The 72,089-nt window shown below is 46.5% G+C and overlaps 1 pseudogene; it reads left to right on the forward strand.

Moving 5' to 3' along the window:
* Positions 1-5,947: 5,947 nt before the first annotated feature.
* On the forward strand, positions 5,948-55,670 carry LOC119509977 (annotated as a pseudogene).
* The last annotated feature ends 16,419 nt before the right edge of the window (positions 55,671-72,089 follow it).

Below are 72,089 nucleotides of genomic sequence, written 5' to 3' on the forward strand. Positions count from 1 at the left end.
CCATGAGGCTGGATCCAAATTCTTGACCCACAACACAATAGAATGGTTTCATGCTGCTCCACCAAGCTTGGGGTGGTTTATTAAACAATAAAAAAAAAATGGAAACAGCCATAGGGCTGTCCAGATGATACACAGCTATAAGTCAAATTGTGAAGTGGGTGATGGATAGGGTGACCGTAGAATTTATCATTCAACCTGGAACCCTTTCAGAAGTGAAAGGAGGTTACTATGAATAACTACGTCAGAATACCAGGCACATGCTGGGATTCTCCCGGAAACCTGACCACCCTTGTCACTGGTCCATCTCTCATTCTTCTGCAAGGGGTGGGGGGCCCTGGGCTTGGCTTCAGAAGATTGGGATTTATTTTCCCATTGAGTTATTTCATGAGCTGAAAGATCTTAGATAAGTCACCAGATAACTTCCCCAAAGCTGAGTTTTTTAGTCTGTAAAATGGAAATCCTAACTTTCAACTTGTTCAGTCTTTGGGCCACAGCAATCAAGCTTTTCCCCTGCACCTTCAAAGAAATTGTCCTGCAAAGAAATGCTGAGAGAATTTGCTAACAAGAGACCTGCCCTACTGGAGATACTAAAGGGAGCCCTACAGACAGAGAAACAAAGACAGGACAGAGAGACTTGGAGAAAGGTTCAGTACTAAAGAGATTCGGTATAGGTACAATAAAGGATATTAATAGAGAGAGGGAAAAGAGGCAGCCAACTCAATGGGAAAAAATTTTTGGAAACCATGTATCTGACAAAAGACTGATATCTTGCATATACAAAGAAATCCTACAACTCAATGACAATAGTACAGCGATTGCAATTCTCGGTATATACCCGGAAGATCGGAAAGCAGTGACACGAACAGATATCTGCACGCCAATGTTCATAGCAGCATTATTCACAATTGCCAAGAGATGGAAACAACCCAAATGTCCTTCAACAGATGACATAGGGTACTGGTGGTTTGATGGGTTGAGCCCTCTACCATAAGTTTTACCCTTGGGAAGACGGTTGCTGCAAAGGAGAGGCTAGGCCTCCCTATATTTGTGCCTAAGAGTCTCCTCCCGAATGCCTCTTTGTTGCTCAGATGTGGCCCTCTCTCTCTGGCTAAGCCAACTTGAAAGGTGAAATCACTGCCCTCCCCCCTACGTGGGACCAGACACCCAGGGGAGTGAATCTCCCTGGCAACGTGGAATATGACTCCCGGAGAGGAATGTAGACCCGGCATCGTGGGATGGAGAACATCTTCTTGACCAAAAGGGGGATGTGAAAGGAAATGAAATAAGCTTCAGTGGCAGAGAGATTCCAAAACGAGCCGAGAGATCACTCTGGTGGGCACTCTTACGCACACTTTAGACAACCTTTTTCAGGTTCTAAAGAACTGGGGTAGCTGGTGGTGGATACCTGAAACTATTAAACTACAACCCAGAACCCATGAATCTCGAAGACAGTTGTATAAAAATGTAGCTTATGAGGGGTGACAATGGGATTGGGAATGCCATAAGGACCAAACTCCACTTTGTCTAGTTTATGGATGGATGAGTAGAAAAATAGGGGAAGGAAACAAACAGACAAAGGTACCCAGTGTTCTTTTTTACTTCAATTGCTCTTTTTCACTCTAATTATTATTCTTGTTATCTTTGTGTGTGTGCTAATGAAGGTGTCAGGGATTGATTTAGGTGATGAATGTACAACTATGTAATGGTACTGTAAACAATCGAAAGTACAATTTGTTTTGTATGACTGCGTGGTATGTGAATATATCTCAATAAAATGATGATTATAAAAAAAAAAAAAAAAAAAAAAAAAAAAAAAAAAAAAAAGAAATTGTCCTGGAGGAGCCCCAGTGACAGTCCCATGCCACATCCAAAGGTATCTGTTCAGCTCTTACCTTCAGTGACCCCTCGGTGGTATCCACCCTGCTTTCCCCCCTGTTCTTGCACTTCCTTCCCTTCTGGCACCTGCAGCTCCTCATTGTTGGTGGCCTCCCTGCCTCTCTGGCTCCTGCTTCTCACTCTCCTTCACTGGTTCTTTTTATTCTGCCAACAGCTTAATTGTTGGTCATCCCAAGGACTGTGCCTGGGCCTGTGACCCTTTCCACTTTACAGTCTCCCACAGTGATCTCAAATTCCATGACTTCCAATGTCAACTACGCACTGGTGACACTCAGAGTCAGACCTCTAGTTCAGATCTTCCTCCTAAGAGCCAACTGCCTTTTTGACATCTCTGCATGGACATACCATGGACATGCCTAATACAGTCCATGTAAACTGCCCATCAAATAGGTTCTTCCTCTGAGTTCCTTAACTCAGCTAAAAGAATACCACTGAGTTCTGGTTTCAGCTCCAAATGTAGAGTTTGGAAGTCATCCCTCCTGTACTTCCAACAAGAGACAGCTGGACAAAATGAAAATCAACAACTTCGTTTGGACCCATCAGAGAACTGAGTTCTCAGGGGAACCTGACACCCTGAAATCTGGAGAGACAGGCCCATCCAGAGACACAAGCACCGAGAACTACCTACCTGGACAGACGCCTCTGGGGCCGTGCTCTGGTGGGAATGCCGCAGCAGTGTTCTGGAGGATTTGCTGGAGGCTGAGAGTGGATTAGCATGGGGGTGAGAAACTCCAGGGGGCTTCAGACATAGGCCCCTCACACTTTCCTGGGATCTTCCTCCAGGAACCCTAAAGAAGGATCCCCTCTTGGCTCCAGCAGGGCAGGGAGGACTATCCAATGGGGGAACCACCCATAATGGAGGCCTAATTTCCAGGACAAAGGACTTCACCAGAAAATTCAATTCTGAGAGTTTTCCCAGCCCCTTCAAGCCTTCCCATATCACCTAAGGAATACAACAAAAGCCAGAGTCAACAAGGGGTCAGGGGTTCAAGGAAATAGGCCGGAAATGCTGCAATGAAGGAGGAGAGTCAAAAGAAGGGGGGCAGGTCACACTCTGGAGGAGAGATGGACCCACACGTGAAGGCCTCAGTCCTGAGACATAGGCTTGCTAAGAGGCTGAGACTTATCAGAAGGTTATAGAAGTTTCCGCCCATCCCCCAAGCCCTCACCTTCCTCCACTACATGAATAAGCCTCCAGCATAATAACCGTGGATTACAGCTGAAAGGGTGGCAAGACACGGCCCCTCCAAGCTATGCTTCGGAAGCCACAAAGCCAAGAGAGATTGGAAGCCTCTGGGACGTGTAGCTACAAAAAAGCAGTAAACCCTGTACAACTCGCAGACAGATTCCCATAAATCCTCACACTCAAAGAGCCATTTACCTCCTTTCCTATTGCTCGGTACAGCCTGTCCAACTTTTAGGAAATGAAATGATGAGGCATGCAAGAAATGGCAAGAAAAACATCCCGAAGAGACAAGGAAATCATCAGAACCAGATGCAGACATGACACAGATGCTGGAACTACCAGATGGGAAATTTAAAGCAACCATGCTTAATAGGCTAAGGGCTCTAACAGAAAAGGTAGACAATATGCATGACCAGATGGGTAATATAAAGAGAAAGGTTGAAATGCTAAGAAAGAACCAAAAGGAAGTGCTAGAAGTCAAAAACATAAGAACAGAAATGAAGGATTCCTTTGACAGATGATTGTTTAAAACTCAGCACATCTAGGGAAAGAAGGAACTAGTGAGCTTGAAGATTGGCGGATAGCAACTTCCCAAATGAAACACAAAGAAAAAAGAATGAAAACAATAACAACATCAGAACAGAACACCCAAGAAAGGAAGGACAATATCGAAAGGCGGAAGGTACACATAATTGGAATGCAAGAAGGAGAAGAGAGAACAGGGCAGAAGAAATATTTGAAGTCCTGTCTGAGAACATTCCAGAATTAATGATGAAAAAAAAAAAAAAAACCCACAGACCCAGGAATCTCAAAAAACACTAGGGAAAATAAGCACCTAAAACAAACAAAAAAACCTCACACCTGGACATATATTCAAATGGTAGAAAACCAAAGAGAAAATCTTGAAGGAGGCTTGGTGGTGGTGTTGTAGATGAAACCACTTTACCTGTAGAGGAACAAGGATGAGAATTACAGTGGAAACCAGGCTAGGAAGAAGAGAGTGAGGGGAAGTATTTAAAGTATGGAAAGAAAAAAAAAATCCACAAACCTAGGATTCTATATCCAGTGAAATTATCTTTCAGAATTGATGGAGAGTAGAGAATTACTCAGGCAAACAAACCGGATAGAATTCCTGTGCAACGGACCTGCCCTGCAAAAAATATTTAAGAAAACCCTTCAGGAAAAAATACGTACGGTAAGAAAATTTGATCTCAATAAAGAAAAGAAGTTTCATAAAAGGAATAAATAACAGTACACTGAAACCTCTTATTTTGGAATATTCTCAGTAATCTAAAATGTGTTAAAAGCAATCAATGTATTAGATGATTATAGCCTATGGATGAGTGAAACACACGACAGCAATGTCACAAAAGAATAATTATTAGGTAACTGCACTACACTTGAAGTGATGTATTGTAATGTTATTTCAATGTGGACTTAGATTGTTTAAAAATATATATTGCTAAAATATATATATTGTTTAAAAATATATATTGTAATCTCTAGAGCAACCATGATTTTTTTTAAAGAAGTATAAATGATATGCTAAGAAAGGAGATAAAATAGAAGCATATAAAATGTTCAATTAAAACCAGAGATGTCAGGAAAAAAGAAAGAAGGAGAAAGAAAAAGAAAATGCAATGATAGAAAACATTTACAAAGGTGGTATGTTTTAACCCAATGTAAATGTTCTATAGCAATTCCACTCCTAGGTGTACACCCAAAGGAAATTAAGATGTATGTCCACATAAAAGCTTGTCCACAAATGTGTATAACATTATTCAAAATAGCCAAAAAAGTGGAGGAAAAACATATCCATCAAGTGATGAATGGATAAACAAAATGTGTCATAGCCATACAATGGAATTTAATTCAGCAACAAAAAGGAAAAAAATCAGTAGTAATTAGGCCAATGCAAACCAAACCCATGAAGAGATCTCTCTACACACCTATCAGAATGGCTAAAATTATTTTTTTTTTAAAGGAAAAACACCAAATATTGGGGAGCCTATGGAGAAACTGGGTCACCTATGCATTGTCAGTGAGTGACAGGAAAATACCTTGGCAGTTTCTTAAAAATAAAAGCATGCAAGGCGGGGAGCGGGCGGCGGTGGAAGAGGAGGGGGAGGCGGCGACGGCTGCAGCACCCAAGGGTGGCCGCGGGGCCGGCGCTTCCGGCTCACAAAGGCGCCCAGGCCCTGGAGAGGGCGATGGGCGCGCCGCAGCCCCAGCCCCGGCCCCAGCTCCAGCCCCAGTTCCAGCCACTGCTGAGTGCGCCCAGGGCGCGGGGGAAGACGGTGGGCGCTGCAGCCCCGAGGCCGAGGAGCGGCCCGTGCGCCCCGAGCGCGGGACTCATTGCCCTCGCCGCCCGGCGCGCAGCTGAAGAGCGCCAGAGCTTGGGCCTCGGCGCGCCTCCGAATCCGCACAGGAAGGCGCTTTCCCACTCGAGGCCCGACCCCGGCGCCCTTCCTTCGCGCCCCAGCGCTAACTTTAGCAAGAGCGCTCCAACTCCAGGCCACTCTGCCCGGCAGAGAGGGCGCTGCTGGGCTCCAGCCGTGAGGACATGCCCCCTGGCCCTGGGGAGGGAGTCGGCAATGGCGGGGTCGCTGGGGCGCCCCTGAGCGAGCCGCGGCCGCAGACGCTTCTCCCGGGGGTCCAGGACCTACCAGTGCTGGGGATTCCTCCCGGGCAGGCGCTTGCCCTCTCTTTTATGGAGCTTGTGCCTCTGATCCATCCTGGCAGAGGCTGTGGCAGTCTACAGTCTGGAAGCCTGGTTCTCAGCCCCGTGGCCCATCCCTGGCTGCAGGGAGCACAGGCTCCCATAGGTAGCGGTGGCCTGCTGTGGCCACCTCCTCCCAGTGAACCATGGGCCAGAAGCGCTCACGGAGCCTCAAGTCGGTGGAGGTGTGGGAGCCAGCACTGTGGCCCGCCAAGCCGGAGCTGCGGGGAGCGGAGTCGGGACGGCCGGCCCAGCTGGACCAGCTGCTGGACATGCCGGTGGCTGGGTTGGCTGTAAAACCACAGCACGCGTGGAACCCCGAGGACTGCTCGCTGAATGTCTTCATCAAGGACAATGACCGGCTCACTTTCCACCGGCATCCCATGGCCCAGAGCACCGATGGCATCCGTGGCAAGGTGGGCCACGCTTGTGGCCTGCATGCTTGGCAGATCAATTAGCCGGTGTGGCAACGTGGCACCCAGGCTGTAGTTGGCGTGGCCGCAGCTTGTGCACCCCTGCACTTGGTGGGCTTACTTGGTGGCCTACCCAGCCTTCCTGGGGCCTGACGAGGCCTTCACACTGCCTGACTCACTGCTTGTTGTGCTGGACGTGGATGAGGGCATGCTCAGCTTCGTCGTGGATGGCCAGTACCTGGGCATGGCCTTCCGTGGCCTCAAGGGCAAGGGCTGTACCCAGTGGTGAGTGCCGTGTGGGGCCACTGCGAAGGCACCATGCGCTACATCAACAGACTTGACCGTAAGGGAGCCGGTGAGGATGGGGATGGGGCGGGGGCCCAGGGGAGATGGGAGAGGGGCAGGCAGCAGGGGAGACCCCACTCTCTGTCAGCACTTGGAACGGTCCTGCAGTGTAGTCTTGGTTAGGATGGTTAGGAACGCAACCTGGGAGCAAGCAGATGCCAGCCACGCGCCTTCCCAGCTAACAGAGGTTTTCTGGATGCCAATGACCTTTCTCCAGTGAAGGTACCCTTTGTTGATGCCTTGCTTTGGATGCTTTATGGCCTTAAGACTGTAACTTTGTAACCAAATAAACCCCCTTTATAAAAGCCAATCCGTTTCTGGTGTTTTGCTAAAGGGCAGCGTTAGCAAACCGGAACAGTCTTTGATGAACTCCCCAGGAGAGGCTGACTGGCTAGAGAAGTGAAAGTTCTCTCTTCTCCCATAAAAGTCTTCAACTGATTGGATTAAATACAACTGAATGAATTCTCTCTTGTGAAAGACACTCCCTTAGTTGATCGTACTGTAGGTGTAATCAGCCACAGATGCAATCAATTGACTGAAGATTTAATAAACCAGCCTTCTGGTTTATTAACCAGCCACAAACATCCTTGCAGCAATAGTTAGGCCAGTGCTTGCTTGACCAGAAGACACCTGGGCACCATCACCTGGCCAAGTTGACGCAGGAACCTAACCATCACACTAGTAAGCTAGCTCAGGGTGGTTGTGAGGATCGAACAAGCTAATATATGTAAAGTGCCTTAACAGTGGCTGCACTAAGAAGGGCTCTGACTGTTGACTCTAAGTGCAAATCCTTCAGTCTGTACGTGGGCTGTACAAAATGCTGCCTCCCCTGTGCCTGGCCCCAAGCTACTCACAGTGGGAGGAGAGTGACAAGTAGACGACACAGTCCTGGACTCGAGGGCCATGCATTCGAGTTATGAATAAGTAGTGAGCAATGATGACACCAACTGTCATTTGTCGACCACCTAGCATATGCAGGGGCTGAACACCCAAATTCCAGGCCTCACCGGTGAGCTGCTGGGGAGCTGGACGGTCTGTTGGTGGGGGCAGCTGCCTCTCATCTCCAGCTGATGATTGTCCCATGGGAATGAGAGCCCTGGATTGTGACAGATGATTTTTCCAAGAGGACCCAGAAATCTAGATTTTGCATGAACTATCCCATTTTTTTTATTTTCTTTTTTTTCTTTCTTTCCTTTTTTTTTTTTTTTTTTGTTTTTTTTTTGTTTATCCCAATTTTTAAAGTTGGCAACTGCTGAGAACAATGTGAGATCAAGCAAAATACCCCTGCGGGCTGGAGACAAGCTGGCAGGCTACGGGTTTGGACCCCTGGCCACTGTGAGGCCTCCTCAGGGCACACTCATTCACTCCTAAATGACACCAGTTGAGTGGAGAAAGCAGAACGACACGTGGCCATGGTCTTCACTGCCTCTAGGAAGAGTAGACATGGCAGCCGGGCAAACCCTGTGCTGAGAAAACCAACAACCACTACAACAGCTCTTTATTTAAAGGAATTGGAAAATTTATTTGCCAAAACTGATTGCTGCACTAGAAGGGTGGACTTTGTGTATCAAGACGCCTGGGTCTGGTGTATCTTATTTCCAGCTGCATCCCCACTGCTCAGTTGTTTTGTACCTTTGATGAATCACTTTACCTTCCAAAAAAAAAAAGTAATAAGCATGCAACTACCATGCACAGTAATTGCACTCCTGGGTCTTTGTCGCAGAAAAAGAAAAATTTCTCTGCACACAAAAGCCTGCACATGAATATTTAGATATTATTCACAATAGCCCATAACTGGAAACAACCCAAAGGTTGGGTTGTTTCCAGTTGTTTCATCAGCAAGTGAATGGTTGAACAATGGAATATTATCATGGAGTATTATTCAGCGATAAAATGGAATGAAGTATTGTTTATAATGTAAAAAGAAATCAAACAAAGTAGAGTCTCTATGGCTGAGAGATTTGAAATGGAGATGGTAGGCCATTCTGGAGGTTACTCTTATGCAAATCCCAGCCAGATATCACAACCTGCCTCAGTACGCAAAGCCTCAAGCCACAATGTTCCTCAAAACCCTAAGGACATCCGAACACCAGAAAGAAACCACAAGATAAGGAACTTGGCAAACTATCTAACCTAAATGACATTGGGAACATCCCAAAAATCCACCAGTCACAAACAACTTATGTGGTTGTCTCCTTTTCTCTTTAAAACTCTTCCCTGGAAGCCCCAAGCCAGGACACCATTTGGGTTCTGCCTGAGTCTGTGCTCCCCAAATTGCAATTCGAAGACCTCCAAATGCATTTGTTGCCTTGAAGCTCGGATACGTCTCCATACATTTATGAGTAGAAAGAGCCAATCTCAGAATGTTACATACTGAATACTTCCATTTATATAGCATTCTTGAAATGACTAAATTATAGAAATGGAGAACACATCAGTGGTTGCCAGGGGTTAAGGAGGAGGGGCGGGAGGGAAGTGGGTGTGGTTACAAAAGGGCGACTCCAGGGACCCCTGTGGTGATGGGGTATCCTGTGTCCTAAGTGTATCCATGTCAGTGTCCTGGTTGTGTTGTTGTACAATAGTTTTGCGGGGTGTTACCACTGGGGGAACTGGGTAAAGGGTACAGAGGATCCCTCTGTATTATTTCTTGCACTACATATGAATTTAGAAAGATCCCTAAACTGAAAGTTCAAAAAAGAAAGGAAAAACTGATACATGCTATAAAACAGATGAACTTTGAAACCATTATGCTATGTGATAAAAGCTTGTTATAAAAAAACACATGTTGTACATTCCTTTTTTATTAAGTGTTCACAGTAAGCAAATCTATAGAGACAGAAGTAGATAAGTTTTTGCCTAGGCCTGCGGGTGGGGGGCTCAGAATGGAGAGTGACTGCTATTGGGTTCAAGGTTTCATTTTGGGGTGTTGAAAATTAAAATTAGATTGTTGTTACAATTCTGTGAATACACTAAAAACCACTGACTGTACACTCTTAGTAGGTGAATATTTTGGTATGTGAATTATATTTTCAATAAAATTGGTTTTTTTTTTTTAAAAAAAAAACAGAGAGCATGTTAAGGTAATGATGAAAATAAAGTTAATTATTGGGAAGTAAGAAGAATGGCCAGGCCAAATATTCACTCACATGGGGTGGGGCATTTAGTTACAATTTTAGTTGGTTCTTGTCTTCTTTTTAATGTAGATGCTCATTCATTTCTGCTCAATTCTGTTTGAAGGATGAGCGCCCCCAAGTCTGAAAGGACTACTTCCTACAGGTGGTTAAATTAACCTCTGGAACCCCTAAACCTTCCACATCCTTTTTACAAGCATAGATCTAAAAAAATGCAAATGGCCTAAACATACCAATTAAAACAGTGATTTTCCAAATGTATAAAATAAAAGACAACTATAATTTCTCTTCAAGAAACCCACTTAAAATATAAAGAGAGGTTAAAAATAAAGGGACAGAGAAAGACATACATGATAACACTAATCAAAACAAAGCTTGGGTAGCTGTATTAATTTCAGACAAAGCGGACTTCAGAACAAGATTATCAGGGATAAAGACCAGTATTACATAATGATAAAGGGGTAAATTCTCCAAGAAGATATAGCAATTCTAAACACATATGTTCATAACAGCAGAGCATCAAAATAAATGCACGAGGCATAAGCTGACTGAAGGGAAAGAAGAAATATAAAGTATTTTTGTATTATATTATTATACACAGTGTTATATGGAGACTTCAACACTCTTCTGTCAATAACTCGTATATCAAGCAGGCAAAATCTTGGTAAAGGTATAGTAACATGAATAGCTGTATCAATCAACTTGGTCTAACACACAATTATAGAATATTCCCTCTTACAACTGCTGAATACACATTCTTCTCAAAAGCACGTGGAACATTCACCAAGAAACATGAGAAACACCCTAACAAATTTACAAATATACAGCTCTTAACCTTACCATATGTTTCTCAGATAACCGCCTAATTAAATGTGAGATCAGTAAAAGAAATACAGCAGGAAAATCTTTCACATATTTGCAAGTTAAACAACACACTTCTAAATAACACATGGATCAAAGAAGAAGTCTCAAGAGAAATTAAGCATATTTTGAATGAAATGAAAATGAAAATAAAACATTAAAATTTGTAGGATGCAGCTAAAGCAGGGCTTAGAGGAAATTTTACAGCATTAAATGCATACATTAGGAAAGGAGAAAGACGTAAAACTAATCACCTAAGCTTCCACCTTAGGAAACTATAGAAAGAAAAGCAAATTAAACATAAGACAGCAGATAAAATGACATAATAAAAATTATAATGGAAATCAAAGAAATCAAAAACAGAAAAACAATAGAAAAAGATCAAGGAAATCAAAAGCTCGTTCTTTGGAAAAAATTGATCAGATTGATAAACCTCTAGCCAGGCTAACTATGAAAAAAAAAAAAGAGAAACCAATCACCCATATCAGCAATGGAAGAGGAGTCATCACTACTGGGTGTGGCTTTCTCCTCCTGATTGCCCAAATTGGAAAAGGGCTCAAAACCAGCTCTCAGCCAAACAGGTCCTGTGGAAGAGGTAGCCTGAGATGCACTGAATGGCGCCACTCCAAGCACGATCACTGGTGATCACAGAGAGGACCCCACCCATGGGAGGACAGAGGGAGCCTTCTGTTCGCAAACGGCAGAGAGGCCCCCAGGAACAAGCATGACTCACTCTCGCCACCTCCTGCAGCAGATGGTGCAGCTGAATCAGGCAGAGGGTCTGATCTCCACCTTGCCCTTTTTCGTTGGGTAAACCTGATCAAGTTAGTTAACTTCCTTAAGCTTCATCTGCACAAAGGAGACAAGACGCCTCCTCCACACAGTTGTTAGGAGGCTTAAATGAGACGATGCACATGCAGCACCTAGCAAAGAGCTTGACATGCAGCAGTTACTACATAAAGGCTAGTACCCTTTTCTTATGCACATTCTAATTATAAAGACACAGACTCAATATAAAAACATTATGGTTGATGTTTACTTATTGGATATCACAATGGCCCTAGAGCCCACAGAATATGAGATATGAGCATTCATCACTTCAACAGGTATTAATTGAGCTTCCATCCATGCTAGGTGCTGGGAAGGCAAAGGTGGATTATGCACAGAAAAGGTCCTGTTTTTCTGGGTCTCGAAGGATGCCTTGTCCAAGAAGAAAAACGTGAGGGCTTCTAGGCAGGGTGGGGACAGTACGAGCAGTGCCCAGGTTGGAGCGGGAAGCTAGCGGAGGTGGAGATGAAGTCAGACAAGGGATCAAGGTGGGCCACAGAGGGTGTTGGACATCACACTAAAGATGGCGACTCTTTTTCTGCAGCTTCCAGAGCCACAGATGACCAGAAACCAGGCAGTGCGGCTGAGTGACTCGCTTCCCTCCCACTTTTCTCAGGCTGCTCTTAGTTCCCACAAAGTCAGTTGATGAACTAACCAGGGTTGACAATATTAGAGTTCATCAACCAGAAGCAGCCCCCTCCCCATGATGTCAACACCCCTTTTCAATATGAGCAGGTCAGGGTGGTCACTGCCTGGACACCCCTGAAGATGGGGAAAGTGATTAAACTAGAGGAGGGGGTAGCAACAGACCAGATGGGATTTAACAAAGGATTATGAATACTGAATCTCTATTTAATTTTATTTTTATTAGTTGCTAGGGTATTAGAATAGCTAGAAAGAAAGAACAGAAATGGTGGAACTGCAGTACATGACATTCTTTGAGGTTTGCTCTCTAACTTCTTGTTTGTTTTTTGTTGTTTTTGTTTGTTTTCTAACTACTTGTTAAATAGTACTTAGAAAGTTATCGCTGATATGCATATATGTTAAATTACACAATAAAAAATGTATTTAAAAAAAGAGTTTGTGCTCCACTTTCTTACCTGGTCCCCTACGATTCTCTCTGAGCGAGAGCCCTGGGCAGTTCAGAGTTTCTGGAACATATTAGGTATTTATGAATTACCTGTTAAAATGAATGAAATTTAGTTTTGATAGTGTTGAATTGAAGTGAATCCCTTTGGGCTAATTTTTGGGACCCTAGTAATAAACATCATTCTAGATGCTTAATGAAAAATATTTACCTTTAATGAAGCTTAGGCGAGCTGCAAATTATTCATATTCAGTTCAGTAAATGGTGATTATTAGTGAGGTCTTGACCGCAGGCAGGGCACCAGAGCTACTCAGAGGACAATGCCACACTGCTGGACATGCTGTTTGCAAAGGAGACTTTCCTGTTTGCATAGCAGCTGGAGGCTCACATATGAATTCTTTCAATGCCGCTGTGAGGAATCCGAGCATCTGACTTCCATTCTCCCCTCACAGCTGGGAGCAAGTGCGAGAAATCAGCAGAAAGTTGGAGGTTTGTGAACAGGGGGTTTATTTTGGCACTCAGTTGCAATTAAATCCAGTGGGTTAAAAGCTTCTGAATGCCTTACCCTCTGCTAAGCAGGGGCGCTTTGAAAGAGTGTTTTGGCGATGAACAATATTCATCACCAATGTTATATATGGCCGCCTTTCACCTCCACATGAGGACTTTTTTTCCTTGGAAAGAAAAGCAACCTTCCCAGCAGGGTGATCCAATCCAAACATCTGTCGCCCACAAAGGCGCGGTTTTAGAGGTCAGCTGATGGATGTCTGGTTTACAGAGCACCTGGAGCCACACTCATTCGCAGCAAATTTACACCCACATGCACACGCACATGTGCAAACCTCAAATTCACTGTTCCTGAAAACAATACTTTTCCATAATCACTTATTTGACTAAAATGAAGAAAGATGCAGCCAGAAGAGTAGAAAGAGCCATGACTTTGGATCAGGAGACATTTGGTTCTGATCTTGCCTGTAATCAAAGGTGGCATGAGTGACATTAGCGCTCCAGCCCTCAGTTTCCCCACCTGTGAAAGACGTAAACGATAAGCACTACCTGCAGCATTTAACTACTGAGAACCCGTCAGCAACCGTACATTTCCGGGCATTTGTGCCTATGCACGAGGGTCCCTCTGCCCTTTGTGTTCTACCCTGATGCCTCCCCAAGGAAGCCCTCCCAGGTTTGCACCAGGGAGAGTTTCCAGCCCATTCTCAACAATCCCCAAAACCTTGCCACCACTATGTGCACGTGAATCTCTCCACAACGGGACCAGGTCTTACTTTACTTCGTTTTCCATGATGGCAAGCAAAAGACTGGCTCCATGACATGTGAAGAAAATGTTGAAGGAAAAACAAACACCTGAATGGGTAATTACTGGAATGAGACCCAGCAGCCTCGAGTAAGACCCCAGTCTCTGCCCCTCCAGCCCTCCCTCTGCAAAGCTGAGAAAATGGTCCTGCTCAAACCCAGCGCTCAGCACGTCACACTCTTGCCCCATCCCCGTTTTAGCTCTCTGGACTTGCATCAGGGCAAACCTCTCTTTCTTCTTGACTGAGTTGCTCTCTCTTTTGCTGCTTTCATCCCCTGCCCTGCTCCCTTCCGTGTTCCAGGAACACCCTGCTCTCTCCTGCCTCTTGGCCTGTCCCTGTCTCCTGTGTCTCCATCCAGCTAGTCCCTATCTGTCAGGTGATGCTTCCTCCAGGATGCCTTCCTGGATTGCCTGAGCCTCATATTCTCTGCCTATCAGAACACCGTGCTTGTCTCTAACAAGATGGTCTGTTTGAGTGTCTCTGAGCTCCTGGAGGGCACCTGACACAGAACCACTCAGAACACATACCTGCACGAATGAGTGGACAGAAGAGTGAAGAATGAAGTGTGATAGGCAGTGGATCAGATCTATAGGCCATCCATAAAGCAAATGAAGTGTTATGCGCACACCGTACTGTCAACTTGAAGGTGTGCTTTCTTGAACTTTGAAAAAGCTCTTCTTGACCTTGACCAATTTCTGAGAAAAGTATTCTTAAAATTCTCCACTGTGGCTATTCATTTTTCAGTTCCTTGTTGTAATTCATTATACACACAAACACACACATATATATACACACATGCACATATATGTATTTATACATTTATAAATACATATTCAATAAATATATCTTGATGCTCTGTCATTGGGTGTCTACATGTTTGTCTTAACTGCTTGATAGAGCTGCCGTTTGCCTGGATTATCTCTTTTTAACCCAGCACCACCATACACACTTTTATTTTTAACCTTTCTGTGCTCCTTGGTTTTAGGTCCATGTTTTGCAGGCAGCTTAAACCATAATTTAAAAAATTCAATCTGATAGTCTGGGTTTTCTAGGAGGAGAGTCTAATTTACTTACATTCATTATGTTTCCTGATACATTTTTACGTATTTCCGTCACTCGATATTGTGTTTCATTTATTATGGTTCGGGGAGGCTGCTTTTTTTTTTTTGCTCTCCTTTCCTGCTTTCTGTTGAATTTTGAATTAAGAAAGCTTTCTTTCTTCCTTTGTTCCCAATTGGCTGCTTTGGAGATTCTATTATAAATGGGGAGGGGGGTGCCCTAGCATTTTAACCTTACCGAATCTCACACACTTTTCTGGCAGTGTGTAAAACTCGTCCAGAGCTCTGTCTCACCCCAAGTAAGACACTGCTTGCTCTCCGTCCACCAAACACCCCTGCCTCGTTGTCTGTGTTATCAAACTCTTGAAACTTCTCACCAAATATTGCCTCACATCCTTTCCCTCTACTCTTTACTTCTAGAACTTGCATTGGCTGAATGTTGAAGGTTCTCACTCTCCCCCCATATCTCTTAACTTATTGCTCAAATATCCATGCTTTTAATTTTTGCTTCCTTTCTACCAACCTCATGTACACAGAATTGAATCACTCACAGCCCCCGCTCCGTGGCCCACTGTCCCTCTAGGTCCCTCTCTCCTTACTCCTGTGTTTATTTCCTTTTACATAATCTGTGTCCCTCCCCCACTCCCACAGCACAAACCACTCTGGGTGTTTATTGTGTCTTCTGCATGGTACATATCTTAGAAATGTGTACTGTTTTCTGAGCATGCATTTTTAATTTATGGAAACAGTATTTGTGTTATTTAAATCACCTTGTTTCTACTTTTTCACCAAGCACTATGTCTTAAGAGCCACCCACACTGTGTGTGAGCATCAAACCTGTTACCTCTAACTGCGGCCCCACAGTGTTTGCCACCGTCGCTTTCCAGCAGTAACAGCCAAATTGCCTCTGACTCCCCAGCACCTCTAAACCTATTCGTATCTGCCCCCTTATCAGCCTCTGTGAGAATTTCTTTGAGATATCATTAGCTCTATGTCTACCTCTCTATACATTATCCATTTACCCATCTATCTATTCTTTCTTTCTATCCATCCATCCATTCCATCCTATCCATCCATCCATCTATCCTTCCTTTCCTTCCCTCCATGTGTGTATATATGTATGTATGTATCTGTATCTATCTGTCTGTCTTTCTATCTATATCTACCTACCTACCTATCAGTCATCTATCAGGAACATACCTAACTTAAGTAGTGCAAGGTTGCCTTTCATAATAGTTTTGATAGTTTTATACTTCTCCTAGCCATGCATGAGGTCTAGGAATTGCCACCAACATTTGGCTTTATCCAACTTTTCCATTTTTTTAGTCTTCTCCATTGCTTTATATTTCCATGGCATTCTGCATAAACTTAATACTGTCTTCCATTTTACTAATGTTGTTTTTTACTGTGCCCAATTTATAATTTATTCCATCTATTGAGTTTTATGTTTTACTTTAAGGATTATATTTTTAATTTTATGGACTTCCAATTATTTTTATTTTATGCATCCACTTGTTTTTTATTCATATTCACCTTTTACTTTATAAACTCCCATTCCCTTTGATAGGATTTCTTTCATTATCTCTTTGAAAATCTTAAAATATCTTTATTTGAAAGCTCCCCTGTCCTTCAGTCCCACATTCCTAGTCCACTTTACCTTGATCTACGATCCATTTTTCTTTTGCAGCACTTATTGACTTCTTCTCTGCTATCTGATTTACCTGTTCATTTTTTTGTTTATCCTCCCTCCCTGTCTGTCTCTCAAGTAGGGCAGGGATTTTTGTCTGTTTATTGATACATCACCAGCTGCCCAACACGTTTGTCAAATTCCTCAGTGAGTGAATTGGTCTGTGTTTTCATCTCCTTCAGCACGAATCTTCCCATTTGTCTTGCTTGTTGGCTTGTTGGCATGTGGTATTTTTTCTGGGCTTAGTTGCTTTTTTCTCTCCCTGCATCGCCTCCTCTGGTCTAGCTGATTTGCTGGGGCCTTCGTGCTGCCTTCACCACCCCAGCTTTTACACAGGGGTTCTAGGTCATGACCCACAAGGATATTGCAGATCCAGCCCCCAAGGCAGGGCAGGGCAAGGCTCAGTTCCCAAGGCACGGCTGCCTTCTTCCCCTCCTATCACCCCAGCAGAAGTTACGCTGTCTGCAGCCACAGGCAATGATTTCAGGTTTTTATTCCACGACCCTGTGCTCAGGAGCCCAACCTCCACCCCCATCAGTGGGGTGAGCTGTCCCTGGTCCTCCCAGAGGTGGACCTTGTGCCACCAGAGCCCGCTTGCTTGTGGCCACGTGAGCTCACCTTTCGGTTTTGACCCATGGATGTGTTTATCTTGTTTGTGAGTGTGGCTCTACTTTTTCAATATTTTAACTATATATCTAATCCCCCTCCTGTTTTTTTAACCACCTCATTGTCACATCCGTGAGATTCATGAGTCCTTTTTGAAATTCAAAAGCCGAAGACTGGCTCTTTTCTTTGTCTCTGCATTTTAGCTCCATCGCCCTTCTGCAAGGTCCTAGAGGTGAATGAAGACATCTCTGAACATCTGAAAACATTCTCCCACCACAAATATCTTGCACCTGCTCTGCCCCAGTCCTGCTGCTCTGTCCCTGGACATCCCAGGAAGCATCTGATTAGACGTGTCCCCACCTCCACCCCCGTGTCTGCACCGAGCAGACAGGGTGGCAAAGGAAGGACATACCCAGGCCCTAGAGTTTCTCCTCTTAGACCACGGTCTTAACAAGAATAACGTCATGGCCTTGCTGGTTGGAAGGTCTCAATATGCACAGATCCCGTAACCCTCCCAGTTCTCTGTTACAACACGTTACAAGCATCTGGAGGGGGGTTTGCATCCAGGAAAGCAGAACCTTCAATTATTTGAGGAAGATTAACTGCCGGTTATCAGCAAGGACCTCGTGTTACCTTGGAGCAGAGTCTGTTCTGGAAAGAACTACTGCAATGGCCCTTTTGTACCTAGACATGAGGCTGGGAAAGGCCAACTGCTGTGGGGGATGCCTGCTGTTTTGAATTGAGAAGGTCGCTCTTCCCAATATAACTCCTGGTTTGGGGGAAGGATCCAAGGCCCTGAGCCCTCCCACTTTGAGGTTTAATATCAGGGAAGGGACTGAGGTGGCTCCTTCCGGGAGGGCAGAGGGAGAGAGAGGACCTGGCCACCTTGGCCCCAAACAGACTCTAGGAGGTCATGAGGGGACGCAACCAAGCATGGAGTCGCTTCAGGATGTGTCCTGGGCCCCCTGGGGAGTGTGGGTGCTGGGGTGTGTCCGGGCACGTGTGTGGGTGAATTAAAACCGCCATCCACCTGAGTGGTTTAACGCCACGGGTCAGGCCCCTTGTCCGTGGATCCACATGTCAGAGCCTGGCCGGAGGGTCAGGGAAGCCGCCCCTTCCCGGCCTCCCTCCCGCCACATCACAATGCTGGCATGCATCCTGCACTGAATCCAGAACATTCTATGGCTCCTGAGGATTGCCAAAACGGTTTTAAACAGCAAGAAGAATGCTCAGGAGAGACTGCTGCCATGGCAGATGGCATTAGAGGTAATTGGCCAGACTTGGGGGGGCAAGGATGACATTTCTGGGTTGTCAGGGCTGACAATTCAATCCTAAAACAGAGGATGTGCCTTGGGTGTGGGTGGAGGGGGAATACACACTAGTTTTTCATTTCAATATTAGAAGATAAGAGACTTCATGTATGCTAAGCTTGCAACTTCCCACCACTACTTTGAAGTCAAAGACATAAGGCGAAAACATTGATTTATGGATCAACTGCATGTTTACCTAGCACTTACTTTGTGGCAGAACTAAATTAGGCAGTGGGAGTGGCAGGGTTGGAGGTCCCAGAGATGAAGCCACTTAGGCCCTGCCTACAAGGAATGTCCACACTGGCAGGGAAGCCCATGACCCAGCAGTGCTGGTGCCCAGTGGCATGTGCCAGTGTGACAATCTGAGAGCAATTCAGGAAGACTTCCTGCAGGAGGTGGCAACACCCTGAAGCATGGATAAGAGCCTGCCAGGTGGAGAGAGCAGCGGCAGGAACTGAGCTGGCCATCCTCACACCAGCCCAGGTGAATTCTGCAGGCGGGGTGCCCGGTGTGTGTGCAGTAAGCCTCAGTGTCAGAACCCTCCGTCCTTGCCGCAGCACGCTCAGCCCATGCATGGGAACTTTAGACCTCCCCCAGGGGGCTGGCCCCTCTGCCCAGCATGGGATGCTGTCCAGGAGGGACCCCATTGAGCCCCAACTCCTGCCTTCATCTGCTTTTAATCACCCTCCCTCCCCGGCACATCCTCTCCTTTTAGCAAAACACGTTTGCAGTTGCCAAGAGCTTGCTGCTGGGTCGGGAGGCTCGCCTGCACGTGGGCGGCTCCAAGGGTGAAGCGTTGGCTGAGTGACCTGGAGACATCGTCCCAGTGCCAGCGACCCCAAGTCACAGGGCACTCTGGCCCGTGTCGGTCGAGGGTCCCCCAGCCCTTGGCTGGCGGCGGGGTGCTCTCGGCCAGAGGTCTGAGTTAAAGCCAGGCTCAGTTAGTCGGAAGATCACATTTTGGCACCCACCGGGGAAACGGCTAATGGAATCAGGTGCATCCTGCATCCGCATCCCACGGCTTCTTAAGCTGCTGTCAATGTGAATTTGGATGAAACTGTTCCTCTTCTTACCAAATAAGTTCCAGAGCAAGCAACTTCCTGCACCATCGCATGTAGCAGGATCACGTGGTAGCCCTCGGAGGCCCATGCCCCTAGCAGAGGGTGTTGGTGGAGAGGCGGTTTCCTTTGAAGCCAGGACCCCGAGCCCACTGGCATGTGCTGGAGAGGGGGGACTTCCAGCACCCCCTTTTTATTGTGTTGTTAGAACAGCCTGAAGGGCTTCAGTGGCCTGTCCCCTGCCGGAGGCAGTGGGTGGCAGGGACACTGACCTGCAGGAGGATGTGACGACAGGGCAGCCAGTGCCTGGGCAGGGCCTTCCGTGCTGTTTGCATTTCTTCTGCAAACTCCCAGCCTCCAGGGCCTTGCTGTAGACTGTCCTGGCAGAGAGACCAGGCAGAAAATGGGCCCACCTGGATGGATAGGGGGACAAATTCTTAAACCCAAGCTGTGGCAATCACAGCACCACCGACAGTACATAAGGGCATGTTGCAAGGGCTCCTGAGGGATGATGCACTGAGGACCAGGCAAAGGGGTGACCGTCTGTCCTGGAGGGTGCCCAGTGAGGGGGTGTGAGCATGATGGATGGGGTAGGGGGCTGGGCAAAGGGCTCCTGGGGCTTTAATAGCATCTGTTTCTGCAGCCATCAGGAAAGCTGGCTGATGAGGGCCAGGCTGTCCCCTCTGCAGAGAGTTTTCAAATAGTGCACAGTCTTAATAAACAGTCTTAATAAAGACGTTTCTGTTTGCACATTTAGCATTGTGGCCTGGCTTTCAGACAGTGAGGAGAGTAGAAGCAACCTGAAGCACGTCTCCAGGTGGAAGTGAGTTGTCTGCCTCCTGGGAGATGAAGCTCTGGGCTCAAGTTACAAATAATAACCTCTAAGAAGAGATACTAGTGGTGAGCAAGGGCCGGGACCCCAGGAACTGGGGCGAGACACAGTCCAACAGCTGTTCGTGGTTTTCTAATGTGCTTTCCTTACGTGCACATCCCCTGGTAGATGACAAAATGGCCAGCAGAGTTGACAGCCCCTTCCATTGTGCGGGTGTCTTTCTCTGCCCCTGGCTCAGGGCTGGCCTGGTGACTTGCTTCGGCTGGTGGGATGGGAGCATGTGAGACCCGGGCAGAGATGTTCTTGCAGTTGTCATGGGAAAACATGACACCTGCATTTATTCCAGAGAAATGCAAACTTATCTTCACATGAAAACCTTTCCCCAGATGTTTACAGCAACTTTATCGGAATTAGCTTGCTGCTCTAGGAATCCCACTGCCACGTGATTACATCTGGGAGAAGCTTCTGGATAAAGAGAGACATGGTGCCCAGTCACACACACACACCCCTTTTCTTCCTCCTCTTCAAGCTAACTTCCTCTCAGTCTCTAAAACTCACTTCACACATTCCTTTATCCAAGGAACCTTTTCTAATGCACCAGGATAGATTACACCCTCTTCCTTTGGCTTTCTTTAGCAATGGAAATGACTGCCCTATGGAATATTTTGGGGTGCATCTATTACCCCCAGTAGACTACGTATGAGTTCCTCCAAGGTGTGGCGTATGCTCAGTTGGCTTTGACACTCACATGCCTGGCACAGGAGCTGACATAGTAGGCACTCGACATGCACCTGCTGGAGGAAGAAAGGGTAGAAGGAGAAAAGGACTGGAGGGATGGAGGGAGGGAGGGAAGGAATGTCACCCTACCTGGAACTGCACACAGGATCTTCTGAGCGGTGACTAAAATACTCGGCGGGCTTCTGTATTTTAACATGAAATCACAGAATCTCAGAATCAGAAAGGATCTTCATGTTAAGAAGCTTCTGCTTCATTGGATATTTTTTTTTTTTTCTGAGTCTCCCAAGGAAGTCTTATTGCAAAGCAGGTGTAAAAGAAAGACTGTCCCTTCCTGTCCTACAGCAAGAAGAGCAGGACAGAGGAATTAAATGGCGTGTCCAGCTTCATAAAGCTGTGGGAAGAGCTGGCAGCAGAACTCAAGCCAGGAGAGCTGGTGTTCATTTCCCTCAGGGCCCTCGGGGCCAGCGCCTGCCAGCTCCCATCATTCAAGCAACATCTTCAAAAGTTTGTGATATCCATGCACCACTGGCAGCCACCATTTTACTTAATTGTTCTTTAAGTCAACTTTTAACTTATGCATATTTATTAATGTTTTAATTTGAACTTTTGTGTTGAGATAGTTTCAGATTCACATGCAGTTGTGAGAATGAATACAGAGAGATCCTGTGACTCTTTTACCTGGTCTACCCCCAAGGGTAACATCTTGCAAAATTTAGTAGAGTATCACAATCAGGCTATTGACACCGATACAATCAAGAGACACGATATGTCCACAGCCACAAGGGATCCTCAGTTTGTCCTTTCATAGCCACTCCTACTTCCCTATTGCCCCCACCCCCTCCTTATCCCCTGACAGCCACCAACCTGTTCTGCAGTCCTATCATTTTACCACTTCAAGAATATTACATGAAAGGAATCATTCAGAATGTGAGCTTTGGGTTTCGCTTTTTTTTTTCACTCATCAATTCATCACAACTCTTTGGAGCATCAGTCAGGTTTTTGCGTGTATCAAGAGTGAATTAGTTCCTTTTTTCTTGCTGAGTTGTATTCCGTGATAGTCTTCCCTTGGTTAACCATTCACTGTCGAAGGATGTCTGGGTTCTGGGTTGTGTCCAGGACTTGGCTATTTCCAATAAAGTTGCTGTAAACATTTGGGGGAAGGTTTTCATGTGAAGCTAAGTTTGCATTTCTTTGGAATAAATGCCCAGGTGTGCAATTTCTGGGTCCCATGACAACTGCATGTGTAAATTTTTAAGACATTGCCAAACAGTTTTCCAGATTGATGTCCCACTTTACATTTCCACCAACAATGTGCAAATGGTCAAGTTCCTCCAAATCCCTGCCTGTATTTGGGGTTGTCACTATTTTTAAAGTTCATTTTAGATACTCTGATAGTTTTTTCAGTGAGGTCCCATTGTGGTTTTAATTTGCATTTTCCTGATAGCTAATGATGCTGAACATCTTTTCATATGCTTATTTTCAATCAGTATATCATTTCAGGTGACATGTCCCTCCAGTCTTTTGCCCATTTTCTAATTGGATTGTTTGCTTTTTCACTGTTGAGTTTTGAGAGATGTTTATATCATCTATATCATTGTCCTTTGTTGGATATGTGCTATGCAAATATTTTCTCCTAGTACATCGCCTGTCTTTTCATCCTCTTAAAAGGGTCTTTCAAAGAACACTTCTCAAATTGTTAAAAATATAATTCTCATGTTTTATATCTTTTTTCTTAGTTTTATTTTATAATTTCCAAAATTTACAAACATCTATACCCACCAAGCAACAACTCCTGCTTCCACCCTTCCCCTGTTGCCTGAAAATTCTAATCTTCTTTCTGTCTCTATTAATGTGCCATTTCTAGATATTTCATGTAAGTGAAACCATACAGTGTTTGTCCTTGTGTGCCTTGCTTATTTCGCTGAGCATGGTGTTTTCAAAGTTCATCCATGTCGTGGCATGTCTCCGAAATTTGTTCCTTCTTGCTGCCAAATAGTGTTCCATTGTGTGTATGTACTGGAAAAAAGAGTGAGGGTCTTCCACAGAGCATGAGTTTAAATGTAACAAAGTCCAATTTAACAATTTTTCCTCTTATAGCTCATGCTTTTGGTGTTTAGAACTCTGCATGTCCCTGGAACCTGAAGATCTTCTATATGTATCTATTTTTTAAACTACAGTTTTCCATTTTGCATTTAAGTCTATGCTCTATTTTTGTAAAAGGTGTAAGACTTAGGTCAAGGTTTTTTTGTTAGTTTGTTTGTTTGTTTTGTCTATGGATGTCCAGTTGCTCCAGCACAATGTATTGAAAAGGCTGTCCTTCCATTGACTTGCTTTTGCATCTTCATCAAAAATCAAAGGACATATTTGTGTGGATCTGTTTCTTCTCTCTCTGTCCTATTCCACAGGTCTATGTGTGTGTCCTTCTGCCAACACCACACAGACTTGATCACTGACCTCTGTAATGAGTCTTGAAACCAGTGGTTTGGTTCATGCCATTTTATTTTTCTGCTTCAAAATTCTGTTTCAAATGAACTATTCTAGCTTCTGTGCCTTTGCATACGCATTTTAGAATAATCTTGCCTATATGTACAAAATAATCTTGCTGGGATTTTGACAGGAATTGCATTAAGCTTCTACATCAACTTGGGGTAAATAGACATCTTTGCTATGTTGAGTCTTCCGATTCGTGGACATGATATGTCTCTCTCCTTGTATTAGATCTTCATTAATTTCGTTCATCAGTATTTTGTAGTTTCAGCACACAAGGTTCTGCACTTGTTTTGTTAGATTTTGGTTAGAAATATCTAGTATTTCCTTTTTTAATGATTGTAAGTGGTATTGTATTTGTATATTTATGTTAATATAAGACAGTTATTCCCCAAATGAAAAATAGTTATTTGCCATACATAGAGGATAACCACAAAAATACATAAAATTTAAGCTGAACAAAATGTATAATTTGTTTTTGAAATGTTGGTCTGCATGCTTTCTAAAATTAGCTCACATGGACCACTCTTGGAATGAAAATCCAATCTTCAGTGGTTGGAGGACTCCGGTAAGATGTTCTTGGAATCGGCTTTGCATGTAGGCCCCCAGGGCTGTGTTTCAGTCCATAGTCAGCCAGCTCCAGTTGTTGAAAACTCCTGTTTTGGGTTGAGCTGAAATTGACTGCCCTGTAATATGCACCCCTTGTCCGAGTTTTGGGGCCAAGCACCAGATACTGAAATTGCCTCAAAGCGTGATTCGGGGCTGTGCTCCCCGGCCAGTGAGTGTCACCCGGGGCCTGAGCTGGACGCTGAGCCATCTTCTGGGAACCCAGGGTCTCGCTCCCCGGCCTCTGGAACTTGCATCTGCCCTCAGCATCACCTCGGCCCTTCCGCTGGCTTGGAGGTGCCCACTGACATCAGCCGCCCACCTCCCTGGGTCCCAACAGTGTTCACAGATCTCGTTGACCTCAGGACCCAACAGAGGAAATTGATCAGTTCCCTTTTTCATTCAATGCACCCTTGAGTGAGCAGCCCCCTCTTCCAGGGTTTGGGGACAGATGGAGGAATAAAACATAGCCCCCGTCCCCAGACATTCAGAAACACGGCGAAGGGACCAACATGCAACCACACAGCCAAGGGGAGATGATGTTTGCAGCTGCCAAGAGCTGCAGGGAGTTAAAAGAAATCAAACAAAATAGAACTCCTATGGCTAAGAGATTTAAAATGAAATTGGGAGGTTGTTCTGGAGGTTACTCTAGGCAGGTCTCAGCCAGAGACCCCAAACTGCCAAAGTAGCAAAACCTCAAGCAACAATGTTCGTCAAAACCCCAAGGACACCAGACCATAAAACACTCAACCATCCAACCTGAAGGACAACTGGAGCACCCCAAACACCCACCACCACAAACAACTTGTCTAATTTTCTTTGGCTTGCCTGGAAATGCCAGATGGAACACGATTTGGGTTCCTACTTGAGTCTGTGTCCCCCCAGTTGCAATTCTAAGACCCCTGTTCCAGTTTGCTAATGCTGCCGTTATGCAGAACACCAGAAATGGATTGGCTTTTATGAGGGGAGTTTTATTTGGTTACAAATTTACAGTTTGAAAGCCGTAAAAAATGTCCAAATTAAGGCATCAACACAAGTATACTTTTACCAAACGAAGGCCATTGGTGTCCAGAAAACCTCTGTTAGCTCGGAAGGCATGTGGCTGGCGTCTGCCTGCTCCCAGGTTGCATTGCAAAATGTTGTTCTCCAAAATGTCTCTGCATCAGCTTCTTGGGGCAAACTCTGGGCTAGTATCTGCAAAGCGTCAGCAAAATTCTGCTTTTAATGACCATCTCTAAACTGTCTCTCTAAACTGCAGCACTGAGCTCCTTCTGTCTGAGCCCTTATAAAGCACCAGTGATTTAATTAAGACCCACACTGAATGGATTGGGCCACATCTCCATGGAAATAATCTAATCAAAGTTATATTCTCCATGGAAACAACCTAATCCAAAGATCCCACAAGATTGGGTTATAAGATCATGGCTTTTTCTTGGGAGACATAATATTTCCAAACTGGCACAACCCCCAAATAAAATGCCTTTATTAGCCTTGCAGCTTAATTTACTTCTCAGTCAACACGTTACCCAGAGGAGCACGTGGGCAGGCTTCCCTGAGGGACAGGGGACCTCAGGCCATCTTGGATCTTGATGAGAACCCAGCAAGGCAGGGATTTTTATCCCCATTTCACAGATGAGAAAACTGAGTTTGCCCAAGACAGCAAGTGAGTAAATGGCAGGACTCGTTTTGACTCTAGGCCGGTGCCCTAGCTTTTTCATTGAGCAAATGGATGCTCTTCAAGGTCTGATGAATGAATAAAAAAGGTAGAAATGAATTCTTTGCTGCCAGCCGAGAAGAGTCCCCGGAGACGGGAAAGAGCAGTCACTCCTCTTGTTCAGCCGGGTTTGCTCAGGCCCTTGGCCCTGGATCTACAGCAGCCGAGCCCCTGGGAGCCTCCCACCAAAACATGCCCACAGCCTTTGGAGGAGACCCTCCTTCTGGAAGGCCTGGACCCTGGAGAGATGCTGGTGGCAGAGGCTTAGGGAAGCTGTGGGGCCATGCAGAGAGAAACCACCTGAGGTCACAGTGAAGGCTCCATGCCCAGAGAGGGGCTGCCATTTGTACAGGGATGCACAGCCCAGCAGGTTGGAGACAGGGTACAGCCTCTGGGTTTGTCTGTGTCCTTCCCATAGGGCCCCCAAGCTCTCCAGAGATTCAGAGGAATGGGCTAGAGAGGCCAGGCTATAGCAAAGAAGGAGGGCATCAGGAGGGTCACGTTGGGGTCACTGGGGAGCCCTTGGGCGGCTGGGGCAGGAGGCCTGTGTCCGCTCTGCTCTAGATAGTTGCCCTGCCAGGCCCGCCTTGCCCCCTCCCTGGGACTCCAGACAGGGGCCCCCTAAACAACTTCCTGCCTGGCAGGGCCCAGAGCCCTGCAGCAGCTCAGCGCCGACTCCCGCGAACCCCGAATGAACCCTGGGGGGCTTTGTTTTCATTTCTTCTTGGCAGGATGGAACTTCCTGCTTCTAAGAAAAACATCTTTACAAAGAGCTGAGAGCCAGTTCCAGGGTGTCTGCACATCCCCCAGCTCGGGGAGAGCAAAGATGCAATGAGCTCAGAGGCCCGATTGGAAGCACATGGAGCCTGTTTCCTCTCACGGTCCCCGGGGCCTGGGGCCTGGAGCAGAGGGTGTTGGATAAATCAGGTTGGAGCTTTTATCAGGGCCAGTGTGGGAGAGCAAAGCCAAGAGCGGGGAGGAGCCGAGGCCTCCCTGAGAGTTGACCCCAGGAAGAGTGACGGGCAGGGGCGGCTCAGGATGGAGGTCAAGTTCGAGGGCAATGGAGAGGAAGGGGCTGGTGTTTATTGAGCACCTTCTGTGTGCAGTGCTGGGCTAACCCAGGGGCCAGAGAGGGAGATAAGATGAGCCCTGAGTCAGGAGCAACCCCGACTCAGGTGGAGACGGCTTCACAGACAGATAAGAGGGCCCCAGCTTGGGGATCCTGACCACGGAGGCAGAGGCTTAGCTGGTCCTGGAAGTCTCTCCTCCCACCACTTCTGTGACTCCTGAGTCATCTTCACCTCTCCCCTGGCTCGGGACACCTGGCCTGGGCCCACAGTTGGGGTCCAGGGAGCAACCCGTGGGGTCAGGGCCATGGGCTCAGGGGAGAAGGGCAGAGGCACGGGGTGGGGCCAAGAGGGGCAGCCGTGGAGCTGGAGGAGGGAGGGCGGCTGGGGGTCCAGGGGCCAGCGGTGTGGACACTGTCAGCAGGGAGGTGCCTGCCCCGGCCCCGTGGCTCCATATCTGGCCACGTGGCTCAGTCTAGCTGTGGCCTAAGAGGATGTGGCTGGTGTCACCAGCTCTCACGGCTTGGCAGTCGGACAAACATAGGGTCACTATGCCAGTCACCTGGCTTAGAGGTTTACAAATAAATGTCCTTGACAATATAGCATTCACTGCATTAGGAATTTCCTTCCACTCCCTGGCAAGTGGCATTGGCCATAAGAATACCCTGTAGGCTCGTCTGTGACAGGAACAGGTGCTGAGAGCAGTGGGTTTTGGAGCCAAACAGCAGCACTTCCAAACTGCACCTTCCGGACTCACTTGGTCTCCAGCCTTCAGTGTGCCCATCTGTGAAATGGGAACAGAAGCCTATCTATGGATTTGGTGAGAGGTTTATACTAGTTATTTATGCCTCCTGAGTCTTGTTACAAAACACTAGGGGACTTACAAGGATACCTAAGATAGAATAAAGTGGAAGAAAAATAAAAGAAGGAAGAAAAGTAAAGGTGGGGACAGAATTTTATAAAAGTGATACACTTAGAAATAAAAATCCAAACAACGGAGAGAACAAAAGAATACAATTCTCCCTTCCTCTCCCCTCCCCACCCTCCTCTTCAGGGGAAGTAACATTTCAAAGCTTCTTGTTTTATTTTTCCTGGTAATGACACTCGTAGCACTAAATAATCCAGTTAGAGCTCTGTGTCTTGACTTAACAGCTCCCAACAATGTCTTTCGTCCCCACCCCCCAAAAAGTAGAAATTTAAATTACTTACATCAGATTTTACTTAGCTCAAACTTTATATATATATGTAATTATTTTAATTCTCTTTCGATTCTTTTAGTTTGCCTTTATAACTTTAAAATATGATCAAAACTATTTCTTAATCCCTATTTACAGAGGTGCCATTTCAGCCCCCACCACAAAAGAGGAAAGAATTTAAACTCTGCTTCCCCTACCTTTCCCCTCCCTGCTCCATCTCATCATCTGTCAATTCTAGTCTTAATTCAAATGGTTGGGTTTTATATTTTCCTTTCTCCTCTGTCAATATGTCATATTTTCATAAAGTTAACATGCCATCAATTCTAAGACATCATTTTATGTTCTCTTAATTAAAAAATAATCCTGCCAATTAAACTATGACACTCTACTGATTGTATCCCAATTTCAGAGATGTCAAAATATAAAAATAATGTATCCATTAGAATTTATGAAAGATGATAGTCTCATGTAGGTTGTCTGTAGGTTAATTCTAAAAAGAAAAATAAACCACTTTCATGATATTATTTTGTAATATTCCAGTAGGGTGATTAGACCCAGGAAGAAGGAATATAAGACTTTATCCCCAAACCAGTGCTATTCAAGCAAAATTGTTATATGTCAAACAGATCCTCTTTTCTCATATTCTACAATTTGCCCTGAAATCATGCAACAGAGTTTTTTTTCCTTATTGAACTATGATTTTCTTATTTATCTTTCTTGGATTGTCTTTCGTATATATTTCCCTTATCATAAAAAAGAATAATTTGGCTTCACTTTATCACTAATATTTCCTAACCCCTAAATCATATCATGTGTAGGAAGAAATCTACTTTTTTTCTTGAAAACTTTCTTCTCAGGACCCTCTGGTTGGGCTAACAATTTCTCGACTTAGATTTTCCCATAATTGAGCATTGGGTTGTATTTTCATTTGTTGGAAAGCATACGTTTTCTCTAATTCATTGAAATCCTTTTTCATTTACTATACTACATCTTCAAGTAATTTTGTCATAAGAGTAAAGACAGTGTTTATTTCCAGAGCTAGAAATACTCTGAGTGAATTTCTGATTGAACGTGCTTATTTATTTCAGCTCCCTCATCAAACCCCACTAAAATGACAATAAAGGGATTTTAAAAAGCACAAACTTTTTTTTTTTAATTAAAAGAGGCAGAGTAGCTAAGCACAACAAAATACTAGAAGCTAAAAAGCTGGTAAATGGTTGAGCAGAATCCCAAACCTCAAGGCACAATCCAAGTCACCACTGAGCCTCCACCAGGCCCAGGAAGTGGTGGCTCCAGCCCCCTCTGGAGGGAGGAGAAGGAGGGCTAGAGAAGGGAGGATTTGTTGACAGTGTATCTGAGTTTGTTGATGGTTCCCTCAAAAATCTGGGACCCCTTGACTGTTCCTATTTGTCATTAAAGAACCAGGACACAGAAACTTTTAGTCTGTTGACAAATCCTCCTCCTATTCTCCCAGATGTTAGGAAATTTTTCCCATCTGTGCTCCTTTCAACCATTTTGAACCAGTATCACTGCTGGAAAAATGTAAGGGTCTATCAAGAGATGATTCCTAATGCATCATGGTGTAGGTTCTGCAAGTTTGGCTCATGATTCAAAAGCAAAACTCTGTTGCCCTTACGTAACTTTGACAATAACCAACTATGCCAACAAACTTAAAGCCACTGAGAAGTCAATGAATCCACCGCTAAGCCAACTTAGTTATGATGTGCCCCCAAGGGGGCAAACAGCTCAACATTAGGCTGTGTGTGAAGCCCTCTGGCCACAGCTGGAAAACACTGGCTTGAAAAACCCTGACCTACAGTGTAGCAACCAAGAAACAGGACAACATCTGGATAAAGTAGGCGAAAACCTAAATCTGCAGGGAGAAGAGAGTTGTCTTTCAAAAGACAAGGCTCCCTTTCAAAAACCGAATGTGACCATGTCTGTAGAGTGAATAAAGGTGAGTGAGGATGTTGAGTGTGAAGTCTACCTCACTACCCAGAAGTCCTTCCATGGCCTGGGTTTTAAATCAGATCCTCAAGATGAGGGACCATCGTCTAATTGGAAGGTGCCTTTGTTGCCACAGGTGCTGGGGCAGTGGCCATTATTTTTGAGGAGAGCAGAACCAATCTCTCAGGTATCTGTAGTGATCTGGGTTTCTCACCTCACTGTGTGCAAACCAATGCGTCCCAGCCCCCCTCACTGATGTTTTACGGGACTGGAGATCGGTCCATCCTAAAGCAAACAGTGGTGGTTCCTGGTTTCTTGCTCCTTGGCTTTGGAGTAGCACTGACTGGTGGTAAGGTCAAGGGTTCTGGTCTAGGCTGTGCCATTTATTGTCCCTGGGAGCCTTACTTTCCTCACCTGTAAAACGGGGTGATAGCTCCAAACTGAAGGTTACCAGGAGGATTAGATAAGGACTGTCAAGCCCACAGCGCTGTGCATGGCAGAGCATGAACTCCACAAGCCTTCAGTCCCGCATCTGCCCCTTCCTTTCACACTGCCAATGACATCCCACAGTTCTCTTCTCATTGGGAATCCTGCACAATGTAAAATACCCTCACTGATGTTCAGCGATCCTTTTCCCAGGAATGCTCAGACATGGTGGGATCCATGCCGGAAGCTGCATTTTGGGGAGTGGAAGCCACATGGGATCCTGGTTTTCCTGCTTTGCTTTCCTTGTTTCCTCTAGCACCCTCTTCTGAGGCAGTTCTGTCCACAGGTCTGCCTGAGCTCATGCACCCCCTGGGATTACCGCATTGAGAGAGGGCCCCGGGGCAGTGCTGCTCACAGCATGGCCCTTGGGCAGCCTCTGGAATCCTCCACCCCAGCCCTGCTGAATCGGAACCTCTGGCTGGGGCCCAGGAGCCCAGGTGCAAGCAAGCCCTCCAGGGGACCCTGATGCACACTTGAGAATGGCTGCTTCAGTGGGGGACAGGCAGGACCCCAAGGCCCTGGAGATGTCTTCATTCAAGGTCTTCCCTGACCACCCAACCACCCGCTCTCCAAACCTCTCCTCCCACCTCCATCACACCCATCCTCTGTCGCCCTTATCGGGCTTTATCTGTGCTCCATGGCACCTACGTGGAGAGGTTTCCCCATCCTGCCCGCTGCTTCCTGCTGGGACAGGAGCTCTGTAGGCGGGGGTCAGAGAGGTTTTGTTCATGGCTACGGTGACTGGTAAAGGGCCATTGCTCGGTAGGTATCTGCGGAGTGAACAAGTCGAGCAGAAACAACTGAGCGTCATCAGGTGGGTCCGTGAGATTCAGATGCACAAAATGAAGCAGGGGACTTGTCAAGGCCCACACTTTGAATATTCTGCTGTGCAACCCACATCGAAAACCAAAAGCAGACTGAAAAGCTGCAGCTCCCACTTTTGGAAGTGAGGTGGGTCACTGTTGGAACAGGGGTCATGGGATTTGGCACCTGCCCTCTTCCCCAACCACACTCACCCTTACAGTGTCAGCCTTGGGGGTGAGGGACAGTTCTCCCTGCTCCCCCAGTGGCTAGAATAGAATAGTGGTGGCTTGGTTTCCTGTGAATGCCCTAAGAAAGTCCTACAAACTGGGTGGCTTAAAACAGCAGAAATTTATTGCCTGACAGTGCTGGAGGCTGCAAGTCTGAAATGAAGGTGTCGGCAGAGCCACACTTCCTCTCAGGTCTGGCGGGAAAAGTCTGTCCCATGCCACTCTCCTGGCTTCTGGTGGGGGGTTGTTGGCAACAGCCCTATTTCCAAATAAAGTCACATTTGGGGGATCTAGGGACTAGGACTTTAACAAAGCTTCTGTGGGACATGATTCAGTCCATACCAAGTCGTAACGGCCTGGCTGTGGACGCACACTGCTTCTGTGCCAGCCACTGTACACACAAGAGTTCTTTTAAAGCCCCTGAGCAACCATGGAGCCTGGAGCTGCTACTCTCCACATCCTAGGGGTTAAGCTTGCAGGGGCCTCAGTCAATTGCCTGGGGTTGGATCCCCCATTTTAACCAGCTGTGTGGCCTTGGACAGTCCTTTAATCTCTCTGTGCCTCAGTTTCCCTTATGGTAAAATGAAGGACCTGGCCTAGTTAGTGGGCCCCATCTGGGTTCCCACTCTCCCCCTGAGCCTCCCTTAGAAACCGTGGGTTTTCCTGGTGGGTTCTGACTCTGTAATGCCTCAACACACATACATGTGCACACACAGACACACAAATGCATGCACACACAGGCACATGTGCACACACACACACACCAACAGGGACCATGAGCTGCTTAGCATCAGAGTCTTCATTTCTGGATCAACAATCCCAGTACAGGAAATGTTACTAAATAATGTGTGAAAAAGCCCTGTGCCAATGGCGGGATTTCCATATAAATCGACTGCTCCCAAATATCCAACGGAGACTAATGCCAGTAAATTCCTTCCCATGAAGGGGAGTTTGATCCTAATGAGAAAGTCTCCAACACAATGGGGCAGCAGCTCCGTCTGCACGGCCCCACTCAGTCCCATGGGCTTCCTTGCTCATCCCACCCTCCGCCATGTGAGAGGCGCCAAATGAAGAGACAGCTCTTGGGTCTGAGGGCAGCTCCAGCAGGTGAGAGAGACGGGAAGTGCCCGGCCAGCCTCTCCATTGTGGAAGAAGAATTAGGAGGGTGACAGGGGAGAAATGTCTCCGAGGGCTCCAGCAGCTCAGGAGAAATAAGTGGCCAGGGAGCCGAGGCCCCAGGGATGGGCTTTGTTTGACTTTCCTATGGTCAATTAGTCTTTATTTCCAATCACCCTGGGGTCACAGCCCTTCCATCAAGCAGCTTTGCCAAGGCAGCCTGCCCTCTTGGATACAAAGACTTCACTTAATGAAGATCGATGGGCTGTTGAAACCCAGCTCAACCCTTCTCCACTGGGGAAGAGATGCTGGAGGGGGAGGGGGGGAGCGTTTTGGGGGAGTCAGGTGCCCTCTGCACTGTTGCACCAACAGTGATGCCTTGCACAGACCCTTAGCAAAATTGACCACCTTACCATTGGCCTTTGAAGCAGGTTGAAAATAAACCCTGATTGAGTCTGTCATCCTGATTCCAGCCTGCCACTCTTCAAGGCTTTTCCCCAGATCCCAAAGAGATTCTAAAATGCAAATGTGGTCACTCATGCCAGGCCCATGCTTAATCTCGCATTCCTCCCTTTGGGATAAAAATTGAAGCTGGCTTTCCCGTATCTTCCTCCTCATCTCCAGCCCTTCCTCCCTCTGGCATTTCAGCCTCCCTGAGCTGATCCTAACTCCTGGGCCCTGGCCGGTCTCCTGCAGTGAGACCCTGTGCATGGTGTTCACATGGCTGGGATGTGGCTTCTTCTCTCTAATCGCCTAATAGACCAACCTCACCCTCTTTTCCTAAGCTTTCTAAACCCTCCTGACCTCTGCAGTTAGATCCCTCACTCATCTGTACTATTGTCATGTACTATTCCTTCCTATGGTTTTGACATTCTGTGTATTACTTTATCCTTCTTTAAACCTTTAATTTTTTTTCTTTCTAATTACTGAAGAGCTACCAGTTTATCATAAAAAAGAAAGTACCGAAGTGCATGAGTTACATAATGAGCGTGCCCTGTGACTCTGCTATTTCACAGGTGTTCTGTATATTTCATAGTGTTTCTCTGTTTAATCCCTTTGCCCCCATGCCAAGGGGGCTCCCAGAGGAGGCGTCTCCCCTCACTCCACCCTGCAGCCCTGCCTGGCAACAGTCAGTGGTGCAGAGCCCCTGAGATCCAACGTGAGGCTCACACCAAGCCCTGTAAGCTTTGGTCCCACAAAGGCCTTGCAGCCTTTCTGTTTATCCTACAGAATCCCATCCTACTGATAAGCAGTTGGAAAAGGGGCAACATGAGATAAATGTCATGATACACATTTAGAGCCCAGCGTGATCTCCCTGGTGAGAGAGAGTGGGAAACTCGGCCCCTAAAACCCACAGGCTCCAGGAAGGTGTTTAAACCCAGACCTCTGATCCAGGGCTCAAGGTTAACGGAGCGGCCCTTGTGGAGCTGCATGCCACAGAGAGCAGGAGGGAACGTGGAGAACTACAGACTCTCCTCAAGACAGAAGGTGTCTGAGACTGCATCCCCGTCCAGTGTGATATTTAAACTCCTACCCTGCCCACTGCTCCACACTGCTCCCCACCCAGAAATAAATACGGACGTGGTATTCTGGTGGGACGTGGCATTTAGCACTGAGACTGATGTGCAGCTGGATAATTGTGAATCGGGGCTACTCATGCCTTGTTGGCTTCAGTGAAGGGGCTGTCGGCCCTCGGGAGGGTCTCTAAGTGCTTCAGGGGGTCAGAGGTTAGATGACCTTCCGAGCACTTGCCACACATCTTGTGATCTTTCTGGTCTTTCCTGGAACACATGGGATCTGGCCTTGGCTACGTGTCAAAAACTTGACATGATCTCAAAGTATCATTTGAGATCTTCAAAGTAGAATTCACTTAGTAAACAGAGCTTTGTTTGAAAAGTAAACTGGGGGGAAATGACAGATCAAACCTTCAAAAGCAGTCAAGTAATTTACATGGCAGCCATGACCTACGCATTACCAGGTTTCGTGGAAAGGGCCTGTGCTTCCAGAGAGCAGAAGATGTGGTTTCAATCACTCTGCCTACCCTGGATGCTACAGGATGTGAATAGTTCCTAAATGATGTGGGAGCTCATTTGTAATAGTCATGGCCGGCCCAGAAGGAACACTACCTGACTTGCGGAGGGAGAACCAATTGGAAACTTGTTGCCAATATGGATTTTAAGAACCCACTTGAACTCTATCCCCAAACTCCCAAAGAGTCCACAAGATTTTACAATCCCCCATCAGTGTCTGCCTTCCTGAGGACCTTCTCCTCACCAGCTCACTTCCTCCTTGATTCCTCATTTCCTTCCCCCCTTACCAGGTCCCACAGGAAGGGAAATGAGAGTTGAGGGGAGCTGGCCAAAGAACCGTCTGCCTGGGGAACATTTGCTGATGTTTCAAATGCTCTGACATCTGTAGCTCCCAAATGGACCGTGCCAAGCCCCTTTCCCTTAACTCTGGAGGCCCGTGTGCAGCTTAAAGAAAATCGACACCATGTGTTTCTGATCCATCTCCATGCAACTCATCCAAATGTTGGATTTTAAGAGTTTGTAGATATGCATGATGCCTTTGGAGTCAACTTTGCAAGCCTTCCACGCTTCCATTTGTTTTGAGAGAGGAAGCTGGGTTTTGCCAAGAGTAAATGAATTGGAGAAGGTTCACATTGGGCTGCAACCTTGAAGCCTGTAATGTGAGAGAAAGCTCAGCCCCAGAGAAAGTGATCTCTCATCTCTGCCCAGAATCAGGGCTTCAGAGAGGAAGTTGTCATGGAACTGGATGGAGCTGCTACTTCTTCGGCTCTGCATATTGCATGCTCTGTCTTTGCAGCTCCCCTAGGAGCTTAGCAGCGTTAACACAGAATCTAAGAGAATATGGACATTTCCGAGAGGGTCTCGCCAGTCTCGGCTGGGCTTCAGGGATGGTGGAAATGAAGCTTCAAGCAGAGAAGTGATGATGTTGCCTTCTGGTTTTGAGAATGATGCATGGGGTTTAGCAGGAGGGGAGTGGTGAACTGGTCCCCGAAGCTAAGGGCTGAATCAGCCTCCAAAGTGTCCACATGTGATCTCCACACCTAGTGAGGTTCAGGGCAGAGGAACATGATTCCAGATCTGAGTTCAGACCCAGTTTTAGTTTGCCTGGGCTGCTCTACCAGACACCACAAACTGGTTGGACTAAATAATAGGAACTTATCATCTCTGAGTTTTGGAGGCTAGAGGTCCAAAATCAAGATATCTGCAGGACTTTGCTTTCTCTGAAGTCTGTAGCGGTCTTGGCAGTTTGCCAGCAGTCCATAACTCAACCTCTGCCTCTGTCACATGGCCGTCTGTCTCTCTGCACTTCCTGTGACTTCTACTTCCATGTCCAAATTTCTGCTTATAACAACTTCAGTCATATGGGTTTAAGGCCCACCCGGGATCAATTTGGCCTCATCTGAATAGGATCCTTGAAGATCTGGTTTTACAAATGGGTTCACACCCATGGTACAGCAGGTTAGGACACAACCATGTCATGTGGGAGGTGTTAGTCAATCTCCCACAGGTCCTTCCAGCTCAGGATTACTAGCCAGCAAGCAAACCAGAAGGAAGCATGCTCTTTTTGGAGAACCATGCAAGAAGAAAAGGAAGAGAGGTAGGGGACACTTAGGCGACCACCAGGATAAAGCAGGCTGCACCTCCCTTCAAAGACAGAACATTCCAGGAAAAGCCTGAAACGTGCTGTGCAGGGTTTCCACCTTAGGTTTGTCCCAGACATGCAGCGTTCAGTTAAAGAAGTGAGCCTGTGCATCGACAGGGCAGAACGCAAGGTGGTCTTAGGAGCTGCTCTCACTTCCACCCTGGCTACAGGTTTGAAGGGCAGCCACTGGGTATAGCAAAAAGTCAGTAGTCCTGGGGGCCAGACAGAGCTGTGTTTGCCTCCTGAGTCTCCCACTTGGCAGCTGTGTAAGCTTGGGCAAGTCCCTCCACCTCAGTTTCTTCTTCCATAAAATGAGTATAAAATATCAACCTTTGGGGATATTGGGAGGACAAAAGAAAACACATGTCAAGTTCTTCAAAAAGACTAACAGTGTATGAAGGTGATGATGGGGCCTCCAATGGGCAGGCATGTAGGGCTCCATAGGCCATGGTCACTGGCCACAGTCCATGTTGTTCTCAGGCCTGTGAGTGTCTGGATGGGGTAAAGGACCAAGGCCTTCTGGATTCACCCAGGAAGGCAGTGCAGAGCAGGGAAAGAGCTTGGACTGGGGAGTCTGAGCCTTAGATCTAAGCATGAGTCTCAGCTGTGTGACATTGGGAAAGTTGCTAGACCTCTCTGGGCCTCAGCAGGATCATCCAGAAAAAGTTGATGATGGTTCGGATGCCACAGGGCTGTCCTGAGGGCCCGTGAGAAGGCAGAGGTGGAGATGGGGAGAGCTCTTGCTAGACACTTGCAGGTGCTAGGCAGATACAGGCAGGAAGGGAACCCATGTGCAGAAATGGGGGAGATCGGTATGAGGCTTCATGGGTGCAACACCCCGAATGCACTGTCAAAATGCCCCCACCAGTCACCAAGGAACAGGCGTGGGGCGAAAGGCAGCTCGTGGGGAGCCCCTGATGCCTCTGGACAAGTGGGTTACAGTAGCTTTCTGTTTTACATCTACCACAAGATGCATCGTCATCAGTCCAGGACGGAAACAGAGGTCCGTGCCCAGTGTTCCCGGATACGCCGGCCTCCATGTCCGCTGGCCGTGGAGAAGTCAGACAAGTTGGCAAACCTCTGAAGAGGCCACTTATCAGACGGTGCTCGCCTCTCACTCACCCCTCTTCATGCCTCAGCTCTCTGTCTGCAAAAAGGGGTTCAGTGGGGACTCCAGGGGAAAGCAGGCACCAGGCGGCTTCTGGGACTTGGTCGGCTGTTGGTGGTTGCTTTTGTCTTTTCCTTCCCCCACCCCACACACACCAAGGCGAGCTATCTGATTTTTTGGGTGCAAGCCTTCCTTGGTGCTGGTTGCCAAGTTCACAGAAGAGAAGATGGGCGCTGAGCAGGTGGGTCTCAAGGTGATCTCCTGAAATAGCCCAAGAAGAAAATACAAACCTTGTCTCGGTGGTGCATTATAATGGTTCTATTAGTGCAAAAAGAAAAATATTGCACATAAACGTGGGGGCTTTTCCATCTCACCTCGGGCTGTTTACCTGCTGCAGCAGACAGCTCTGGGGGAAAGGCCACTTCCTCGCAAAACCCGGGGGGCAGGGCTGCCCGGATCTCCCGGCGTGTTTTGATTCTGGAGGCCCCACAGCTGCTAACAGAGCCCCTATTCACTGCCGCCTCCTCGGAGCCACAGAGGCTCTTGGGTCCCACGGAACTCGGGTTTGCAAAGAGTTATTTTCTTAAGGATGGATTTTTTAAATTCCATTTCCTTCTCCCTCACCCATGCCCAAGCCCCCTAGCCTTAAGATTGAACCTGAAGGCTCTGTAGCCAAGCTTTTCTTGGCTCGTGTGAATCAAGGTAAAAAAATATTGGGGCAGGAGCTGGGTTTTGGAAGCGTGTGTGGCTGTGGAGCCCAGTGCGTGTCTGCGGCATGTCTGTGGTACCTGCAGGGGCAATGAGGAGGGACCCCAGTTTCCCAGCACTCAAAGAAGAAAGACCCCTGGTGGTGATGGTGGTGAACTGAGGCCCCCCTCCCCAGGCGTTAGGAAGGGTAGGGGCAGGTAAGGTGGACACTCTCCCAAGGCTGTCACATCCAGGCCTGTGGCTTCTAACACCCATCTCTGCAACTGTCACCCCAACATTTATCTTTACAGCCCCAATCCCTCCACGCGGCCCTAGGTCAAATCACCACTTGAGTGTCTATTTGGAATCTCGAACACACCTGTCCAAAACATAACTCTTGATCCATGCTCCCCTTGCCCACCACGAAACACACCCCTATTTAAACACACTCCACACTCTACTCTCTTTGGTTTCTTTATTTTCGTCTTACATTCTAAAATAGATAATTCTTGAATTCATTTACTTTTTCTTGTTCATCTGCTCTGCTTGATTATAAAACCTGCAAGGGAAGAAACTTAGTCTGATATTTAGTGCTGCATTTGTCCTCCTAAGAAGCATTCCTTCAAGCACCCCATGAGTATTTAATGATTGCATGCATTCAGGAATGAATGGATGTTTGGACAAAAGAATATGGAATTTTATAATATGACTATTATCCTCTTTCTAGTATGCTTCAAATTCATACAAGCATGACTTTAACACTGTCCTAACACATGATAATTTCCCTTTTTAACAGAGAGAACAGTTTGGATCTGAGAAACCTGGTAAAACAGTATCTTGCTATAATTTAATAACCTTTTTAATATTCTTTGTCCCTTCTATTTAGGGGAAGTATTAATATGCTTCTACTTTCCCTGAGATATAAAATTCCCTTCTAAAATTTATTTTCTTAGGCAATAATAGTGAATCAATTTAAAGAAAATATTAAGTAAAAATAGAAAATTAGACTTTGGAACTGGATGACTCAGGTTAGGGACGCATCACACAGGTCTGTAAACATCTGGGTGTTAGGAACCAGGTATCCTGGGCCAGCAGGATTTGGGACTTGAATAAGAGCCTATCTCTCAAGACGGCAGCATGGAGAGGAGTGGAAGCTAAGTAGTCCCCCTGGAACAACTGAAAAAACAGAAACAACTAGTAAATAATCTGGAATAACTGCAGGGGGGCAAACATGACCGTCCACTCATCATACACCAACCTGAATTGGGAGGATGCCCGAGATCACAGCATAAAATCTGTAAGTAAAAACTGTGGCTCCAAATCAGGAGACCCCTCCCCCACAGCCTGAGCTGCAAAGCCTCGTGGTGCCAGAGAGAAGCTTTCTCCCAGGAAGCGAATATAGCTCAGCTGAGCTCCAACTGGGGTTTTAATTAGCGAGTGTGAACTGCTCACTACGAGGTACGAATCCGCAACAAGTAGACAGAGGCTTTGGGTGATGACTGACCTTGGAGAGATGGAGGGTCGCCTCGGACTAGCTCTGTTCCTTTTTCGACTCAGTGGAGAAAGCCTCAGCCATTTTCAGTTCCCAGTTCTGTGACCCAGACAAGGGTATAGCACAGGCAGAGAGAGACCACTGAAATGCTAATGACCTCCCCATAGGGCATCTATCTTCTCTAAGAGGAAAGGGGTGGGGCCCAGCTCTACTACCTGCCTTTCATTCAGAACTTACCCCAGTCAAGAATTATAGGCTAACAGGCGCCACCTGCTGGGCAGAAAGGCACAGTGACCTGAGGCCTCTCAGGGTGTACCAATTTTCTAAGACACACCCTCAGGGAAACTGGATACTGAATATTTCTTCCTTCTGGGACCTTAGCCCATTCTGATCTGGGGAGGCCTGATTGGAGTAACCAAGGAAACCATGCCTAGACAACAGAAAACTTGTTGTCTACACCAAGAAAAATGAGGTTATGGCCCGGTCAGGGGAACAAACTTGCACTTCAGCTGTGATGCAGGAATTGAAACAAGTAATAATAACTGAATTCAAAAAGTTTAGGGAAGATATGGCAAAAGAAATGAACCATATAATGAAAACACAGGACATACATAAGGTAGAAATTGAAAGTTCAAAAAACCAACTGGCAGAATTTAGGAAATGAAAGGCACGACACAAGAGATGAAAGACACACTGGAAACACACAACAGCGGATCTCAAGAGGCAGAAGAAAACACTCAGGAACTGGAGAACAAGGCACCTGAAAGCCTACACACAAAAGAGCAGACAGAGAAAAGAATGGAAAAATACGAGCAACATCTCCGGGAACTTAAAGACAAAATGAAAAGCAAGCATTTATGCGTCATTGGTATCCCTGAAGGAGAAGAGAAGGGAAAAGGGCAGAAGCAATAATAGAGGAAATAATCAGTGAAAATTTCCCATCTCTTATGAAAGACATAAAATTACGGATCCAAGAAGCACAGTGTACCCCAAACAGAATAGATCTGAATAGGCCTATGCCAAGACACTTAATAATCAGATTATCAAATGTCAAAGACAAAGAGAGAATCCTGAAAGCAGCAAGAGAAAAGTGATCCATCACATACAAAGGAAGCTTGGTAAGACTATGTGTGGATTTCTCAGTAGAAACCATGGAGGTGAGAAGGAAGTGAGGTGATATATTTAAGATACTGAAAGAGAAAACCCACCAACCAAGAATCATATATCCGGCAAAACTATCCTTCAGATATGAGGGAGAGCTTAAAATATTCTCTGACAAACAGACAATGACAGAGTTTGTGAACAAGATACCTGCTCTACAGGAAACACTAAAGGAAGCACTGCAGACAGAAAGGAAAAGACAGGAGTGAGAGGTTTGGAACACAATTTTGGGTGATGTAGCACAGCAATGTGGGTACACTGAACAAAGATGACTGCGAGTATGGTTGAAAGAGGAGGGCTGGGACCATGTGGGACACCAGAACAAAAGACAAATGATAAAGACTGGGACTGTGTAATTCAGGGAAACCTAGGGTGCTCAACGATTATAATAAAAGGTACAAATACGTTTTTACATGAGGCAGAACAAATGAATGTCAACATTGCAAGGTGTTAAAAATAGGGTGGGATGGGGGGAAAATACAATCAATGCAAACTAGAGGCTAGAATTAACAGAAACATTGTATTATGCTTCCTTTAATGTAACAAAAGCAATATACCAAAGCTAAATGCATATCGGGGGGGGGGTGAGGAATAGGGGAAGGGTATGGGACTCCAGGCATTAGTGATGTCTGACTCTTTATTCTACTTTAGGTTAATGCTTTCTTTCCTTTTGTCACCTTCTAGCTATCAAGTTTTTTGTTTGTTTGTTTGTTTTTCTCTCTTTCTCTTGCCTTTTTCTTTTGCCTCTCTGCCTTCTTTGACTCTTCCTCCATCTTTGTGGAAGAAATGTCCTTATATAGAGAGTGGTGATGGTGCTCAATACATAGAAATGTGACTATACAGGGAACCGGCGATTGTTTCCTTAGGACGGAATGTACAGTGTTGGAACAAAACCATCTTAAAAGAAATGGGTTGATGAAGAAAACCTGAGGGCACTATATTGAGTGAAATAAGACAGACACATAAAGGCAAATATTGCAGGGTCTCACTGATATGAACTAATTATAATATGTAAACTCATAGACATGAAACATAAGTTACCAGGATATAGAATGAGGCTAAAGAATGGGGAGAGGTTGCTGATTATGAGCAGAATGTTCAGCTAGGGTGAACTTAAATAGTTGGAAATGGACAGGGGTGATGGTAGCATGTAATGAGAGTAACTAACAGTGCTAAAAGGTGTGTGAAGGTGGTGGAAAGGGTAAGCTCAGAGTCACACATGTCACCAGAAGGAAAGTGGGAGGTTAAAAGATGGGAATGTATAAAACAGTGAATCTTGTGGTGGACAATGTCCATGATTAACTATATAAATATTAGAAATCTCTCTCAGGAACTAGAACAAATGTATGTCACTATAACTAGAGGTTAACAATAGAGAGGCATATAGGGAAAAATGTATACCTATTACAAACTATATACTACAGTTAGTAGTATTTTAACATTCTTTTATCAACAGTAACAAATGTATCATACCAAAACTATGAATCAATAATGGAGGGGGGGCATGGTTAGGGGTATGGAGGATGTGATTTTCCTTTTTTTGTCTGTTTCTTTTCTGAAGTAGTGCAAATGTTCTAAAAATTAAAAAAAAAGTAATTGTGTTGATGGATGTACAGCTGTATGGTGGTGCCGTGGGCAATTGATTGTACACTTTGGATCTCTGGATAGTTGTATGGTATCTGAACAATCACAATTAAAAAAAAAAAGAGCCTATCTGTCTCCACAAGGACCAGCTCATGGCTTCAAGCAAGAAAACACATAGCTGGTTGACCAGTTGCCTCCCTTGCCAAACAGATGTATAGGGTCATGCAGATAATGCTGGATACTTGAGGCTCAGTTTGGAGCCCCCCACTCCATACTCCGCAGCCTGCTGTGACTGCCCTGTGAGCACACAGCTGTCCTCCATCGTTCATCCACTTCGGCAGATGCTGGACCCCAAAGGACAACCCCACCTCCACTCCATGATAGCTCCATTCTGTTTCACAATAATATGGCATAATCAGAATCTCTCTGCAGAGAAATTCTGGGCCTGGGAATCCTGGAGAAGAGCCTCCCACACACCGCCTGGGCAGGGGGAGCTGACAAAGGCAGGCTCCCTGGGCTCCAATTCCTCACACATTCATTCCATATTCCCGGGGATCTGGGACACACCGCTGCGGGGAAACCTAATTGAAAATGTCAGCCCAGTTCCCTCTGCCCATCTCCAAGTCCACGGCTGGTGGGCCCTCGTGGCTGGCCTCTGGCTTTGAGGTTTTGTGTGGGAGACACCCAGGATTTGGAGACATCCAAGCCTATCACAGGTTATATTTCCCAGGCTTGTTTTGTTTCTTGGGGCTCTATAGCCAGATAAGAATTTCCATTTTTGAATTATGAAATCCAGCCACAGGAGGTGAGAGTCCTCCAAGGCAGAAGGAATAAACTCCGCACACAAAGCATCATCCCCTTTCCCAGGAACTGGGGGAAACCATGTCCCCAACTGCATGGTTGGAGGGCAGAGGGCATTTTACCAGGTAGCAAGCAAGACAGAGACAATAAGGTAGACAAGGTAGCAAGCAAGAGAGAGACAACGAGGCAGATGGGGTGCAAGCAGGCCCAGGACCATACCAAACAACAACGGTCTTTAAACAGGACCCCTCCAAAGAAGAGAGCCAACCCGAGCTTCTCAAGTTCCACGTGCAGAGATGAGCCACAAAAACAGAGAATGCAAGAATTGTTTCCTCAATCGAAGGCATTGTTATCTTCTGACCTTGCCAGTGGTTCAACCAACCAACTTCTCCTCCAGGGAATGGGCACCAGCCGGGCAGTTTCCTCTCCTGGCAAGCTTGAGATCTGGCCTGTGAGCAGGGACCTGGTTTCCTTCCCCTCTGGTGCCCAGAACAGGTGGGAATTGAGTCTGGGGTGATGAAAGGGCTGAATGTAGCTTGTGAGGCCCTTTGAGCTGCACCCCTGAGTTATTGCAGGGCCCAACCCTAGACATTCAAAGGGGGCAAAATGCTCCACCCCACTCCCTGCCAGGGCTGCATAGGATCCCCAGCCGAGGTTTCTCCTGCTCCTCCAGTGGATGTGGAGTTTCCAGCGAGCCCCCTATGTCGGCAATCAGTGCCTTGCTGCGCTGAAGTCAGAGACCTGCAGGGCCCCAGACCCAGTGGGCAGCTGCGGCTCCACCTGCACCCGGCCCCAGCTGCTGGAAGTGAGCCACATCGCAGCACCCTATGGGCCTGGCCTGGGTCCAGATGGGGTCTTGCTGAGTGAGATGAGGTCTGCAGAGGTTTCAGGCAATGATCAGCCATCATTGCTGGCCCAGGGGCTGAGCGCAGGCTCCGGAGCTGTGCAGCTCTGGAAGGAGGTCCCGGAGGGAGCAACAGATGGCCTGGGGCAAGTCCCACACTTTCTGCACACGTTGACTTCTCACCATCCAAGTGGGGAAATGCACCCCTGCTCTTGGGGCTGTGGTGAGGACTAAATGGGATGGAGAATGAAAATCTCCTCACCCAGCTCCTCTCACCTGGCCCAGGTACGGGGATTTGGGTCCAGGTGTAGTAGTTCTCGTTCTCGGCTGTTCTGTGAAACTCTCTGTGCTAGAGTCAGCCCCCAATCCCCACCATCCCTGCCCTGTGCTTAGGGGTGGGCAGCAAGCAGAACCAGCCTCTACCTGCCCTGTCTCTCCAGGACTCCTCCTGATCCAGCCCCACCTGGCTGGGCCCTGCTTCTCCCAGGTGGTACATGCCCACCCCGGAGCACACCGCACCTGGGTCCTGCTGGCTCCTTCCCCCGTCACTGAGCTGGGCTCCAGCCCCCGGACCCTTTGCAGATCGCTGAGCCCACATCCTGCAGCTTTCTGCTTCTGCTTGCACCACTTTTCCCCACCCCTTCAGCTGGGTACTTTGCAGCTCATCGACAGTAGTTGTCTTCACTGAGCTATGTGCATTATTAAAACACTGTATGATCTCACTAATATGAAATAATAAGAATAAGCAAATCCATAGAATCAGAAACTAGAATACAGGTTACCAGGGACTGGGGTAGGGATGGGAATGGGGAGTTAATGCTTAATTGGTGCAGAGTTTCTATCTGGGGCGTGGGAAAGTTTTAGTAATGGATGGTGGTGATGGTGGCACAACATTGTGAATATAATTAACACCACTGAATTATATATTTAAGTGCAGTTAAAAGGGGAAATTTTAAGTTGTATATATGTTACTAGGATAAAAATTAAAAAGAAATGGGCCGTACAACACAAACAGAGACCCTAATGTGAAGTATGGACTATAGTTTATAGTAAAGTATAATGTTTTTTCATCAATTATAATAAAGATACCACACAAATGCAAAGTGCTAATAATAGGGGAAACTGCGTGTATGGAGGGGGGAGTTTGTGGCAACTCTGTATTTTTAGCATGTTTTTTAAATAAACCTACAACTGCTCTAATAAAAAAATGAATAACTTATTAAGGTGGGCTTTGATCTCCTTCAATCTCAGATAAAGAGGAGCTACTGCACTAGGTATTTTTTAAAGATGTGAATGTAAGTATAATTTTACATGCTGTACAACTTCTCCTTCTCGGGTGTACTCTCCTGTGAATTTTGGCAAACACATACAGTCACGTAATCACTGTCCCAGTCAAGACATAGAAGGATTTCAGTCCCATATATCTACAGCAGTATTTCATCATCTATTTCCTTATAGAATATTTCCTGCAGAAGTTTCTCCATGCCCCTTTGTGGTCATCTTCTCCTCCCCACAGAATTCCCGTCTGCCAATCACTGCTCTGTTCTCTGTCCCTACAGTTGTGCTTTTTCCAGAATGTCCTATGAAAGGAGTCATAGCATACAGTTTGGCAGGTCTTCTTTCACTTCGCGTAATGCATTTGTGATTCAGCCACACTGTTGCCTGTATCCTCACTTCTCTCCTTTTTATTGCTTACTGGTATTCTGTGGCATGGATGTGCTGCAGTTTATTTATCCACTTGCCCTCTGATGTCTTTGGGTTGATTCCAGTATTTGGAAATTATGAATAATGCTGCCATAAATATTTGTTAACGGGTCTTTGCACAGAATCACGTGTTCATTTCTCCAGGGTAAATGCCTTGGAGTGTCATTTCTGGGCCATGTGGTGAGAGAGCCTGTAACTGCACAACAAGCCACCATGCTGCTTTCCCGAGTGGCTGCCCCATTAGCGTTCCCACCAGTAATGTGTAGGAGATCCCGTTGCTCCACATCTTTGTCAGCCCTTGGTTTTGTCATAATATTTTTTTAGCTTTTCTAATTGGTATGTCGTGTGTGTCAGGTGTGTCACTCCTTTTTCTTTTGCTTTAGTCTGTAACTGACTCTCAATTCTGCTCATTTCATTCTCACATCCCAAGAAACAGGGTGATGACAACGAGCACATACCAGCGAGGCCGTTTACCTTAGTTTCCTGGGGGTGCCCAAACAAAGCCCCACAGAGCAGGTGGCTTAAAGCAACAGGCATTTATTGTCTCACGGTTCTGGAGGCCACACGTCCAAACTTGAGGGGTCGGCAGGGCCATTCCCTCTGAGACCCGCAGGGGAGAATCCTTCCTTTCCTCTGGCTTTGGGGTCTGTCTGCAGCCCCTGATGTTCCTTGGCCTGGGGCCGTGTCACACCACCCTCTGCGTCCCTCTCCACACGGCCCTCATCTCCGTGTCTGTCTGCTGCCTCCTTTTCTGCTCTAAGGGCACCAGGCTTAGTGGGTTCAGGACCCACCCTACTCCCGTATGACCTCATTTTAACTAATCACATCTGCAAAGGCCCTATTTCCAAATAGGGTCACATGTACAGAGCCAGGAGTTAGGATTTCAACATACCCTTTTGGGGGATGCAATCGAACCCATCACCCCTATGTACCATGACAGAAGTTCCCACAATTCAGCTCTGTGTCAGTGTGGCCAGGAGCCAATACGCAGCGGCTCAGCAATCAGCCCAGGTGAACATCTGGTCTCTTCCAGGCAGCCTTGTGGCCTCAGAGCAGGGACCCTGGCCATCCACACTGCAGCCACCCCATCAGTCCAACCTGGATGACAGCCCCTCCTCAAAAGCAGGCACATGGTAGGAGTTGACTCTCCTTTGTTCTCTTATGATCGTCCGAGGAGTGGGCTGTTGGGAGGAGTCAAGGCCAGTGGGGACAGGCCGTGCCCCATCAGCAGTGAGGCTGGGAACAAACGAGGGTGGAGGCTGGAGCAGCAGCAGGAGGGAGGCATGGGTCCCGGGCAAGACTGACCCAAGGGAGGGGAGGGCGTTTGGGCCAACCACGTGCTAGAAACTGCCTGGGAATGAGTAAATCCAGAAGAACTAGGGAGCGCTCAAGAGCTGGCTGCCCAAGAATCCAAAGGCAGAGTGCAGCAAAGGATGCAAAGTGAAATAAGAAGTCCTTTCCAACTGGCTTCATAGCAGCAGAGCTCAGGGACCAGAGCTCACGGTTATCTCTCCCCCTCTGCAGGCCCCTTGCTTTGTCTCCAGGTGCACTGCTCTCTCTCATCCCCTCCCCTCCTTTTTCGTTCCTTCTTTCCTTCTCCCTTTCTCTCTCTCTTCCTCTCCCTCTCTACCTCCCTCCTCTTTTTCTCCCTCCCTTCCTCCTTCCTTCCCTTTCTCTCTCTCTCTGTGCCTTCCCCTCCCTCCCTTCCTTTCTCTCCTTCCTTCCCTCCCTCTCTCTCACCACACCTCCTTTCCTTCCTCCTTTTCTCTCTTTCCCCATTCCCCATCCCTCCCTCCCTCACCCACTCTTCTCCTATTTCTCTCTCTCCCCTCCCTCCTCTTCTCTCTCCCTCCCTCCCTTTCTCCCTACCCCTCTCTCTTCTGTGCACACACACACCCCTCACCTAAGCAGGGCCCCATGGCCATCTTCCCCGATGGAAGGGGACACTCGGCTGGCACCCACACTAATTACAACCCTGGGGTCTTCTCCTCCCCTGCAGCATGCTCTGGGCAGCCGGGCACCCTGTTTGGACTGATGACCTCATTACCCTGGCCTCTTTGCCTCCCATCAGTGGGCTGGAGGCACAAATGGCTGGTGCGAGGATGCTGCTGGCCTGGAAGGGCAGACGAGCCCACCTGCTGCAGAGAGGGGACCGCTGGGGCAGGTGGCCCCACAGCCCATTGGGCCCAGGGCCCTGGAAGACACACATTTCTAGAACAAGCTCTCAGAGACATGGCCCTGCCTGGGCTTCTCCACCCTGGGCCCCAGGTGTGGTGGATGCTCCTGGCCAGGGCCTCCCCTTCCAAGAGCCCTGACGTCTGAGGGTGGCCCTGGGCTGAGGCAGGAGGGGGTGCAGGACCATGGCATGGCTGCATGGGAGATGCCACGTGTGGTCAGAGGGTTCTCATTTGGTTCTTTCTGAATGCACACCTCCTGGACGCCTACCTGGGAGCCACAGGGAGGAAAAGAAGGTCTCTCCCCCCAGGGCTCCAGGCCACAAAGCAGGGACAAGCACAGAGGAAACCAAGGAGCAGGGACAGGCTTCATGGAGGAAATTGTCAGGGCCCAGAGCCCTGGGGGGATGGTCTCCAGTGAGGGAGTGGGGAAATACATCAAGCACTTACTGGATATCACACTTTGGAAATGAAACCTACTCTAAATGTTTGGCCTTACGTGTTCTCCAGTGCTCTGAGACCAGGTCTCTGGCAAGCTGGAATGTGACTTTTTTCCAGGGTGGGAGCAGTGCGAGGACAGGGACTAAGGGGTCCAGCCCATCGTCCCCGCAGTGGATCCCAGCCTCCAGAGAATCCTCAGCTTACAGTAGCTGCTCAACCATTTTTGCTGACTAAATGCAATTAAATTACAAGAGAAGAAAAATCCTAAAGATATCAACTCCCCCCCACCACCACTAATAATTTAGGATAAGACAATATAGGAACAGCTTGATAAATTTGTGTGGAGTGAATGAATGAGTGGGCCTTAAAGGAAATGTTGGGAGACGAAGGCCGGGCTGGGATGCCAGGTAAGAGAGCTGTGGGTTTCTCAGTTCTCACCGGAAAACACTGAGACCATTCTTTGACCAGGGCACTCCAGCTCTCTGACTTTAGGAAACAGGCCAACAGAATTGCACAACAGAGATTTCCTGGGTGACACAGAGCTTTCCACGGATCAGGTCTGGCTTGCACATCTCCTGCCCTGAGGCATCAGTGTGTGTGCATGGTGGCCAGGCCACAGAGCTGGGCAGCCGAGGCAGCAGGTGCGGACACCCGGCTGGTGTTGGCTTTGCAGCAAGGACAGTGTCCTGTGTGGGAGAGACCATCCTAGTGGGTGGGGCTGATGGTCGTTCCCAGGACTAAAGCCTCCCCGGCAGGGGAAGGATCACCAGCTGCCTTCTCCCATGGAGGTGTGCTGGATGGAAAAGAGTGTTCCTAGGGGACGGAAGGCTTGCCTGGGGCATGGGTCAGGCTTGGGGGATGGAAACACAGGAATGATTTTGAGTGCAGCCCTGCGAGAGGTCAACCAGATGTCTCCAGGGCTCTCAGGGAGGTGAGCCAAGCCCCTGGACTAGAGGAAGGATCTGGAAGAGACAGCAGGAAAGAAATGTGTGCTGGGTCTGGGGGCCCAATAAGGGTGTTTCACGTGGGTTGGTACAGGGCATTCCTCAACCACTCAAATCTGGTATCTGAGGCTGATAAGACCCCAGGTTGGTGCAGGCACTGCAATTTAGAGACAGAAACAATGGCTGGAGTCTGAGACCTGGAAAACGGACATCAGCTGCAGGCCTGCAGAGGGCAGATATCAGTTGCCAGAAGCAAGTGAGCATGGGGAGCACCAGGTGGAAGACAAGGGCTGCAGTGGACCTTGGGGGACACCCTTGGGGCCCATGAACTGCTAGGAAGGTATGGTGGTGGGTCCGCAGGAATTTTGAGCCAGAGAGCACTGAGCTGCAGTTGTTGGAGCCCCATTCCCTGGTGAGATCCACCACCCCCCCACCCAAGATGGCATGGCCTTCTGGGGCTTGGCCTTTGTGCTGGTTTGAATCTGTTATGTACCCCAGAAAAGGCCATGTTCTTTTAATCCATCCTTGTGGGTGCAGACTTATTGTGGGTGGGACCTTTTGGTTAGGCTATTTCAATTGAGATGTGACCCAGACCATTCAAGGTGGGTCTAAATCCCTTTACTGGGGTCCTTTATGAGGATAAGACTGAGAAATGCCCAGAGACACTTTGGAGACAGCCAGGAAACCAGAACCGGGAAAGAAGGACCAGCAGACATCACCACGTGCCTTCCCAGGTGTCAGAGGAACCCCGGATGCCAGCAGCCTTTCCTCACAGAAGGTATCGTCCTGTTGCTGCCTTAATATGAACATTTTCATGGCCTTAGAACTGTAAGTTTGTAACCTAACAAAGCCCCATTGAAAAAGCCAACCCATTGCTGGAATATTGCATTCTGACAGCTTTGGCAAACCAAAACAGCCTATGTCACCGAGGTCCTGGACAGGGACAGCCAGAAGTCAGGGTGATTGCCAGGGCCCAATTCAAGTTGCATCATTAAGCAAAGAGGACGTGGCTTTCACTGGTCTGTCCATTTTTGCCATCAGTGTGGATGGATGTTAAGTTTTAAAATAGACGTTTAAAAAAGGTGAGGTTTCATGACATTTCTTCCCAGGTTTTCCACTCTGGGGAACCCATCCAAAGCAAATAATCTTAAACAGAAAACAAGCTTTATGAAAAAGATGTTTACCACAGTCATTTTTATACCAGTGCAAAATTGCAAATGATCTAAATGTCTCTCCACAGGGAATGATGGTGATGAAGTAAATTCTTTCCTCATCTACTCTGAAGTATTTATTCAGCCATTAAAAATAATGCTGACAAATTCCTTAACAAGAAGGAAAATTGTTTAAAATGAGAGGAAAATGTGGAAATCAAAATTGCATGTAGACTATGATTGCTGGTGTGTAAAATATAAAAATATAATAAAATCCCATGCTTTAAGAATTCTAATAGATTTCTATGCTTCTCCATTAACCAGAAAACCTCTCTGTCCCCAACAGCTCACCCCTGATAATTCTCTATCAGGTAGCACTGTGCGTGTTTCAAGTCATCGTGCCTTGTGATAAAGACACCTGGGCAGTGGGGATGGATGACTGCACCAAGTGGCCCTGGAAGCTGTAGAGGGTGCACCCACCATTAAATGCTCCAGCCCAGAAGTCACTTACACAACTTCCACTCACAACTCATTAAACAGAATTAGACACACGTCCTCTCTCTCACCTCAAAGTCAGTGTTCTGTGTGCTGGGAAGGAGACGAGAACCAGCTATCTCCTTGCAGCACCCATAGCCACCATGAGGGCCTTCCATGAGCCTTTGGGTGCTGTCCAAAGGTCTCTTGGAAGATCAGTTGGTGCTAATGGTCCAACTAATTAGTAATTAGTTGCTGTGACTGACACCTAAGAAAGGCAACACCAGACTCTGTGTCCACACTGGGTCCCAGACTCACAGGGAAATCACAGCATCTGACTTGCCTCTCTGTTTTGTTTTTTTCTCCAGCTGCAAAGTGGAGATAGTTACATTCTATAAAATTATTCTTCCTCAGAGCACTTTATAGAGCGTATTGCATTTACAACCCCCCTCCCCACAAACACACTCCCTAAGATCACACGCACCAATATGTGTCTAAACAGAAGTCTATCCCCAGATCGACTCTTCATCCAGTGCTTATTCTCATCAACCTGTGTAACTCCTTAGCCTGCAGGGATGCCCCATTCCCAAAAAAACAATCAAAATTTTTCATTAGAGATGGTGATGTTGAATTCACTGAGCTTTGTTTCATTCTTGGCACTATTAGAGTGAAATGGTTTAAAAATGAATGAATAAGTAAGACAGAAGCACGATGGACAGCTCAAATCTGACATCCTAGACGCTGGGAGATTTATCAGTAAAGGAGACATGGTAAGACTCATTATATTTTTATAGCTGTGTTACAATTTACCACAAACTTGCCAGCTGAAGACAACACAGGTGCATTACCTCGTGGTTTCTATGGGTTAGGAGCCTGGGCACAGGCGAGTCGGGTCCTCTGTTCAGGTTGTCACCAGACTGCCATCTCATCTGACCCTCAGAGTCCTCTTCTGAGCTCATTTAGTTTGTAGGCAGGACTCATCTGATTCCTTGTGCCTGCAGGAGTGAGCTCCCCCTTTTCTTGCTGAGCTTTCTCACTACCTGGTCTCCTCATAGACATGGCTGCTTGCTTCCTTCCAGGCCAGCCGGGGCGTGCCTGCTGCTGTCCCTGGCTGCCTCTAAGGGCTCACCTGATAAGGTCAGGCCCACCCAGGAGAATCACCCTTTGGAGTAACTCAAAGTCAATTTATTAGGGCACTTAATTTCATCTGCAAAATCCCTTTTGCTGTATAATGTAACTAATCATAGGAGTGATATCCCACCTATTCACTCAAAGGGAAGGGACTGATTACACTGCACATGTATATAAGGGGGTGGAATCTTGGGTAGCATTTTAGAATTCTGCCTTGCACAGGGGTTTCCTCTCCCAGGACCATCAGATGCAGTGCACAGCTAGTGCATCCTGGGTTTAGTGGCTGCAAAGAGCCACATTTTACTAGGACTTCTTTCTCACTTGCCATGCCCTCCTTGGTCGGAAGGGGTGCCTCCTGCACTCACCAAGGGGAGCAGCTGCTTTCTCTGTGCGGTTTCCTAGGGAAGCCCTGGGAGGCCAGAGAAGCGCTGGGGGAAGGCAGGGAGCACTGGGTCCAGCGATGCCACACACGGAGGGCCCGTGGACCCCCAGGCAGACACACTAATGTTTTCTTCTCACCATTCAGGGGAAGGAAAGGGCAGTGGGGGGCAGGCAAATGATAGCTAATGTGTGTGGCCTCTGCGGGTGACATGGAAGGAGCATGAAGGAGACCCACCCCCTTTAGAAATAGGCTCTCTGGCTGCGTCCGGAAGGCTCCATGGGCCATTTCACGGAGGCATCCTCTGCCATCCATTCCCCTGGCCACTGGCCTTCCACGCAGTGCCCACAGCCCAGTGGCCAGAATCAGGCCTCAGCGGCTGATCCTGCAATTGACGTGGGAACTGCAAATGAACTTGGAGTCCCCAGTGACTTGGATTCTGGCTGGCTGTTGGCCGGGGGAAAGGCAGCAACCTCTCTGAGCCTGTTTCCGTTTCTGTAGGTGAGGGTGGCTGGAGGATGGGGCGAGGTCCTTCAGGGAACGGGCTGTATAGACGCCATATACCGTCCCTGCTTGCCACATGCTCTTTGCTCCCGGACTCACACAGCACATCCCTGCAGCCTCAGCCTGCTCAGCTTTGCTTGGGAGAAGGTGAGGCAGAGTCGGCAGGGCCTGGAGAGGTGGATGCCCTCCCCGTCCCCTCCACCATCCTGCTCTCGCCGGCCAGCTCTCACTCACACAATTCCAACAGCCTTTGCCAACCTGAGCCTCAGACACCCAAGGTGGCCCCGGGATCAGCAGGCCACACGGCCATGCCAAGCCCAGAGCTGAACCTGCCTCCCGGTCCCTGGGCCTCAGCTGCTGCCATGAGTGCAGCGGAAGATGGGGTCCCTGGAGCCTGAGTGCTTGTGCCCATCTTACCACCTGCTCAGTGTGTGGCCTTGGATAAGTCATGGCGGCCTGCTCTGCCTCAGTTTCCCCATCTCAAAATGATGAACTAATGTGCCCACTGGGTAGCTCAAAGTCTGCAGGTGAGCCTCCCTGATTCTGGGCCGGCCTGCTGAGATTTTAACCACCTTTGGTTTTTATAACTGAGATATCTATCTCCCTATTCTTAGCAGGCTGAAAGGGAAACCTCTCGAGAAGGCTCCCAAGCTAGATAACTCACGTGGGTCCAGCAAGAAAAGAACATGGTGTAGAAGTGTCAATCACAGAGGACAAATTCCTAACATGAGCAGGAAGCTCCACCTGACATCCCCGGGATGGAGCACGTGCTGCCCCAAGACCCTCACCCCCCGGGGGACACCTCTGCCTTAGCTGAAAGGGCCTCCCAGCCATGTTTTGGCCATTGGCCCCTGTTCTGTCCTCTAGACTAAGGCAGAGTCACTCTGGTGCCACGTAGCAGCCTCCCGGCTGTTTGAGGAGAGGGGGCACTGCTGGTTCAGTGCCCGGGCAGGGGGTTTGGGGCCGACACAGCTGTGCTGTACCAGACCATGCCATGAACCAGAAATCACAAACCTGGGAGTCACCCTGGCTTTGCTGGCTGTGGGAGTTTGGGAAAACTGCCTACCTTCTGGAAACTCCCAGAGCCTTGGTTTCCTTCTCTGCAAAATGGGGCCAACAAAACCAGTTCCTCCTGGACCAGTCTGGAACGGGTTGTTGAAAGGGGAAGAATTTTTCAGATTTAGGCAGAGAGGGAAGGGCACCGGGGAGGGAGTGGGGTCCCCACCCCCACAGCCCCTCCTGGGCCTGCCCTGGGCCCCCAGCCCTGTGTGCCTGGCCCACCCTGCGGCCCGCAGCATGCTGTGTCCAAGCAGGCAACCTGGCCATGCCACGGATGGCAGCAAACTTGTTTTGATTGTAGGCAACTCCGCCGAGAGGTCGCGGATGCCAGCCAGCTCGTCTAACAGATCCTGCAAGAAATGTTGACTCTAAATTACAAGGACTTAATTTTTCCAACCACAGCCAGTCGGTAAATGACTCTCTGAAATGACAGATGGAAAGATCAGTTAATGTGTTTATATTCTGGCTCCCAACAGCCCCACCTCCCTCCAGCCCTGCTCGGTCCAGCGGGCACAGGGAGGGGAGGGTGGCCTCTGCTCCCGGGACCTAGGCCCACGAAGCCGGCCCTGAGCAAGGGCAGGCCGGAGATGCCATCCACGATCGCTGCCTGTGTGCTGGGAGCAAGGCCCTGCCTCCAGGCTTCTTGGAGCATCCCGCTTGGCTAACACCCTCCCAGAAAAACCAAGAGTGCTCTCCCAAGGTGACAACAGTCCCTGTCCTGGCTTTGTCCCCAAATTACACAACCTCTCTGGCTTGGTTGCCCACACAATGGTAACTCAAAACACTCCCAGCCGGCCTCACAGGTGGATGCCAGACTCAGGCTCATACAGCTAGGAGCTGCACGTAAAACCACCCTAAGAGAGAGGTGATCATTATCCCTGCTTCACTGTTGAGGAAACTGAGCACAGAGAGGTTAAGCAATTTGCTCAAGGTCACACAGCTCATAAGTGGTAGAGCTGAGATTCGAATCTGGGTGGGCCAGCTGTGTATTGTGTGTTCATCACTGTAAACCACCTCCAGAGAGACTCGCTATGGGAAAATGCATTGGGGAAGGGTCCTAGCTGGCTACTTGGCAAGACCCCCATGGGGTTCTGACACGGGGGGCCTGGATGGGCCTGAGGGGGCACCAGATCCTACTTCTGCTGTTAGAGACGGGGCGGAGGGATTTCCCCGCCCCTCCCCCAACCCCTCACCTCCAGGCACCAGTGTTTATACACCCCCCCCCCCCCCCCGGCCCAGCCTCTCACCTCTGGGTTCTGGTAATTCTGACCCACCGTCCACCAGCCCCCATGTGACATCGCTGCCTAGAGACTACTAAGGACAGTGAGGGATTGACCATCACTGTCAGGGCCTTGGGGGCAGCTGACCCAGTGCAGCCTGGCCTCTGGTTTGGACCAGGCCCCCTCCCCGCCAACCTCCTCCGGCCTCCTCCTCTCTCCCCGCAGCTCCGTGGGGCAGGAGGTGCTGCAGTTCCCACCTGTGCAGCCCTGTCCCCCTCCAGGCTGCTCTGCCCCCAGCCCCACCCCTGGCCACGAAGGTCAATGGTGCAGCCCAGTTTGGGGCCACACAACCCTCAGAGACCTCTCTCCCAGGAAAGGGCCCCTGGACCACCAGGCAGTGCCTGGAGCTGCTGCCTGGCTGCTTCTGAGCTTAGCCTCCCGCCCCAGCCTGCTGGGGACATTGGACCAGTCTGTGGTGTAAGGCAGGAGGGGATGGGAGCTGGGGCCCCGGGAGCTGACCCAGAGGAGGTTCAAGGCCTGAGGAAGCTCCATGCAGCAGAGAGAGACACAAGGCCATGATGATTACGATGCTTAGCAGGGCAGGCCCAGATCCATCACAACCCAGAGGACGGGACGTCCCGGAGGCCTCTGGAGGAAAAGCCTTCCTAGACTGTGCTGAGCCTTCCAGGGTGAGATGAAGTTGGGTGAAAGGGGAAATTAAGGATAAATCCCAGCCAAGGAACATCCTTGGCAAGGAGAAGAAGGAGAACTGGTGTGCGTGGGAGGTACAAGGTGGGAGGGGCCCTCAGGGAAGGGCCTGTGTGCAAAGCTAGGAGTTTGTGCCTTGTCCTTTAGGGGATGCAGCTTTAACCCAGGGAGTGTGAAGTGGTCAAGGTTGGGTTCGTCCATCATTCCAGCTGCAGAAGACAAAGAGGGGTGAGACCCCATGGGCAGCTGCCCCAAACATCCAGGAGGAAGACAGCCACTGCTGACACTAAGGCAGGTGCCCCGCTGGGTAAAGCTCCTCTTGCACTCAGAAGGCCTGGGTTTAGGTTTCTGCTCAAGCGCTCTGAGGTTCATGGCCACAGTAAGTTCCTGACCTCTTCGGGGCTTGGTACTTGCTTTGTGTGGTTGGTTGTGAGCCACGCAGATAATAATAATGGTGAACATTTACTGAGCTCCGTCCATGCACCAGGAATTATGGCAACTGCGTTACATGGTTTTTTGGGGGAATCACCTCTAGAATGAGCAACACTCAGGCTTCTTTTGTGACTGAGAACCTTACCTGGCTCCCAACCCAGAGCCCTGGGAATAGGCCTTTCTGTATTATCCCTCTGCGGTGTTGACATCAACCATCATGCTGAATTTCTCTCACGAAATGCTCCTATCAGTCGTTCAGGGACATGCTACTTTCAACCCTTCAAGTTGCCCTTGGGTTAAAAGTGTCCTCAAGACAGAGCTGTTTCCATCCCCATGGGAGGCAGGGAGGGTCCACTGGGACACTGGCCCAGGGAGCCATTGGGGGCTGGGGTGTACTGCAGACCCTAGAGCCCTGGAGCAGGCAGCTGAGAGCAAATATGTCAGGGGGCTTTGGGCGAGCGGCCCTCTGTTTCCTTGGGGAAGAAAATAAAGAGTGACCATGATGATAGGAAGGGCTGTGGAAGACAGAGCATGTCCACCATGTCCATCCCAGGGGAGTCCCTGAGCCGGAGGGGCTGGGCCAGGCGGCCAGCTGGTGAGTCCAGGAAGCGGGATTATGGCCAGAGGCTCCCTACAGACTGTGCGGCCATAAAGAAGTTGGGTGAGGCTGTGGCCCGGGCCAGTCACCGACAGGCTCCCTTGGAGGAGTGCACGAGGACCCCTTCTCCTGCCCCCCGGTCCTCTGTACCCCCCACTGCCATGCCCCCCCACTCTTCCCCTCCCCAGCCTGCTATCCTGGCCCTCAGAGGTCCAGCCCCTCCTAACGTTGCCGTATCCTGCCTCACTCATCTGTCCCTGGAGGAGCTGGGCTCCAGCCAAGAGCTTCTGGAACATCCCACATCTTTGATGACTCAGTACCTATGTGTGGGCTTGGCCCTCCACCTCCAACTCTACTTCACCACTTTCTCCTGACCAAATCCTAAAATCCAGCTCTAGCCTTCTGGGATTCTCCCCGTCAGGTGGTGGCTGACCCTCCCCTCCAACCCCACGTGGTTCTCCTTCTAAGGAAGCCCTCCCATGTGGCACCATAACACACTGCCCACAGCGTTGGTGGGGCCTCGGCCACCTTTCTCCCCATGGCCTCGGTGTCCGGCACTGGGTGGGCATTCACCAAAGCCTGGCGGTCTGATAGGGAAGGTGCTTGGGTCATCTCTGCTGGCTGACCAGCCATCCCTAGCCAGGGTGGCGTAAATGAATCATTTTATTATGCTCATGGAGGCTGTGTGTCTGGGATTCGGGCAGAGTGGTGGATGAGGGCTTGTCTCTGCTCCAGGGTGTCTGTGGCTTCTGCTGGGGTCCCAAGGGCAGCTGAGTGTGCCTTGATGGCTGGGGGGCTGGAATCATCTGGTCACCTCTTCTCTCGGCTCCTGCTTGTGGTCTCTCTCTCCCAGCTGCTTGAGCTTCCTTCCAGCATGGCGGCCTCAGGAGGGTCTTATCTGATGGCTCAGGCCTCCAGCACGAGTATTCCAGTGGATAAGGAGGGAGCTGCATTGCCTTCTCATTTTCTTTCTATTTTCTTAGCACGAGCCCACCAGATGCCAGGGGAGGGGACATGGTCACCTGTCCATGTGAGGGCGGCAAAGCCACTTACAGAAGAGCATGTATGATGGGCAATATTGTTGTACTCCTCCTTGGAGAATATATTCTGTCAGGAAATGAAGAGTAGAGAATTTGAAATATATGTAGAAATTTTCTTTTCTTTCTCTCTGCAAGATTACCTTCCCCTTCTCCAAAATCAGGTTTTCAGCACAAAGAAGAAGGCGTGCACCAATATATTTATGTTCTTGAATTCTGTGAATGGCTCCAGAAATATGCTAAACAAAACCCCTTTGCAAGCATATAGCCTTATGCATATTTAAACTATGACACCCTGGACCCTGGGACAGAGCAATTGCTTCTTGGCCATTTCTTGGTTTCATTGGAAAACTGAAAGAACATTAGGTCTTAATCTCCATCAACAAATTCCTTCCAGCCAAGAACTCCCAGGTTCCACTTTGTTCATTTCTGTAGGAATTTGGGCAAGCTACAAGAGGCACTATTTTTTCAACTCTGATTCTCCATCCAGCTGGGATGAATGTGAGTTTTAAACAAAAGGGGTGGGGGTTATACCCTTAAAGGCCTTGAACGCAAAGGAGGTAAAAGAGAACATCTCAGCCTAATTAGGATACCGGATGCTGAAATATGTGTTTGTTTATTATAGAACTATAAATGTCACGGGTTCTATCTCTTTAATTAGAGAGGAAGCCAGGAAGCTGGGGAATGTTGAGGAGCTGAAAACAGGGCTGCACTGTCCTCAGTCAAAACAGGAGGGAAAAATTAGAGTAAGCACCAAAAAAAAAAAAGACATTTGTTTATTTTTCTTAAAATGCAAATAATATTTTTTGGCCAGCAGAGTGTTGAGGACAAGCTAACACTCCCCTTGGTGACTTCAGCAAATAAAACCCTGTTTGAGACACAGGATGGAATCACACTGATTTAGCCTGTACATCCTCATGACTCATTTGAGCCTTCCATGTCATTGGAACCTGCCTGGGAACTTTGGGCAACATCTGGAGGGACTGTGTGTTGACAATGCCAAAAGTAACTTTTAAATATCATTGCACTGGAATGAGCAAGTGTGATGGGGGTGGGAGACGTCCTTGAGAAGCGATGGAAAGATCAAACTTATTTATTGGTTTGGAAAGCAGCCTGACCTGCAAGCCATTCTGTGATAGTGATGGAATGCAATCGAGAGGTAAGTTTCTCTAACTTCCCTCCCCTCTGTTCCATCTCTGTCAGCAAATAAGCCCGTGAAAACATGTGATGGTATCTCTCTTTTATTTATGAGAGTGCACGTGATGATCGGTGGGTTCTTGGCTATTCTGGGATTTTTCAAGGGACATAGCACCATGATCAGTTTAGGCAATGGACTCCTGAAGGAAGAGGGTCCCAGAGAAACTGACTGAGCATCCAGTGTGGCCTGCTTTTGGATTCCTTGTTCTAACAGGCCTAGCAATCCGTCATTCAGCTTGCACTTGAATACCTGCAGAGACGTGGAACTCACTACATTTTCAAGTTTCCGGTTCTGTTAGGAGTTTTATAGGGCAGCTCTTCCTAATGCTGAGCTGGAAGGTTAGCGCCTCTGGTTCTTTGTGGGACAAAATGAAATACATCAATTAGTGCCAAGCCTAGCTCTTCCACCTCACCCACTGCTCATGTCACAATCCCTGTACCCTTCAGAAGAAGTCCAAGGGGGTAACACAGAAGGGCAGACACTAGTCTGTGGGTCATTTTCCATGGCACTGGTTGTTGTCTGGGGCCACGGCACACAGGAGCACGGGGAGCCTTTGCAGAGGCACTGCCACATTTTGAACAATGTGTAAAATGGCCGTCATGGAACTGAGGTGGAAGATGCGGTGCAACCGGCTAAAAGAGACAAGGGCCTGGGGTGAGTCAGCTCGGCACCACATCTATTGCAACGTGTGAGAAATCTGCCTCGGCAGTGAGTGTGGCAGGATGCAGGCAGGTGAGAAAGTTTCTCTCGCACGTGGTAGCACTGCCAAAGGACAATGGAGGGGACACGTCGGGAAAATGGGAGTGGAGTCCAACCCCTTTTCAGGTCCCAACAAGCCGAACTGCTCAGCTGCTGGCCATACACAGCAAACTATTAAACAGAGCACCTTACAGTGTTTGCAGATGATTAATTAGTCAAACATTGCAAAGAAAAGACCTTAGTGCACCTTCCATCTCTCATCTCCTGGTAGGTGAAACTACAAGGTGACAATGACCTACTAATTATAATGCAATATTAATGAGGCATGCATATATTTCGAATTAATATTTATAGACTAGACCGATTTTTCATAATGACAGGACAATAGTTAGGTACTGCCAGTCATGAGAAACTTTTAAAAAAAATACATCATTTCTGGGAAAGACACCAAGTTTCAAAAAATTAAATCTTTGAATGCAGATTTTGAACAGCAGGGGCTTAAATGTCCGGATGTAATAAACAGGATTTCATGATCAAAAGACACTCAGCTGGTGGTTTGGTTTGGATCATTTTAGGCTGTACAAACTTGTCCCATATCAGAATTGGTGACCTCATGTCTTATGAAATGGTATATGCACTTAGTTTGGGGTCTGCTAAGATCATTAGTATCTGATAGAGACACTGACGTCCCAATTAGATATAAAATATGGAAACTTGGGGCTAGAATAGAGGCATAAGCCGAATAAGTGCAGGGAGCTCATAACAGTGTAACCACTTTGGCACATTTATGGTTAATAGGTAACTACAATTAATCACTGTGTTTTTGCTTACATTTGCGTCTTCAGCTGAGAGCTGGTCAGGACAGTCTAGGTTACAACTCAGATTACAAATAACCTCAAAGTCCCAATGGCTTGACACAACCAAGATATATTTCTTTCTCATGAACCATATCTGTCTTAGGTTGGCAAGGGACTCTGCTCCACCCAGTCACTCAGGGACCCAGGCTGACAGGGGTTCCACAGCCTTGCTGTTGCACCAGCTGGGGCATTCCACCTCTCCTGTCACTGATGGTGGCAGTATTAAAACATGCCCACAAATCAGTTTATACTTCTCCCTTGAAAGGTGGAGCCCAATTCCCCTCATCTGAAGTCTGGACTGTGCTTAGGAACTTGCCTCGTATGCATTGAATGTGGCAGACGCACAATGTGTGATTTCCAAGACCAGATCTCAAAGGGGATTCTACGTTCTCCTTTTACTGTCTGGATCACTCATCCTGCAGGAAGCCAGCTGCCACATCACAAGGACACATAGCGGTCCCATGAAGGGGTCTACTTGAGTGGTCCTGGAAAGTGTAAGGGACTGAGGTATCCTCCCAGCAGCCAGCGAGGGACTGAGGCAGTGATAGCCATGCACGTGGGTCATCAGATGAGTGAATCCTCCAGCCCCAGTCTGTAGATGTTGGCAGCCCTGAACTGCCCAGCTAAGCCATTCCTGAACTCCTGACCCACATAATCTGTGAAATAATAAATGTTTTTTGTTTTAAGCCATTAATTCTGGGGGTAATTTGTTACACAGCTACAGGTAGCTAAGACATCAAAACAGGGTGAGAAAGCTTTGGAGGGTTTTATTCTGGCAATTTAGTGATTTGGCCCAGAAATGACACATTTAGCCTCTACTTTTGGTCCATTAGCCAGAATTGGCCAAAGGGTCATGCCAAATTATAAGAGGCCAGGGAATCCTCCCATGTGCTCAGGCAGAGACGAGACCCAGTTAAGAACAACCCCAAAGCCTCTAAGGCCTTAAAGAGAATCTGGCATACCTGATCTGTGCTTTTAGTTAAGGGTTTGGTTAACTAGGTTTGCAAACACTATATGCATAGTGTTTTTTTGTTTGTTTGTTTGTTTTGCATATAGTGTTGAAATATTAGGACAATTCTAATTTCTCACATTCGTAACTGTGAACATTTATATTAGAAATGTGTGGTGAGAGAAACATGGGTTGTTAGTATAGAAAGAAACATTTATTTGCTAAGATCATAAGATTAATAACCTTTTTATTAAATGCAAAATGTGCAAGTACGAATAGTGGTGAGTATTCTTGTCCTTGAACAAACAACCCCTTGAACTATAAAGAATCTATCAGCCTAGTGGAAAACAAGATGGGAAAATGTTGTCCAAGTGCTAGAAGGGAAAAAACGGTAGGCTCAGAAAGCCAAAAGAAGATACTGCTTCTTAGGAAGTTTGCAGAGCGAACCATTACACAGAAGATGGGGGCGTCCCTGGGAAAGAGCCAACATGGGTTCCCCAAGAATGAGCAGTGACCACCCAACCTCATTTCCTTTCAGAGCAGGGCTTTTCTATTGGCAAATTTTCACAGAACATATTAAAAGATTATCTTTTTTTTTATCCTTGTGCCACCTGGCATATTAATTCACAGCTAAAAACTATACCTGAGGTATTAACCAGGAAAGAAATACTGAGTGGTGGATCTCGTGTCCCTGTACCTGCCTCTTGCCTGCTAAGTAACTTGGATAACAGAGAAAGCAAGCAATGCAAAGCCACGGGAGGCAGTTATGCAATTCAAACATTAAATGATTGATAGATTGGAGAAGGGCCTGAGTCCAGATGAAATAGATAATAAAGCATATTTTCATTGAACATCTCTAACTTTTAATTTTTCAAACCTGCTTCCTGGTCAACAGTGATGCCAGAAAGCTTCTCTTCTCCTGTGTGTAAGCATCAATGGCCGGCACCCAAGACTCTCCTCCGTAGGCAGGCGTGGACATCTTAGAGGGTGTGTGTGTGTGTGCGCACATGTGCATTTTCCAGCTTCTTTACCTTCAAGTGAAGAGTGAATTAAATCATCTTTACACTATTTCCCAGTTGTCTTCGATACAGAATGGAGAGAGCTGAGGTCACCCTGCAACTTCGGAGAACCAAGACGAACTCCCTCTTCTAGTTTACATCAAAGAGGCCTGGCTTTTGTCAATCTTGGGGTGCATGCCCAAACATTAATAAGGCCCTTTCATTTTGGTTTTGCTTCTTTTTGTCCACAAACAATTGGACAGAACCCTGGAAGGGAAGAGGGGTAAGTCTTAGGTCTCAAATCCCAATAGCTCCAGATGGACTCTGAGCCCAATGTGTGAAGTGATTGCTGGGAAAGCAAATGTTGCAGCAGAGGACATTGCTAGCATCTTCCAGGGTCCAGAACGAGAGCAGGAATGACCCTTTGATATTTTGGCAGTGGGAAGATCTGGGGAAAAGAGTGCTTGCTTCTGAGCCCCACAACTGAAGGAGGTGACGTGCAAAATGGCGACCAAGACAATGAGAAGATGGATGTCACCTGAGGGGGATGAGGGAGCTGAGGTTACATCACAGGGAAAACTGGAGGAAAGGACATGTGATTGATGGGCTCAGGCATTTGAAGGTCTTGGGAAAGAGGGTGTGGACAGAGCCAGCTCTTTCTAAAGATATAAGACTGGACCTGAGAACTGGCTGTGCAAGGCAGGTGGACAAGTTCAGAACAATGCAGGATTTCCCAATTGTGCTGCCTCAGCATGGAATTTGCTGGCTAATGAGATAGTGAGGTTTTGTTATTGGAAGAAAGGCTTGCTGATCCTCTGTTGATTGATTCCAAGGATCCTGATCTGGGATCTACTGGACTAGCAGCCTCAAACTTCCTTTATCACCAAAATCCTGAATAGGGTTCTTCCGAAGATAACAGCTAAGAGATCAGCCAGTTGGAAATACTTCTCCAGTGAAGACAGCTTTGGTTTATATGATTGACATGATTAATGCTCACCCATATTCCAGTTCTCCTCTACCTTCAACTTTCATTTACACAGAGGATGATGATTTCTAGTCCTGAAGTTAGGTGTAGCCTTATACCTAGTTCTCACCTAAGAAATGTGAGTGGCAATGATGGGTGTCACTTCTGGATCAAAGCAGTTAACACACATGCTTGACCTTCTGGCTTCTTCTTTATCTGCTACAGTGAGGGAAGTGCTTCGTGTTGAGACAGAGAGGCCAAAAGAGAGAAACAGTCTGAACTGCTAAATATGGAACATGGCTACCCCTGGAGAGTCACCCGACCTGCAGCGGATTTCAGGAGAGCAAGACTCTATTTTGTGTGTTAAGCTGCTGAGATGTTGGAGATACTTTGTTACTGCAGCAAAACTTAGCTTACCCTGACATATAGTTTGGGAACAGAGGATATCTGAATTTCTAATCAGGAAAGGGACTAGAGAACTGGAGAGAGATCTGTTGATAAATGAAAGAGAAAACCATATGTCAGATTCCTGGGAACTATAAATGGTGATGGAGCGTGGTAGCATGGTGATGTCCTAAAGCATTCCTAAAGCTCACTCTGAGGCCCCCAAATAGGTCCCCTTAATGGTTAAATAAGCAAGAGCTGACCTGATGTGAAAGATCTGGAACCAGGAAGTCTCTGGGTTGTGAAATGAGGTTAAAGGAGGCATCTGGAGTTGTCACCCTGGCTCTGTAGTCCCCAGCCTTTGGGTGTGCAAAGAACAAAGACGTCTCCTCTGGGCGACAGAGCAACTCCCCTGTGTCCACAAACCAGCTGCATCTGGGTTTACATGTAATATGCCATTTTTACAGAATGGTTCTTCCCAAAGGGTTCAAGTGAGCCTTATTTTATTGATGAGGAAGCAGAGGCATCATAGGTTAGACAAGCTTGAAAACGGGACCTTTGGGCATCAGCATTCTCAGTAGGTCACGCTATGGCAACTGCACAAGTTCTTCAAAAGAGAATCAAGCCACACTCCCTAAGGCAGCTTGCAGGCAGCGCTGCAGGAGAGGCAGGGCTTCTGCAGAAACTCCGATTGAGCTGGGCTCACCCTGCACCCCAAGCCAGCTTTCATCACTGTGAACTTCCCACAAACACAGCGTGAATAAGGAAGACGATGGTTAGGTTTTTAACCTGATCCACACCGATGAGGGACGGGGGAAAATACAGTCTTCGGCACAAAGGTTTTCTTAGTTTCCCTGCCCAGGACGGCAGACAGCTTTCCCCTGAAAGTACTGGTTTCAAAAAGTGCTATATTTTCTGGCTTTTTATCACTTTTCATCACATAATTCAGATTTGATGATGAAAGTCACTTATGACTTTCTTTATTTATGCAGATCAATTGAGGAAAAGCCCAGGAGGCAGCCTGACTGACTTCAAATCCCAGCTCCCCTGCTTCCTATATTCCAGCTGTGTGATTTTGCACAAGTCATATCACATCTCTGTGCATCGGTCTCCTCATCAGTTAAATGGGTATATAGTACCTACACATAAGCTTGTCGTAGGAGTAAATGTGCTAATACATGTAAAGCCTCTGGAAAACTGCTTGACATATAGTAAGTATTCAGGAGTTAGTAGTTATGTTCTACCAACTTCTTGACTAGCACCCAACCAAATGTCAGGAACAGCTTCTATAACAGAAGCTATGGCAGATTTCTAGAATTATTAAGCGTTTTTTTCTTTCTAACTTTCAGATTTGACAGACATCCTCTTTATGATTAGTTATTACCCTTTTAATCAGAAATAATAAATACTAAACACAGCTATTTCCATTTTGAGGGGGAAAAATTAAGATCGCCTTCCAACTGTCATCCTGGATGCCACAGAAAGCAGAAAAATGAGAGTTCCTTGAAGCAGCTGTGCTGATTGTAAAGCCGTGAGGCACGATAACTAACCATTCCCACGAAATGAAGACTAACCGTTCCAAAGCCCAAAGTCTCACTATGTTTGGATAAAAGCCATGTAAGTTCAACTCTTTCTTAACTTAGAGGTTCTTTTTTGTAACTGGTTTACCTTGGAGTGCTCATCAGGAAGTCACAGAATTTAAGGTGAGACCTCCTTTGCTAAGCTTTGCTGAGGCTTTTGTGACCGACTTGAGCACATGGCAACACCTATTTTAAATTTTCCAGCCTGAGCTTACTGCTATAACATAAAAATCTTGGACCTTGAACATACTTTGTCTTTTGATGCAGTCAATTGCCATGTACATCTTCCTTCATTAAACTGTCCTTCAGTCTGATTTTTGGGCGGGTCAGTGTGTCAGGGACTAGAGATCTAATGGTCAGCAAATCGGGTATGGGCTTCACCCTCAAGAAGCTTCCTGTGTAGCGGAAAAGAGAGATCAATCAAATCCACGTGGAATGAAATCTTGGAGGCTGGGAGAGGTGGGAGGGTTTGTCCCATAGACTGGTGTTATGCTTGGGAATCCTCACGCATCTCGGTTCAGTCTGGCTGAGCATAACTTCAACTGAAAGACGACGGAGACCAGGTATCAGGGAGTGAGACTTTGAAAACCACAAAACTTACCACGTGAAAAGCCAAGCTGAAAACATTTGGGCGATTCCTTAGAAAGTTAAACATGGAATCACCCTACGGCCCCACAATCCCACTACTAGTGATATCCCCAAAGAATTGAAAGCAGGGGCTCAAAAAGAGTCTTAGACACCAACACTCACAGCAGCATCATTCACAATTGACAAAAGGCGGAAACAGCCCAAGTGCCCATCAACAGATGAATGGATAAACACAATGTGGTTTATCCACTCAACGGAATATTATTCAGCCATAAAAAGAGTGAACCTGGAAAACATTATGCTGTGTAAAATAAGTCAGTCACAATGGGACAAATATTGCCTGATTCCACTTATATGAAGTATTAGGAACAGCAAATTCATTGAGAAAGAAAGATGAGAGGTTCCCAGGGACTTGGAGGGAGAAGAGGGAAAAGGGAGTTAATGATTATCTAAATCAGGTCCCAAGACCTGCAAACTAAGAAGACAAGTTATCCCCCCACCCCTCCAAACTCTCAAGATATGATGGTGAAACAGAGTCCGGATAACTGCCATCCACATTTCCACTCAAAAGGGGGAGAGTGGGAGGCATGTGGAAATTACAGAAATCCAAGTAGGCACCTGTGTGGTCCTGCTCCCCATTGCTCTCCGAGGCTCTTGGACCCACTCTATTTGATGTCCTTCCTTTTCCATAAGAAATGGCTTATATTTGCAGCTTATCCTTTTCTATAGACATCTGTGAGTTTTACAATCTCAATCCCTTTATTCCAAGCAGGTATATCTGTTGTTTTTATAACTTTCCAAAAATGGCAAGGGTTTTCTACTACTCTGACTTCAATCCACTCCATTCAACACACCTCCAGTTCTTGTAGAGACAGAAGACCTCTTTTTCCCTTGGGCAGCTTGTCTGGGTATATGGAACACTGGCCTTGAGCTTCTTATAGGTCTTTTTGTCTGGCTGAGAGGGTCTTCAATGAACCACCTAAAATCTTTCTTAATACTCTTAACAAAGATGAGTATAGCTACCCTTGAGTTGGTCTTTACTGGAGGCCATTTATGACTGGGAATGTTTTGCTGGCTGGAAATTTTACAGGTCAACTTGGCTAGGATATGGTGTCCAGTTGTTTGGTTAAACGGCAGCCTAGATGTTGTTTTGAAGATAGATTGTAGATGGGATTAGCACCTACAATCATTTGACTTCGAGAAAAGGAGATTATCCTCAATAATTTAGTGGGCCTCATCCAATCAGTTGCAAGTCTTAAGAGCAAAAAACCTGAGGATTCCCGGAGAAGAAATTCTGCCTCAAGACTTCAGCTCAACTCTTGTCTGAGTTTCCAGCCTGCTGGCCTCCCCTAGGGATTTCAGACTTACCAGCCCCCACAAATGCCTGAGCCACATCCTTAAATGCATGGATGGATGGATGGATGGATGGATGTATGTACACACACAGATTTGCTGGTTCTGGTTTCTCTGGAGAATCCCGACTGATACAATGAAGACATTAAAGAGTTGCACTTTGAGTCAGTGAAATCTGGCTCCTCTCCATTTCCTCTAAATTCTGCTTGCAGATTGAACAGTTCTTTCTATGGCTAGTCTCCCTCTTTTAACATATCCTATGCAGGTAGAAGATGACAATTGACACTTCCAACAATGTGCCTTGAAATCTCTGTAGCCAGATCCACAGTGAAGTAAGTACATTTTCTACCTTTCAAGATACCACAGACCAGTGTTTTGGCACAACTTGCCATTTTTTTCAGGATTTGCCCTCAATTTCTTCACCACTTTTAATTTTCTGCTTTTATCATGCACTCTGATGTCTTAATGGGCAAACCAAGTAACACGATCAAGGCCAAATTTTTATTTCAAAGGTGGAGAAACAGACTTTGCCTCTCGATGGCTAATGGGGCACAGTGGCCTTGCAAAGTCAATCTTTATAGGGACAGAAGGAGCTATTACAGCCAGTCTTGTAAAGAATCTGCTGCAGTACAGTAGTTTAGATCTCCTCAATGGACTTCTCGACTGGAACAAATAAAATGACAGCTACAATATAAGAAATTTCTTTTTAAATGAAATGTCAAACAAGCACCAAAATTAAGAATCTACAGCATGATTTGAAAACATCAGGGGCAGAGCCAGATCTGTGAGGCCTTAAATTTATAAAATTTGGAGACCCTCTTTAAGAAAAAGAATACACAATTCTACATAAAATTAGCTTCAACATCTTGCAAAGAGTCTATGTAAGTGAAATTCCCTGAATTTATGTGTCATTAGTTTCTCAGTAAATCTGCCTTTAGAAAGTGGTAAACCTAAATATCTGGAAGTTAAATGTACTAAGTTCGTCACTTGAGGGTGTCATTTGAGATGACAATAAAGATATTGATCAACTTTTCACATTTTTGAATAGGCATTTTGACATAGCTGGGTAAACCTTAAAATGACAGACATAGAGTATATAATTTTAGAAGAAATAGATGGAAAACAATAGAAACAGATTTTAAATCACTCCATTCAAAATAAGGCAAGAGAGGAGAGAGTGAAAAAGGAAAAAATGACAAAAATAGAAATTGGTTAGTAAGATTTTATGCATAAATCCTAATCACATTAAATACAAATGGACAAAAATCTCCCCTAAAATATGAGGGCCATAATTCTGAGTAAAAATGAAAATCCAAATCCAACTATATGATGTTTGCAAGAGATAACATAAAGAAATAAATGGCAAGCCTAAAGACACAGAATAATTTAAATCAAAGGATGAAACAAAATGCTTTAAGAAAGCAACCTGAAAAAATTTCTAAACTTTAATACTAATAGCAGTCCCAAATATACATATACATATACATATATATATATATATAATAAGAATTGACAGAACTACAAGAAAGAAATTGATGAATTCACCATTTTAGTGGAATGTTTTGATATAGCATTTCTAAGTAATTGATACAACAAACAGCTATCACATTTAACAAATGGAGAATATACACTTTTTCCACACAGAGAACATTCATAAAATATGGTCACATGTTGGTTATAAAGCTATCCTCAACAAATTTCACAAAATTTCCATCATTCAGACTACATTTTCTGACCACAACATAATTAAGACAGAAACAAGTAACAAAAAGATAACTTAAAAATGTTTTAAAATTATAAAGACACATTTATAAATAATTCATGGAACAGAGAAGAAGCAAAAATGAAAATTAGAAAATATTTAGAAATGAATGTAATAACAGTATTATATATTACCTCAGTGTTACTTAGAGGGAAATTTATAACTGAAATGCTTACAGTAGAAAAGAAGGTACAAAATGAGTAAACTAAGTATGCAAAATATGAAATTTAAAAAATAAAATTAAAATTAGAAAAACAACAGCAAAGAATATAGAAAGTTGGAAACAAATATAAGAACAAAAATTAATGGCATAAAAACACCCATAACGAGAACAGGCAAAGTTTAAATCAGTTATTTAAAAATGTTAATAAAATGACAAACATTAGGCCACAATAATCAAGAAAAAAGAGGAAAAGCACAATGAAATTGGGAATGGAAAGATATATAGGAATAAAGGAATAAAGCTACCATCTTGCAGTGGTTTAACTAATAATAAAGAGATGTTATGAACAATTTCAAGGCAATAATTTGAAATGTAGATGCAACACATATTTACAAAAATACAACTTATTAAAATAGTTTTTAACAGGAAATAGAATACCTTAATAGTTGTTAAAATTCTTCCACAAAGAAAATGTCAGGTACAAATGGCTCTAGAGTTGGGTGCTACCAATCATCAAAGATTAGATAATTCAATCTTATACATAGTCCCCCAAAGAACAGGAAAAGGGAGAGCACAGCATAGCTCATTTTATGAGGTTGCCAAAAACTTGATATTAAGACCATACAGGAACTGCAAGAAATTTCAGAACTACAGATCAATTTCTTTTATAAACAGAAATAACAACTTCTAACCAAAATCTTATGAAAAATCTATAATGCAAAATATATGAAGAGTAATACATAATGGCTACATTGAGATTATCCCAGGAATGCATTGATTTAATTTTAGAAAGCAGTTAAGGTAATTAACCACATTAATGGATTGAAGGAACAATGCCAAAGGATCATGTTTATAAATGCAAATATCTGTTTCATAAAATTCAATATCCATTGGGATTTTTTTAAAACTGGTAAAATAAGAATGGGAGGAACTTTTAAAATTTGATAAAAGGCACATGTAATGATGTTTAAGGCATTATGTTTAAGATCAGAAGAAATGATAAGAACCCTTGTTTTCATTCTTCTATTGAGTGCTATACTGAAGGGCTTAATTAATGAGTGCAGTTAGAATTTTTAAATAAGAAATAAAAGTTAAAGCGATTAGAGAGCAAGAATCCAGGAAACCCCCAAAGAACCTACAGGTAAATGTTTAGAATTAATAAGAGAATTTACCACATTTGTTAGATTAAAACAATCAATAAACAAGAGTCAACTGCATTTCTAAACACTAGCGATAACGCAGTTAAAAAGTGTAATTTTTAAAAAAGATCCTATAGGAAAAAAACTGTACAGAAAATCAAGAGATAATTGAAACAATATTCAAGTAGACCGTTATTTGGAAAGAGGAAGTGAATACAAATGGTGAGGGGCACACACGGTTTTTAAATATATTTGTAAATGTTGTAAATGTCTATGTCTTTTTATGTCTGATACAGTTTACAATTATCTTTTACTATTAATAAAAGCAGAGCGCCATATCTCTGGAATGACTACAGCTGTGTTAGGTGCAGTTGGGTGAGGTGTGTAAATGGGAAATGAAAAGCTGAAAAGATTTAGTTGGGAAAGAGCCATTGAAGGACCTGAAATGCCAAATCAAAGAATACTTACTCTGTTCCAAAGGAACAGTGAATTCCATTAAGCAAGAACCAATAAATGTTTATACAAGTAAGTGATTACTTAAATTATATCTGTGTTTTCAGAAGATAATTGAAGTACTAGGATGCTCATCTGATCATTCTGGAATTTTAGGGATGACTTTCTGTGTAGCTTGACCTATGGCGCTGATTTCTCAGAAACTAAACCCTTCCCTCCTGGCTTCCCCAAGTCTTTCAGGAGGAAAGTGTCAGAGCTCCAGTCAGTGATGGGTTATCCTCCCACACTGGCCAAGCCACAGTCCTCCCTGTCATTTTGCAAATAAGTGGCTAATGAGGTGAGGTGGTCCTTTTAGGGTAGCTCTTGTCCCATCAGCCCACCTCATGCAGGGACTGACCTGTCTGCCACCTGCCAGCCCCCCCACCCGCACCCCCACCCCCAAATGATCTTGACCTTCCTGGGATCCACTCGGAGTGCTCATCCCAGCTCACCAAGACTGCTCTGTCTGCTCCGAATCTGACCTCTTGGCTGCTCCTTCTGGTCTCTTCAACTGTCCTGCTGAATAAGAACAGATTTCATTCCCTTATTTTTTTTAAAGCTCTTTATTGTAGTAATGTGTATACAATCCAAATTTTCCCACTTTAACCAGTTTTAAGTGACATTTAAGTAGTAATAATCACATTCACGAAGTTGTTTCACCATCACCAACATCCATTGCCCATACTTTCCATTCCCCCAAACAGAAACTCTGCACCCATCAACCAATAACTCACCATTCCCCTCAAAGCCTGGCCTCTCGTAATCTACAATCTACTATCTGTCTCTATAAAATTTGCTTATTTTAGGTATTTCAGACACATGGGAACATACGACATCTGTCGTTTTGCGTCCTGGCTTGTTTCACTCAGCATGACTTCTTCAACATCCATCCATGTTGTCACATGTATCAGAACTTCGTTGCTTTTATGGATGAAGCTTCCAATCT

The sequence above is a fragment of the Choloepus didactylus genome, chromosome 15 (assembly GCF_015220235.1).
Source record: "Choloepus didactylus isolate mChoDid1 chromosome 15, mChoDid1.pri, whole genome shotgun sequence".
Lineage (NCBI taxonomy): Eukaryota > Metazoa > Chordata > Mammalia > Pilosa > Megalonychidae > Choloepus > Choloepus didactylus.